Genomic DNA, 72,089 nt, shown 5'->3' with positions numbered 1-72,089 from the left:
AATCTTGTTTGAAGTTTCCTGTCATGTAAAATCTTCCATGAGAAGCAGTTAAACAGAGGTTTTAACTTAATAACTTTGACAGGGAACTAACCTTTACTGCAATTTCAGAATTTACTAAATTGGCAGTGAAAAAGTCTACCAACTTAGCAAGCAGTAGCTATAGAGTTGTACGGTTTGCGTTTCACTGACAGAGTTGTACATGAACTACAATTTATACATGCTGTTCAGAAATCTATGTAAAGAGCCAGAGGTTATCTGCCAAAGCTTCTGATGAGCTTGTTTTCTGTTAAAAACTGCTAGAGTAACAATGACTAAATGCCATAATTGACATGCTACATCCTTAGAATTTACAAAACAATGCTTTACTTCCAAATTTCTCTCTAATCTTCATCTTACTTTCTTTGGAATTGATCATCAGTCTCCATACTTTGTACCAAAATTAATCTGTAGTCCACATACTTCTGACTACATGACTTATATTTTGATCTCTCCCTTACCTACTTCTCTTTTATCCACCTTTTTTAGACCTGGTTTCCTCACAGTCCTTTTTTACAGAAACCTTCATTAGAAATCTAATACAGAGACTGATGGTGAAGGCTGTGAGTACAGCTTTAAAGTCTAAACACCTCATCATTTCAATAATGTGGTTAGCCTTTGAAGATTTGTTAGGCCTGAGACACAAAGTCTGATCACTTTCACGGTTTTCTCACTTGGCAGCCATTGACTGTTAACACACCACTGAAACAGTTACTTAAGAAACTTGTGTTTTATTGGTTTAAACACTTTTCAGCCTACTAGGAGGGAGAGTATGATTACAGATTAAAGGAGCTCAACTATTCTTTTACTGAATATTTTTGTCTCCATTTGATGAGTTCTTCCTGCAATAATAACTTGGAGCAACGTTACCTGATTTTCTAAGTATTTAAATGATAGACCAGAAAAAGTATTTGAATCACAAAAGGTTTACTTGGATTCTATCACAGAGTAACAAAGAGGCATTTTAAATGGAACATCTCAGTCATGTAATGGCCACCTGTTAGTCACACATTAGGACGGCTGATGCTGACATAAAATATTTATGAAAGTGGTCTCTAAAAGCTTCTCAGACAACTCTCTTCTCAACATTAAAAGAACTGTGATTTAAATGAGGAAAATAGGTTTAATATTAAAGCAAATCTAAGAAGAAAAGGAAATTAAAGGATAACCACAAAAATATACAGTAGCTGAAATTTTTCAACCACTTTCACCTCCACCATCACAAGAATCAAAATAGAAAATCTCCATTGCTGTCATTCACTGTAATTGCACTGGAGCTGGTGGATTTATGCCCACTGGCTTTAGGCTCTGGATCCCTACTGTATAGCTCTCCTTACTCCACTCGTCTCCATCCTCAAACCTCACTCCTCCCAACACTTCCTTTTATAGATTCTTGCTCAAATTCCTCAGACATCAGCACCTGAAGATTTTTTTGTCCTCAAAGGAAATGAAGACAGGATGAGCACAATGAGGACATATGTCCTTCATACTCCGGAAAAAAACTCTTTGAAGCATCTGTGTTTTCCATCCTCTTAATTTTCCTGAAATGACTGAACCTTATTCTTCTGCAGACACTGACAACCTTAAAGGGTATCTATTGCCAGTGCTTAACACAATGAACATTCAAGATCAAAAACTAGATGAAAGACTCTATATGAAACACTATAGCGGTAGGAAACCAAACAACACTAATGAAAGAATAATTAATGGCCAAGATGGTTTTTCTACAATTAATATTTCACATACTGCTTTTTTCAGATTCAGAGCTTCAGTATTCTTTTTGCTAAAGGCAAGTAATACACTATACAAATATCAGTAGTCTCAAATAGGTGTTTTTCATTTCTGGACCTTCTCTCTGAAACAAGTGTGTTTCACAAACAAATACACATGTTTTACCATGCTGATAAGACAGTTGTGACTGATATTGAAATGTTTAGCCTGGAGAAGAGAAGGCTGAGGGGAGACCTTATCACTCTCTACAACTACCTGAAAGGAGGTTGTAAGGAGGCAGGGGTTGGTCTCTCCTCCCAAGTAACAAGTGATAGAACAAAGGGAACTGGCCTTAAGCTGCACCAGGGGAGATCCAGGCTGGATATTAGGAAGAATTTCTTTACCAAAAGGGTTGTCAGGCATTGGAACAGGCTGCCCAGGGAGGTGGTGGAGTCACCATCCCTGGAGGTGTTTAAGAGACAGGTCGATGTTGTACTTAGGGATGTGGTTTAGTGGTGTTGGTAGAGGCTGGACTCAATCTTGAAGGTCTCTTCCAACCGAAACTGTTCTATGATTCTATTGCAGGATATAGCATTGAAGAATACAATCTTATCTTAAATTCTCTTGCTTAATCCAACATGCATAACTTTTGTCTTGCAAACACAAATCAGACATCATCTGCCAAAACAAGACAATCTGAAAATATATCTGTTGGCAATAGCATTAGACTGGGTGAGATAGCACACAAGCTATAAAAGGCTTCTTAAATTTATACATTCCATAATTAACTAGATTAAAGAAACAGAACAATTATTAACATCCAAAACCTTTTCTGCAAGTGGGAGTGGAGAAATAGCAAGGCTCAAGTCAACCTATTGGGGTCAGTAACCCAAAACAAGTCCTTTTTGCCTTACTGTAATTTCATGGCATGGATATTGTGATCTATATAATTAATGCTGCAGGATTGAAAATAAGCAATGAAATGGAGATGACTAACAGAACCTATAACAATTCGCAGATAGTATAAATACTTCGTGAAAAGTACAGATCTTAAAATTACTTCACTATAGACAGTGGAAATGGTATAGCTCTCAGAATTTGTGTTAAAAAATGTTTTGTTATTTCTTTAAAACTCTTAGATTTGAACATTCCTCAGACAGTAATATCTTTACACAAAAGTTTATTGAAAATGTAGCATGGCTTATTCTTCGTGTCATAATATTGAAAACCAAGCAAATTATTTTCTTCTTTAATGCTCTACTCACGGTAGTATGCTGCTGTTATATTACTTCCAAATTGTAAGCTAATTTCCTAGGGATATTCAATGTTGCTTAAGAAAACACTAAACACCAGCCTTTTAGAATATGGATTGCCTTAAGTTCATCTTATATAATCAACATGTTAAATACAATAAAATTAATCCTATCATTGTCATATAATTCTGTTCCGAAAGGCAAGTCAATATTCGGTATTGAACATATTGTACTGCTCAACAGTACTCAGATAAATCTTCAAGGCCAAATGTTGTGTGAGGGTAACTGCCTATCAAGTTCCCATGGATACTCATAACGCATGAAGGCCCAAAGGTCAATGGGTCATGAGAAAAAAGTCTACCAACCTGAAGAGTACAGCTGCTGCAGCTGTGAGCAAGTTCCCAAGAACAGCCGTGGTGCATGAGTGGCTGGAGGTTATGAGGGCATGAGAATTTGGGAGGTTCCTGCACAGTGAAGTCCACCCCTAGAGTCCACCAACTCCACTCTAACTAGGGTTCATGTAACCACATATTACAACTAGATTAGCTGTTCAGCCATGTTAGGATGTCAACAAAGACTCAACATACCACTGCTTAGAAATGTCACCTCTTGAAAAATAAGAGACATAATATATGGCTATCATGCAAACACACTTCTCTAAAATGGCCAAGATCATTTTCACAATGTATATAAAACATTACTCAAAACAAATACATGTAATATAAGTTTCAGGATGCATAAGTCCTGAAGGCATGACAGAATAACCCAAGCATTTCTTAACATTTCTTATCAACAAAACTTCTGGTTTCAGGAATGTAGTCCAATCAAGTTTACAAATTAAGAGTGAACTGTTCTTACCACAGTTATTGGGCACTGCGAATAAGTATCTTGTTTGATATAGTAATGAAATGGGAGGGAGAAGAAGACTGCAGGACTGAACTAGGATTGGCAGAAGAAAGAAGAGATCAGGAAGGAATTCTGACAATTAAAAAGTAAAAATTAGATTGAAAAATCAACTGAAAAATCATCATGAACCAAACACTGAACATCCAAATCTTAATCTCCATCCTTATTAAGAAATCCATCAAAATCACTATATTTCTAAGAGTCAGATGCAGAAGAGTGGCTTCTCTGTCTGCAATGCCACTTATGTGCCAGGGCATGCCACAAAATTTCCTGGATCACAAGACCTCATTCTCAGATCATATGTATGTCACAGCATGTAGGTCACATCGGAGCATGTTGTAATGAAGGTTTTATTCAGACAGAGTCAGAACATAGCTGGACTGCATCTAGGGATGGCGACAGCTGGAGCTGGGAAACTGGGAATACTCCTAGATTCTGCAATACATATTTAGCTTCTCATAATACAATAACTCAATACAGTTATAGTTAATAGCTTGGATTCACTGTTTTTTGGCTGCAAGACTGTATTATGGCCAATCACCATGTCAAAGCTAACCATAAATGATATGCAGTAAGTTTATGCCACTTAGACTGCATTGCACTGTTTGCTTTAGTTCCTTCCAGAGAATCCTAGATGTGTCAGTTGAGCTTCAGTGCTCTTGACAGTTGCATTTCTGGTTTTGATGATAACCTCTTCAACCATTACATTTATCAGAATCAATGAGAATTTCCTAAAAGACTCACACTCTTGGCTTTTCAGGCACACTATCCAGTTATCTTATAATTAAAAAAGGAATTCACTTCCCGTTGAGGAACTGATATCCCCATTCTTTGTTGTCAGAAACTGCAGCAGAAAATGTATCTTAGAAAATTACAAATTTCAAGTAAAGCACAACTGCAACTAGACTTAAAATGTTTACCAGCTTTTGCTTCCAGGGCTAAAAATCTTAATCTGCCCAGTAATTCATAATTTTTTATTAACATTGAACATTGAAATTATGTATTTTTTCTTAACTTTTCTCAGCTATCAAAGCTCTATGGTTAGCAAAACAATCTTGGCCAAGGTCGTTCTTTATAAACCAGTGACAATTACTGTAGGAGGCCTTGACACTAACAGAAGTCCTCCAAGTTTATTTCAAAATTCCCCCATTACAACTGTATAAGCAGACTCCCTAGGAAAAGTGTTCAGATTTGCCTTTACTAGTTGCTAGGGCATTTAGCTTAGATCTTTCAAAATTACCAATGTCAACAATTGGGAAAAAAACTTCATGAAGAAGTAGCAGTCTGGTTCCTCTTGGTGAATCACAGTATTTTTATTTTTCCTGTGAAAACTCTCACACCACCAAACTGAAAGTACATGTAGGGAAAGAGAGAATACACTCATGATGGAGGAGCTTAAATATGCATGGATGTTTGTGAAGGGGAAAAAAGCAGAGCTAGCTGTCAAGGCCTGGAGTGCTGTGCTCCACTGTAGGAGTTTTCCTCCCATTGCCCAAGGCCACCTCTCTTAAGAGAGCTGTTTGAGATGCCTCAGCCAGCTGGGGAGCTCTTAGAGAGAAGCTGGAAGGAGCCTCAGTGAAGGCTTCTTCACCTTCCCTTCTGAGATGCTCTTAAACCAAGGCCCTCCACGTTGATGCGTGCCTGCCACATTGCAGCTGCGTTGCAACCATTTCCATGCCTGGCAATGTACCACATTGATCTTTACCCCAACACACACACTTGACTGCTTGGCCTGGCCTTCCACCTCAGAACCTTGGGCTCACTCTGGTTCCTGTCTCCAGGCCTGATCCCAGCCCCAACTTGCAGGTTGACTCCCTGGCTGGACATTAGCCCTCCCTGTCATCATGACCTTGCTGGGCGGACACACAGCTCTGGGCTGGTCCTGGTCACCATCCCCCTCCCAGCTCTGCTCCCTCACTGGGTGCTGTGGGATGGCAGTCTCATTATGGAGGGCCCAGACCTGCTGGCTCTGTGGCCACCCTCAGCTCCCGGTTCTCTCCCTTGGCTGCACCCTAACCATAAAACCTGTTAGGAAAAGAAAGTGGTGGAGTATGTCTTTTGACAATAGGAATTGACTATTTTGTGTGTTTTAAGTAACCTAAGAGTGGATAAGAGAGAACAGTCCACCCAGCCTCCGTGGGGTTCCTCTGATGATGGCCAAATGACTTCCTTACTTCTCAACAACCAAAGCTATTGCACATGATATTGTCTTACGAATCAAAGGCAGTGCTTTAGAAAAAGACTTCAGGTGGACATAGGAGAATTCTTAACGTTGGTCATGTTAAACTACAGGTGATCTCTTGGCCCGATGCAGCTTTTATTTACCAATATTGTTTACTCTATATGGAGCAGAAATTATGGTAAGGATATGTCCACTTGAGTTTAAGATGGCAAAAATTCTAGTCATGTGACAGCCAATTAAAGAATCAGTGTCACTTGAATACAGTAATTTTAAGTCCCTAATATATTTCAAATTCTTTAGTTTCACTTGGTTCAATAGCAAAGCCTGCAAAGGCCTAAAAGTCAACAAGAATCTAAGATCTCTGGAATTTCATGGTATCCTTTATTTAGTAAAAATAGTCACAGAAAAGAGATAAATACTCCTACAGTTTACACACCTTTTAATGCTAATCAGCCATATCTTAACCAGAACTTTCTTCCTCTGCTGTCATGTATGTATGATATATGTTCAACATTAATGGAGAATATTAATTAGGTCAATAGACTGAGAAGTCTGTTAGAAAGTTGGACAATGCAATGAAAAAACCTCTAAATTTCTGTGCATGAAAGATTTTTATAACACGAATCATTGTAAGATTCAAAAATAAGGATTTTTTTTCTTCATTTCAACCTCAAGTAATACAGCTAATTTTGTTATTTTCATAATTTTACGCTCAAGAAATTCCATTTATAAGTTGGGACTGCCAAAATGTCTGCCTCTAGTCATCAGTAAGCTTTAATTCCTTTCTAAAGAGAAATTCTTCCTGAAAATCAGATTTGAAAGATGACACCGTTCATGTAAATGCATAACTGTTGACCATGCTGTTTTTCTGAATACCCTATTCATAATCCATAACCACAAACTGACTGCTTCTTCTTGGCTGTCCCTCACCGTCTGAGGAAATAGTTGCAGTTTTAATATATAATATCAAGTCATAGACAGGTAAACTTACTCATAATATGCCTGTCATCCACCAGCTCTTACCTTATGAAAATTGTCACCAATTGGTAAGTACAGAAAACCTTTGCATACAAGATAAATATTACAAATTTTTTGCAGTCTAGTAAGTTTCAAGGATGTGTTTTGAAATATCATCATAATTTGGTTCTGCTTATGGAATAAGCTCTAAAGGCCAAAAAGGAACTATATATTCCAGGAAAGAAGGAAATCTCATTTTTCTCATATGGCGTAGCTAGTCATATTTTCAAGAGGAAGGACTACATGTCTCATATTAAAGTATGAAATCTCCTTGCAATATACACTTTAATTTTCTGGTCATAAGTTATTTTTTATTTTGCTGTGTGTGAGGTGGAATGGAGGAATCACTACTACCATTAAAAGTGATTTTCAAAACAACCTTTCAGATTTCGTGGAAATACTTTCTAGGTAATTGGACCTGCACCTCACCAGTACTCTTCTGAAGCATTTCTACTGCTCTGTACCATGGTAGTAGGCTCTTTCAGGAGGGAATACTTCATCTGGGAAGAAAGGATTTTGGTTTATGTACCCCAAGGAATGAGTTAAATGAATATTGAAAAGAAAAGTAAAGTATTGAATGAAGAGGTTTTTCCTGAAAGTATCAAGCTATAGAACAAGAGGAAATAACCTTAGATATTAGGAAAAATTCCTTCACCGAAAGGGTTGTCAAGCATTGGAATAGGCTGCTCAGGGAATTGGTTGAGTCATCAGCTCTGGAGGTATTTAGAAGACATATCAATGTTGTGCTTAGGAAAACAGTTTACTGTTGGACTTGGCAGTGCTAGGTTTACAGTTGGACTCAATGATCTTAAAGGTCTTTTCCAACCTAAACAATCCTATGATTCTATGAATGTCTATACCTCCCTCTCTCATCAGCAAGCAAGTACAAAATAGTGCCTTTCTCCAAAAGACTCGTAACAACTGTGTACCTGAGAGTCTCTTGCATGATTCAGTTCCTTGATTCCCCACCTGGCTTAGAGATTAGGATGAATAATTTATTTCTCTGTTTCTCGTGAGCTGACATGTCCTGTCCCTGTCAAACCTTTGGTAGTACTCACCCTTCCTCATGCCAGATCCTCTGATTTTATCACATCCTGAGGACCTCTTCTACTGCCAGCTTACAAAAGCAACATGAAAACTTTCTGCAGAAAGCTCGTGGGTGTCTTACCTGTTCTTTTTTTTTTTTTTTTTTTTTTTTAATGTTCTTTCCTTTCAGCAAAGTTACTAGGCTATTTTGTAATATAAAATGGAGACAGAGAATGTTCTTTTGGCTTCCACCACCACCTAGTTCAATCCAGTATAACAAAGAAGTAAAAGATTCAGTGTGCTGACTGGCTGAAGGCAAACAGGATCCCTTTGCCAGCATCAAGTCTGTCCTGAGTTATCAGGAAATATGAAGAAAAGAAATAGGAGTTGCTAAGTCCATACCTTGGGAAGGAAAGCTACCTTCTATAGCATGTAGAAGACTGGCAGATCTAAGGATCTGACCAGATTGTGGGATTACCACCAAGGTACAGCAGTTATTTCAAAGTGCTTCCAGTAACAAACACTACAGAAAATCAGTTTTCTCCACTGTGGCTAATTCTTGGGTCCTTGGTAATAGCGATGGTATGGAAATTATGAAATAAAGGTCTGAAACAATGACAAAGAAATTCACACCTCAATCTCACACGAGATAAAACAAAAGACAATTTGTGAACGCAAGAGATCTTTCTGTGTGCTGGTACTAAAGAATTCTGTTCCAAATCATTGGAAGTTTTAAGACTTTTTTTGTTCTTGATTGATTAATTCCAGGTTTAAAATTTAACCAGTTTTTCCAAGTTGCCTTCTGACATTGCTATTCTATGTATAGATTATACTAGGGCAATACCCAGGAGTAATAAACCACTTCTCACCAGAAAGTTAAATCCACAGCTGCCTTTGTGTGTTTACCACCTGAGACTAGGGCAAAAAATGCACATATCTGGCTCTACATCAAGTGATCAAATATTTTATAGCTAACCAAGGACATTATGTCTTCGTAATGTGAGCTTTCAGATTTCTTTTTTATTCAGTAATAAAGGAATTACTTTGTAACTGTCCTGAGCTAATCATCTTTCCTGATCTGTACATCTTTTAAATAGATTTCACCCTAGCTAAAGGAATTTGAATATTGAAGAATCTGTTATGTAACTCACAACTACAAGTAAACGCTGTCGACAACAAGACACATATTTTCTATCTTCACTTTATTATACTGTTTCTTGATATGGCTTTGCCAGCTTTCTGTTATAGAATGAGAAAAGATGAGGTAAAACCCTTCAAAATGACACAAAATGGAAATAAACAGACATGTATTTGTAGTCTTCTATTCCATCACTGTTGTTCATAAAATTCTATGGTTTGGATCTTGTAAACTCCCCATGAATAAAGAAATAATTATCTTACTCACACAACACGTGTAAAGAGCTTCAAATTGTGGTCATTGTGAAAAATTAGTTTTAAACCAAAACTTTAAGTATGAATTCTTGAGATTCAACCTGAATGCCAGAGCCCTGACCTTTAACACTTCCTAGACCAAAAGGGAAACTATAACAAATATGTGTCAAGAGGTGACAACTCTTCTCTCTGTCATCTTAAGAAACTTAGCAGTATCTGTGCCCTTCCAAGCACAAGCACTATTACATCAATAACAAGTGATGTCCAGATGAGGCAAACAAATCTTTAACTAATTAAGAATTAAGCTGTTTTATATTGTTGACTATTTGGTTAGCTTTCATTTGGTGAATGTTATCAAGATCTTTCTCCTTCCTCATTTTTCTCATTTTGGAAATGGTACCTCAAAAATAATCAATGAAATCTACTTTTGATCATCATAACGTTTACAACTATGAGACTTACCAGCTGCTCTGTTAAGAATAAAAAAATACATCTGCTTTCAGTCTAGAGGGCTATTAATGGAATACGGATGACTAAGTAAAGAGGCACTTACACACAGAATACAGCCCTGCCTGAAAAAAATGGTGAGGAAATCTGTAAGAAAACTCCACAACTGGTTTAAAAATGTGCAAGTTAAGTCAGTTAAGAAATTTGTATAAATTAAATGCACATCTGAAACAGATAATGCCACTATCTTAGTGTGAATAATATATTTTCCTTTTTGTGGATGTTATATGAAGCTACAGCGGTTTGCCACGCCTAACATGTATGCAACTCCAATGTTGTTTTTTCTTTTTCCTACAACAATGTCAAACAGAAGAAAACAAATCATTGTTTCCTTCTTTACAATGTGATGGAAAGTGCAACCCGAAGTACTGAAACCCTAATGCAGGAAAAAATACGGTAAGTGAATTCTAACGGTCTTTCATTTAATTTTGAAAAAGCTAGAGATAGGGATCTGCTGCAAGAACACAACAGTTATTGCAATGCATAGAATTTATCAGCAAATGCAGAATATCAGGAACATGGTATCAAATCTTTGCTTAAAGACTACAAAGAATCAGCCACCGAATCAATAGCATTTATAAGCAGTTTACTGATAAATCCTGGAAATAAAACGATCTCTCCTTAGCTAAGCCTCTAATCTATGATTATTGTACCATCAAAATAGGTCTTCCATTTTCCCTGTGTATAACTGAACACAAAGGAATTTGCAAAGATGACTGACTTAATTTTGAAAGAATAACAGTCTGCTATCATAAATCACACTGCAACTAAACCTTACAAGTCATCATAATTTGACTGCTAGTGGGAGAAGAGAAGAGACATAAAAAATGTCATTTTAGGAGTGAACAGGAGTAAAATAAGCTGAAATTTCATAGAACTACTGTCAGTCATGCAGCTACCACTACAGCCATTCTACTGTACTTGCAGAGCTTGGATAGTCTTTTCTTTTTGAGTCGTTAGTAGGTCCATCTAATCATCTTTTTCCTCCCAGTGACGGCTCTCAAGTCCGACCACCTTCCTTTTTTGCTGACAGTTACAGCTTTTTGTCTGCTTCTAAGGAGATTTTCCATAATTGAGAAACAGAGAATGGTTGATGAAGTTTTGACAAATCAATAAAATCTGTAATCAGATTTGATTATTATGTTCTGCTTGTATACAGAATCATATGCACATATTTTGGCTATCTTAGGAGTGTAGTTCCATAATTCCCAGTGTTTATGTCTGTAAGAGTCCATCTATTATCTGTGAAGTAGAAGTTACGTGTCAGCTGATTTGCACTCATTATAGGTTATAAATCTGTAAAATTCTACTACAGAGAATACTTAATAAAAGATATATGTAACAATTTCTGTGAAGACTGACAAGTTATCCAACAGCACTCCCATATATGTGCATAACACATTAGCTAACATTTTACACTAGAACTACTGGCCAGCTGAGAAACCATTTCTTGTTTCCTCTGTATAAGTATAATTATAGCCATTAAAAATTATAGTGAGAGAATCATAATGTTTGCAGACTAATTAGAATCACCAAATTACTGAAGATGTTTGAAATGTTATTAACAGATCATTTGCAAACTCTTTTTCTATATTACAGAAATTATCGTTTGCATTTTATGTCCCATTTTAATGCCATCATCCCAATGCTCCTTATCAGTATCCGTAAGTGCAAGAACACTGAAAAGTGTCCTTCAGAATGTAATTTAAATCTTCTTCCTAATGTGACTTCAAAAAAACTGGGAAAAAGTTCACTAATATCTTCAAAACCACTTGCCATTTTTTGAAAAAGAAGATTAAAAAAAAAATAAAAAGAATCCAAACCTGACAGTCAAATCTCATGAAATGTCATGGACCAAACTGGTTGGAAAACAGTCTCAACAGCTCTCACTGCTCCTTTTCTTTGTATTGCAATGCCCCCTGCAGGTACAAAAGATCCTCTGTTTCTCCATAGCGTTTCATTTAGCTCTTTGAGTGGAGCATCTCATCTGAGGACAGGAATTCCAAACCCCTTGCTAATGGCAAAACATTGTTTGCATTACAGAACAAACTCATAAAGTAGACAACGGAAGATAGAGGAAAAAAAGCAACTTGATATATACTGTACCTTAGATGGAGAAAACTGTACGTGTAAGGCAGAGGAAAAAAAAACCTTGCAGAGGTTAGTGAAAACTTGTGTCCTGGCCTGTACTCTGTAAGTCTCAAGAGGTTTAAACTGGAGAGGAATATGATAGTCCTCTAATGCAATTTGAATCCAAAGCCTCTGGCCTCAATCTTAAATGAACTGCATGCTGTTGTTACTTTTCTTAAATGAACACAAGAGAAAAAGGATGACAGATTTTGTGAACTACCCACCCCCACCAACATGTGTTAAATATGAATCCAGATCACTGACTATATGTGATTACCACTACATTGCAGAACATACTATGATGAATAATGCATGCTTATACCTCTTTGATAGGTTTCATACAGGGAGCTATGGAGCAGACAACCAAAAAGACTGAGGAGGCAACGTGAACCTCTGAAACCCAGGTAGGGACCTGATGCCCCTCAACAGCAGTTATATTGGTATGATTAGACTGATTACTGATCTAATCCAACTGCATTGTTAAAAATAGGTAATTTGAGGGATTTGTGGAAATTGTTCACAGACTAGTATCTTGATTCAGGAAGCATGTCAAAAAAGAGAGGAAGCAAGGAGATTTCATAGTTGTTGACAGGTAGTATTTGATTGTATTAGTTAAGTGTCGTGTTTCCTCCTGTGTTAAACTCTGGAATGATGTTAAGCAGAAGCTCCATTACAACATATTCACAGCAGATAGCGCATAGCTGAGGCAAGGAGTGGATGCAAGTGGATAAAGTGGTTTCTCCATTTTCGTGGAACAGTGTCAATGTAGGCACACACAAAGCTTCACAACCACTTGCAGTACATAAGGGTAACATATAGGAGTCTATAGGCCTGCCCCTCATCCACGAATTTGAAATATGTAACTGAAAAGTAATAAATGAACACCTTTACTCTGTAAATTGTTTTCCCAAAGAAGATGCTCCTATATAACTAGTACAACAGTAAATCAAGAGAACAATAATTGTGGTGGGTTGGCCCTGGCTGGACACCAAGCTGCTCCATCACTTCACTCCTCAGATGGATGGGGGAGAGAAAATATAATGAAAGGCTTGCAGGTCAAGACAAGGACAGGGAGATCACTTCGCAATTATCATCACGGGCAAAACAGAGTCGACTTGGGGAAATTAGTTTAATTTATTATCAATCAAATCAGAGTAGGATAATGAGAAATAAAACCAAATCTTAACACACCTTCCCCCCACCCCTCCCTTCTTTACAGGCTTAACTTTATTCCAAATTTCTCTACCTCCTCCCCTGCAAGCGGCGCAGGGGGACAGGGAATGGGGGTTGCAGTCAGTTCATCACATGTTGTTTCTGTTGCTCCTTCCTCCTCAGGGGGAGGACTCCTCACACTCTTCCCTTGCTCCAGTGTGGGGTCCCTCCCATGGGTTCAGTTCTCTATAAACTTCCCCAACCCCCACAGGTTACAGTTCTTCACAAACTGCTCCAGTGTGGGTCCCTTGCATGGGGTGCAGTCCTTCAGGAACAGACTGCTCCAGCTTATATACCCCTCAGGGTCACAAGTCCTGCCAGCAAACCAACCTCAGTGTGGGCTCCTCTGTCACCACACGTCCACAGGTCCTGGTAGGAGCCTGCTCCAGCGTGGGCTTCCCACAGGGTCACAGACTCCTTTGGGCATTCACCTGCTCTGGTATGGGGTCCTCCATGGACTGCAGGTGGATATCTGCTCCATTGTGGACCTCCATGGGTGCAGGGACACAGCCTGCCTCACCATGGTCTTCACCATAGATTGCAGGGGAATCTCTGCTCCGGTGCCTGGAGCACCTCCTCCCCCTCCTTCTTCACTGATCTTTGTGTCTGCAGGGCTGTTTCTTTCACATGTTCTCACTCCTCTCTCCAGCTGCAGTTGCTGTTGCACAGTAACTTTTTCCTCTTCTAAATTACACTATCACAGAGGCACTACCACCATCACTGGTGGGCTTGGCCTTGGCCAGTGGTGGGTCTGTCTTGGAGCCGGCTGGCATTGGCTCCATCAGACATGGGGGAAACTACTTCTAGCAGCTTCTCACAGAAGTCACCACTGTAGCCCGCCCCCCTCCCCCCCCCACCACTACCAAAACCTTGCCATGCAAACCCAGTAATTCAGTTCTAGTGGAAGCTATGTAAATATATTATAGATGACAACAATTAATAAATAATGTTCAAAAATACTTCTGTATTTACAAGTAGTTCCTGCTGATTTTTAATCGACCAGGTCTTCCGCAGGATTATAAATGTGGAAGAGTATAAGAGCGCATTCTAGCTCCAAGGCTTCGATTGTAAACTTTTTCCTTCAGTTATATAAACACTTTTCCAGCTGATTAATTAGTAGTGACTGATCAAGTTGGTCAAATGCTATTTTTTTTACACATTAGACATATATTGTAGAATATATTTGGAATTTAAAATACAGGGCATTCATAAAACTAAAAAACAGAAGTCTCTTTAAGGAAATGTCTGTAAACAGATTTAGCTCAAGCTCCAATTTAGCGATCTCAGCTTATGAAGCGAGGGGTTACAGTGTAGAAACAGTGGTAAATACATATATATATCTCTACAGAGACAAAGATGCACATAAGCATACACGCATATATATATACGCACATCCTTCAGCTCAGAACTATTTAATACCTGCACTAGGCTGCATCTCTAACTTGAAAATCAAAACCAAAATATCCATGCGGAATTTTATTCTCTGTAACACTTCTGACAGTGACAGGTTCACTCAGGATGTATATTTCAGAAACAGAAGAGTGTAAGATTTAGGAAAGGGAGGAGGGGGGCATTTGTCACATGTTAAGTACTTTCCCTGATTTGTGGCTTCTTCTGGGTTACCTGCTTCATCTGCTTTTCTACTCTCCTTTCTTTTATTTCTATATTTCTTCCTTTTTCAGATGTCTTGCTGATTGCTACTTCAGACACTTTTTCTTCTTGTCATTAATGGAGAATTGTTTATTAAAACTGACAGACAATAGGTCTTAAGATGGTAGATGAGGACATTACTACATCAACATCCTTCTTTAGGCTCTATAAAGAGGTGGCCATTTCCTACACATACCTAGTATCCAAAGTTTTGTTGTGTCTTAGGATCAAATTACATACCTTGGTAATTAGTTTTTTGGTATGACTTAGTCCTTGAAAACTAGATGCCAGCAAATGACCTGTTTAGTCACAGTTCAGTTTTTAGTATTGATCAATCCATCTAATTAGTTAATTTAATGTCTATCATGTATAAGGTGTTTTTTTCAATTCAAATCCTAATCAGCATAATTAAACAAAATAACATTCTGGAAGCCGTGCATTATTTGCTAAGCAAATATAAAAGGCTAAATCAAAAGAAATTTGTTGTTGTCCTGGACAGAACTGGAAATTCTGGAGAGAATTGGCTGCAGACTTGGTTTAAAAAGCATGTCTCATCTTACAGTTTTTCTAAGTACTCTTACACAATAATATAAAACCACATTAAAAAAAACCACAAGTACAAACATTTCAGAATGAAATGTAAATGCTGCCCAACTATCCTTTCTGTTCAGTGCTGAAGAGACACAGGAGATTAGCAAGCAAAGCTTATTTTCATGCTTGTCATGATTCATGTCACTAAATTTGATTCTTCTTATTGAATTTTAGATACCTACTCAGACAAATACAATGCTAAGTATCTAAAAGGAAGGTGCCTAGTCAAAACTTGTTCAAAGCTTCCTCTACAGTCTGTGGGATAAGGCAACCCATCCTGCGGTAGATGTCTAAAGGGCAACGACATTCGCTGTCACCTGGAGATGTCTATCCCCTTCTCCCCGCAAAGCAATCCAGGAGAGAATACAGTAAACAACAAGCAAACAGTGATGGTTTTCAGTGAAAATTTTGAGAAATAAAAGTGGATGAGTGGAATCTTCTCTCATACTGAGAAGAATGTATGAATAGATTAAGATATAACAGAGCCTTAAGTGTTAAAGAAAATCACCGAATAATCAGAATTAATGGCTATCCAATGGATGCATGGAAGGCGTTACACTGGATTTGTAAAAGTTCCATGAAACTAAGAGTGCAATGACAGTACATAAAACATAGTTAAAATTGTTGCCTAAGAAATGACAGCATACATATACTCTTGCTTAGGGAATTACTCAGAGAAAAATTGAAAGGAACATAGTATATTGAAAATTCTTAATCCATGGAAATGAAGTACAACTATATTTATTTAAATATTGTAAAATGAATCATACAGAATAACTACATGTGATCAGGAATACACGGTCATTTTAACCTGTGCCTCTGGAACAGGACATAGCTTTTTCTGAAAAAAAAATCTTTTTTTTTTTGGTTGGCGGGACTTAATCGTGAGCAATGGGGGAGTTAGGAAGAAGAGAAAGAGGGACTCCCTTTTCAACAACAGCACAGATCTATGCAGCTTTTACAGAAACAGCTAATTATGGGCTTCAGCTTGCAGGGAACTAGATCCAGAGAGCAAAAAGTCTCTCCCACTTCTGTATATCATTGAAAGTACTCAGAAACCGAGGACAAATAGCAAACCACTTACAGGGGAAAAAAAAAGGTTGAAAGCAAAAGCATGACAAATCTACCCTAGAGTAATATCCTTCTATTATCAGTGAATAAAAATGGACCAGAGGCTGTGTTTGAGCTCAGCCACCACACGTAATTAACCACAGCACTAATACTTTGCTGTAATCCTGGAAGACTTTGAAACTAAGTTCTTTAAAGTTTATGTGGGTGAAACAGCTTCCCTGTGCAGCACTGACAATATCCAGGTAAACAGTTGCCTAAGATTATAATCACTTTTGTAACATAAACACTTGTTTAAGATTCTTAATGCTATCAATTAAACTCCAGACTAATTTGGTTGTGTTTGGCTTTCATAGCAGTCAAAAGATTGTGGTGGTGTTACTGAAAGAAGAGCTGAAGCAAACAAAATTAGTGACTTTCATATGCTTGACTCATGGAGATCTGCTTCTCTACTGCTGGAGAAGATATAGTCCACCTTTTTTTTTCTTTTCCAGAGAAATCCAACAGCTAGGCCTATTTTCATATCTTAGGTTAATCTCTGCTTTCAGTCTGTTAAACAGGTATGACATCAATGACGACATTTGATGTTCAAAGATGAGAGCATAAGGTGAATGTGCAACAAGAGCACTAATATGTTATCAGGACCAAGTCCTATAAGGTTCTAATGCTTTTCTGAAAAACAGTAGAAAAAGTTTAATCCACATAAGTCTTATGTGCTGATTTGTTGCTTATAAACAGCTCAAAGGCCATGTCATTCCATTAGCTGAAAGAAGAAAGATACTTACCTACATTTCTTATATAAACTAGCAAAAAAAGCAGCACATTTGTCTGAATTCAGTCTGAAGGCATCTATCCATCCTTTCTGACTGAAAGTGCTAAAAATTAATCAAACACTTAAGAAGATGTTTCACTCTAGCTTTATAAATACTGAACATCAAGATTGGGCAGCTCAAAAATAACAAACTGGCATAAGTAAGACTCTTGCTCTAGAATCACAGAATCACAGAATCACAGAATGTTAGGGGTTGGAAGGGACCTCGAAAGATCATGTAGTCCAACCCCCTTGCCAGAGCAGGACCACCTAGAGTAGATAACAATAGGAACGCATCCAGGTGGGTTTTGAATGATCAGACAGCACTGGCATTTTGGAGTTTGTTACTTTCTTAAAAATTAGAACTCTATTCCCATAATATCCTTTCCTTGGTTAATTTATAAAATTATATCAATTTTTGATTCAAAAATAAGAAAACAGAGAAAACTGGAACTTCAATAAAGGTTATGCATAGGTATGAGCTTTCAGAACATCCGGTGGTATAGCCTAAGTTCCTATTTCCAAAATAAAACAGTTTTCCTTCCTACTACAGCATAAGGTCCAAGCTAGTACAATCTTACAAGTGTGTCACACCCAGATCAATTTCTGACATCAAAAAATGAAACAACTGCTGTTATTTCTGCTGTTAGTTGGCCTTCTTATTAAGGGGGTATTTTTTTAGATAGATACATATTGAATGTTACAACTGAATCCCAGTTCTGTTTTCCTTCAAAAATTGATTTTGCCTTACAAGCTTAGTGTCACGCAAGTTTTTCAATTCTAAACCACAGAATCTGGCAGGCAGAGATCAATTGTACAGAAAAGGGAAATATAATGGAAGATATATAAAGTTCTTTAATATGAGGGTGGTGGATCACTGGAACAGGCTGCCCAGTGACGTAGTGGAAGCCCCATCCCTGGAGACATTCAAGGTGAGGCTTGATGGGGCTTTGAGCAACCTGACCTGGTTAGAGATGTCCCTGCTTATTGTAGGGGGGTTGGACCAGATGGCCTTTAGAGGTCCCTTCCAACCCAATACATTCTGTGATTCTATATGGAAACCTGCAATCAAATTTATCCCAAGATTAACACACAGATCGAACTATTCCAGGAGTAGGCTAAAATTATAGAGGATTTTCCTGTTTGAGGATATTTGCACCTCACAGATTGAGCCAAGCATATGCAAATTTCTTCATCTTCTACAACTCATGATCTCATGATTACAAGATAAGAACGATTTCCTCCTGGATTCACCTATTTGTAAGCATAAATATCCAGAAGCTGTCAAAATATAATCTGTCAATTTTAATTTACAATTTAATAAATCAGACTCAACAGGATGAGCAAAATCCTTTTGTAGTAAAAAAGCCTGAAGCAAAAAGTACTAAAATTACTTTTGGTGAAAAAGGTAGTATACAAGAAGAAGATTTTTGCCCCAGATAGTTGCAAGAATGTCACAGATTTTTCCTGAATAAACTTAACCTTTTGTAGCACAAAGTCTATATGGTCACATGGTGGATTTACAGGATTTCACTACCTGACAGCTTGATCTTTAAAACTTCCAGTTGCACATGCATTATCTGAACGTGGACTGTCACAATAAAAGCTAATCAAACAGTAAACAGGTCAGATATACAGATCAAGACAACTATGAAGTTGTAAACAAACAGCAAATGAAAAATTTAATTCCTTTTAGAGGTTAACCTAAATCCTATCAAAACATCGGTCAGTGTTTACACCGATTTAGACAGAGGTAATCACAGCCTCTGCCCATGAAGGTCCCATCCAGGTTACAACGGTACAGGCATTGCCTTCATTTCTCCAGTGACAACAGGTTTACCTTGTGATTTAGTTTTGTTGCAAGGGCAAAAAACTATTTTCGTCCTCAGGATCTTTAAGGTCACTTATCACTTCTGAAAGCATTAAGACAAATTAAGTGTAATGGAGGGTTTTCTTAAGTTTACACATTCATACAAACATGTAAAGAATGATTACTGTATATAGTATAATTCTAAAGCTACAGTTTTATTATTTGTCAAATAAACTAAACTTTATATTGCTTACGAAACAAAATGCTTCAATGAGCCTTCAATGTGCATTTGAAGGCTGTGTACCTATTTAAAAATCTTATGATGTACTTTTCCCTGCCAGCTGCACCGACTGATCAAGGGGAAATAAAAATGCGACTTGGTTCTGTGGATTCCCATGAGATCAGAGAGAAGCAGAGAGAACCCATCTTCCAAATTCAGGAGCTATGTATTCACCTATTCTGTACATGATGGAGGCATGTAAATCAAAGTTGCTTCTACATCTGTTTTAAAAATATGTAAAAATGAATTATTTTATTCCCAACCTGTATAAGATATTCATTGGGGATTCTAGAAGTGAGCTACCATTATTTCTCCTGTGTACTCTGTAAGCATCTTGTAAGTGTATTTTCTCATGAGGACTGTGATCATGAAGGTTGTCATGTATTTTAAAACCAGCAGGAGTTATTTATTCACAATGCAATGGTGGCAGAAGAGAATTTTTGGGGGGGTTTGTAACTAACACTTCCAGCAAGCAGAAACGTTTTATCCAACACCGACAACGAAAAAGCTTGAAATGAAATATTTCTGCTTAAAGAGATAGTTTCATGCTTATTTAACTATCTGAACTTATGCGATGCTTTCAATAGTACATGCTCAAGTCATTCATGAAGAAATTGTCACCCATCTCTAATGATGATTCCAGAAAAGTGTTCGCACGTTCCATTTAGTATTTCCAGTTCAACAAATGCTTAGGGAAATCTATTCATTGATTTGTACATTACAAAATAATTAATTTAAAATTAAATTTGTATCAATTAGTAAATTTACTGAATATTTATGGAGGGGTTTTTTTGGTCATGATCAAAACCAATAGGAAATACCCTAAAATACAGTTTCTGAAATTATGTTCAGTTCTGGAATGTTATTATAATATTTGTCCTGTGATTTCCAAAGTTGGACTTTTTTTGCAACAAAAATTTAATAAATTCAGTTGCTTGGAAATTAGACTACCATTAAATATGAAAACATATAAAAAAGGGTGACTGCCACTAACTCAGAGCAAAATATGTCAATATTAATCCATATTCAGACACCATGTATTTAGAACACATTGATGCCAAAAGTCACCATGGGCTACCTATAGCATTTAAAAGCTGACATAAAATAGCAAATTACACTGAAACTACTGCGATATTTTTAAGTGTCCCCATAAGGAAAGAAATATTTTTAGTCTGAATTTCAGATGTAAGAATTCCTTCACGCTGAAATTGTTTTGTTGTTCCCAAAGTGCTCCAGTGTCCCCGAGGCTTCCCAGAGGTAACAAGCCCTGCCCCAGTATGAGAAGGGGGCTGAGAAGTGAGAAGTCCTTGCTCATGGGCTGACCTCTTTGCTCCTGCGTAGGACTCCAGAGAAGCAAAGTCAGAGAATCATCACTCCATGGCAGCTCCTGCTGCTTGCTGCCACACGTAACCTGGAGTCAGAGAGACTTCACCCCGCTCTACAGTGGGAAACACTACCAGGTTGCTTACGCAGTATCCATGAAGCTTGTGCAAAGGCTCCTGAGGATACACAGCAAGATAATATAGTCAGACAGGATTGCCATGCGAAGACACTTGAATTTCTCAACCAATTGGTTTTACCTATAGCAGCAAAACCATCAAAATACAGACTTAGAAAAAATTCCCAGGATGACATTTCTGGTAGAGAAGTGTGGCCTCACCATGAGTGACTTCATGTTTAGACAATGGTCTTCATTCTAAACCCAGCTCTGCCCCATCTGGAACAGATTTCAAGCCAGATGAGCTTTTCACCACTTTGGTATTTCAGCACGGGTATATTTCCACAGTTTCTGTTGGAGCTAAGCTATTTAAATGCTTACTGAATTAAATTCACGTAGCAAAAAACAAAAACAAAAAATGTTAGGGAGACAGGAAATAATATGACCAAAGAGGAATTTTTATATCTAGAATTCACATCTTAGAAATATTTATAAAACACTAGCTTTGACAACATAAGTTAATTGATGGAAGCAGAGAGTTCTTTTATCCTTTTCATGCAAGTCTTACTTAGACTGTCATAACTTCATCTTCCCCATATTCCCCGGCAGCAAGCTTTCTACTTGTTTCAGGATATCTGAAGTCAGGCAGAATACAGTATTACTGGGCAACATTTCATCAAAACCCCTGCTTCATCAGGTTAAAACCTTGATCTCCTGGTATATAACGTTATCAAAATAATCACAATTTGCTCATCTTTATCTCTCAGGAAGATTCAGAGAATCTGTCAGAAAATGTTACTACAGTGTCATGGTTAGTAAAGATATTCCAGAAAGTGGCAGATCCAATTTTCCATTTTTTTGAGACATCACATAATTTACAGAAAGTAAACATTACTAAACTGTTGATATTTCACAAATTTTTCTGTCTGGCTTCAGTTCTTCACCAAATTCCTTTGAGTCTGGTAATGGTTATTATTTTGTAGTCATGGTTGGCAAGTGGAAGGCGTACATCAAACATTCAGCACATGAACTTCAGGCAGGTTTCTTTGAAGGACCGAAATGTTAAATCTACTTTTACCTCCTTTTTAAACTATTTGTTGCATGAATATATTGTATTCAGGCACGTGTCTATTACGAGATCATCAAGTCATTTAAGCAGATACTTACTATAAAAGGATAGTCATTATATCAGACTAGTGGTAGAACCCTAAGAAAGGAAAGGGCCTGCACTCTCGTCATATTTATAGCTTCATTCTACTGATACTCTATCAGAGAGTAAAAATTAAATCTGACCTTTATATACCACAATAGTGTAGAAAGAGCTTCAATTAGCAAGCGTTTGTCTTATGGAAATGTTGTTTAATAGCTTTTAATGACAACGCCGAGTATAATTACAATAACGTCTTTTGCTCATTTTACAGTGGTGGAGGTGATTTTAGCTAGTAAAGTTAACTGGTATTAAATATAAAGCAAAATATAGGGCTGAAGGAGCTGTGGAGCTAAAGTAGAACTCAGAACAGACAGAACTGATATTTTAAAAAATACCTAATACCATATGTGCCAAAACAGATCAGAATTTTAACTGGAATTCTGATAAATTTGTCTTCTGCTGCCTCCTGTCTACAAAATCTCTTACTCAGTCTTACCAAGCCCTTCCCTGTTGTCCTGCTCAGCAAATTTTCGCTTGCTTTGCACTGAACTTGCCACAATTTCTTGTGAACAGGTTATTTTCAGATAAAGAAGAATGCCTTGTCATAGTAAATCACAAATATCTTTCTTCTCATAGTCTAGTACTGTCTCAGGCAGAAAAAGAGACATTTAAGTTAAATATTAGTGATGGTATAGTTAATTGTATCTGTAGATAGTACAGAGATGACGTACTCTTGAGGCGTGTTACCTGGTGAAAGAGAGGACAAGTCACCTCAGGCACTACATGCCATTTGTGAGCATCATATACTGTCTGCATGGAAAGAGGAAGCTGCGTTTTCACAAGAAAGGGAGACAATAGGTCATGTGCAGAGCAAAATTGGCCCAAAAAAGCTAAAGTGATCATTTATGTCCTCACTTAAGGAGTCTGGCTTTTTTCTCAATTACTTTTTTGTATTTTTACAAAGATCAAATTCCCATCTAAGTACAGGAATCAAAGTCTCATCTGTCCTTTTTACCTTTCTATGAGTAGAAACAGAAAATGAAGATGAAAATGCTTTAGTATGTTTTGAGAGCTCTATTTGAACATCCAAACAAACTCAATTATGACCTTTTGAATTCTGAATCAGTAGCTACAAAGAGTTAATGGGGCCTAACCCACTTCATTCACACCATTAGTTTATTTAGACAAAGTTTCTTTACTGTTCCTATGTGGACAAAAGCTTAACAAAGACTGATAAATTGACAGAAAGAGTATTATTAAAAAATAAATCGAGTGGTAATTTGCTCAACTAGTCACTGAAAGACAAATCTTGTTACAAGAAACACTATTTTTGGAAACGTCACATGCTAAATGTGAGGATACATGGTAAATACTTAAAAAGAGATATGATGTAAGCTTATACATTAAGTTTACCACTGTACATACTTTCAGTTGGTTTAACACATGAAATATGAAGAACACAAGATAAAACAACGCGATGAGATAAAGGGTCAAAACAGGACAAATGGCAAGAAGATAAAAAAATAGATGAAAAATACTGACTTCTGGTAACTGCACATACAATACATTATGCATTACTGGGAAGTTATCAATAGCATAAAGATTTAAAAATCTTTTCCAATCCACATAAAAATTATTTTTGCAAAGGTAGTACAGGATGGGGGAAAAAGAAGGTAATTTTACAGAGCATCAGGCAAAGGCATAATAACTTGGAAATCTGCTAAAGTTAAAGTATCAGGGACTGTGAAAGATGCAAAAAATGAACTGCTTGCATATTGAACTGGAACTTGGAAAGGAATGGCAGCCTACACATCAACAGTGATGATTATGTGCTCTCACTGTTTACAAACACATCTCTTCTCATTCCTACACCAAACCTCTTACTCGTATTTAACAGAAGAAACAACAACCCAACATCTACAGAAGGGTTTCCAGAGGAAATGGTAGGGAGAAGAACATAAAATCACAGAATGGTTTGGGTTGGAAGGGACCTTAAACATCATCCAGTTCCAACCTCCCTGCCATGGGCAGGGACACCTTCCACCAGACCAGGTTGCTCCAAACCCCATCCAACCTGGCCTTGAACACTCCCAGGGAGGGGGCAGCCACAGCTTCTCTGGGCAACCTGTCCATTGCCATGGCATCTGCAAACCTGAACACAGGCACCCACACAGGCACCCACACAGGCTGTGACAAGAGGAAAAGATGGAGTGCAGAAGGAGACACTCTAAATAATGTCTTAGGAAACAAAATGAGACAAATTGTGAGCAGATGGAGTGATTTAACACCGATATGCCATTCCCCTTCTACAGTGTCCATTTTTCTGACTGAATTTTCTATTTAATGGATGACTTCAGGTTTTGCGCTCTGGCTTCCAGACAGTAATTCATCTCACCTCAGAATTTCAAGTGATGGCAGACTCAGCACTTGGCAGCCAAGTGAGTCTACACTGTTGCCAGGACAGAGGCTCCTTCTGCCAAACTTCAATCAGTTACCTCTGAGGCAGTTTTCATGGACCTTCCTCAATGTCAATACGGGAAAATAAGCAGTTTTAGAGAATGAGTCATGTAACATATTTTAAAAGACTACTCTGGCTTGAAATGAATTCCTTTCCAAAAGTGTCTATTTCTCTTCACTGACCAGTGAGGCAGCTTAGAATGACTAGCTCAAATATCCATGTCTAGACTGTAGCCCAGGCCTGCATTCCTTTGACAAATCCCACACAAGATATCAAAAAGTAAGAAGGAAAACATGAAACTGTCTGGTTATATGAAAACAAAGAAGCAATAGATCATTGGGCCTTTTATGAACTATACAAACGTTTATGAAAGGTAACTCTTAATATCAAACAACATGCATACTTTGGGATGAATAAAAACCCCTTTATTTGGGGGAGACTGAAGAACCAAGAGAAATTCTAGATTGTTTGACAAAAGCCTTCATTGTCACTTAGGTCTTCAGCTTCAGCTACAATAAAAGCAAGCAAAGACAGAATAGAAGAAGAACAAAAAAGGAAAACTACTGCGCCTGTTGTGACTGATCCTAATTTCACTAAATATTCCTGTGTTCTGTTCAACAGGTCATAAGATTACCAGGAAATTTTTAAAGACAATTTGCAACACATGACAAAGATCTGCTTTGTATTTTCAGATATGTAATAATTTTGGGGGGGTTTCTTCATTGATGTTTTTTCCAAAATTAATCCCTTGTCGATATTGGAGGTACCTTTTTATTTAGAAAAGTTTTGCATTTCTAATTTCTGCTTGACTCCTTGGCCAGACCAACGGTACTATGGACGTGGGAACTGGAAAAGTCAAATGCCACTGATGTTGACAATAGTGATCTGTAAACAAGACAAAGAGCAGTGCCACTTACAGTTCAGACTACAACTACAGAAACTCCCAAGGGCTGGGTCCAGGTACCTTCTGTATGGTTTTCAGTGGACAGTTCACTTAGAGAAGGAATTATTTTCTGTAACTGACACAGCATAGCTTAACAAATGTTTAAAAGCAAAATGAAGAACAAATAGCTGAGCATTGGTGAGATCCCTGCCTTCCATTTCTGTCTTATTTTTTTTCATGTAAATTATTCCAGTCAGGGAAATAAGAAAATTAAAAACATTTTACAATTAAGGGATAAAGTGGGAAGGCAACTGATTTCACAGTCAAATGTTCCTTTGATTTGTTACATGACTTTGGAATGTACCAGCTGTGCCTGAGCTCCCCACACACCTCTCACTCACCCACTCACAACACACACACACGGAATGGACTTACAGGGTGAGGTATTCCTGAGATTAATGATTTCTTCTCATACAGACAACTTACAGAAAATAATGTTATTTTCAGACTAATTGATAGAGGGCACATAAACTATTAGGAGATCTTATTTGAAGGAAATGCTTGTACTGACGTGTTTAACAAGGTATCCAGGAGCAGCTCTTACCCTAGGGGTAGCGGGGTCCATCTCCACAAGAACTTTGTAACTCCTCAGCACATCTTTGAGTCTGATCACATTCCTGTGTCAGGCCGAGGCACGGCACGCCCTAGGATGGAGCCAGCACCACAGACGCCAGGACACGAAATGCACTGAGCCCACGCATCAGCTCCTGGTGAGGATCTCCCTGCTATTCCCCCAAATCCCGACCCCTGCCAACAGGCATGGGGCAAGTGGGGCTGAGCAGGGAAAATAGCACAAAGGAAAATGTTACTTGGCCCTTTGGGAAGTCCTGGCCATTTGTGGGGCTTGGGATGTTTTTCCTACTGTTAACAACTAACTATCCTCCTCTTGTATTATCCAAGTAATGAACAACCGACAGTGCTCCTGTTTCACATGTTCGTTCTCGTAAACTTCAGTTGCGCCTGTGCGTTACACACGGGTACACATATACACAGCCCCTGTAACAAAATTTTCTGTTGAGTCATCACCAGTGAAAAAAGCCTTAGAGGGGCTCCCGGAGACACCATTCTAGAGTGAGTTTTAGATTCTCCATCCCTCTTGTAAAATGATTACAATATTCCAGTAACATGCAAGTCCCTAAATATAGGATACATGGTAATTGTTGAAGCCACCTGACAGCAAGGCTTCTAATTCAACCACCTTGGGTACTCGAGAGAAGCCATACAGAGGGTGAGTCGCGTTATCTTAAAATACAGTATGAGCTGATTTAGCTTACTGCAAGCAAATGTCAATGTTTAGTTTACATTAAACAAATAAATGAATGAAAAACTTTGGCCAAAATTAATAGGGCAGGAAAATCTCTAATACAGATCTTTCAATACGAAGAATTTCAATTCTCATTTCAGAGCAATGCTTTGTTTTAAAATTTACAACATTTATTTTTAACAGAATAAAGTATACCTTGACCTGCAATTGCAGGGTTTGGGTAGAAAATGGGAAGTGTCTATTCACCATCATTCCTTTTGAACAAACTCCTTGGCACAGTTGCTATGTGTGTCAAAGAAAAGCACAGATTAGCTTTGCAGGGCTCGTGTCAGTGAGGACAAATTTTCTAGTCTGAAGTGGTCAGTTGTATACCACAAAGGACAAGCAAACTCTTATCTTACTTCCCATATCAGCGGTACAACGATAATCAATATTGAAAACAACTTTTAATATTATAACTACATGATAATATAAATAAAGACATGACTCAAACTCTCAGAGACCTTTGGGAGATGTAAAGCTGCTGAAAGGCTGACCTAGTGGAGTACTTAGGTGGCAAAATCAGATCAAACACATGATTTAAATAATGCTACCCTGTTCAACCCAGACAGATGAGGCCTTTCGAAACTGGGGAAGAACTATCTTCTCTTCGATATTTAGAAGTAACTTGAACATGTCATCTTTGGGCTAGGTAGCAGCTGTGTGTCAACCCAGGGGAAATCTCATCCTCAGTCTTTTCGTTAGCTGCTGTTACTCAGTTTTAATTAAAAGAATGTGCCACATAAAGCACAGACAGGTGCAAGGGAATAAAAATGAAGAGTACCTTGCCTACTCAGCTTGATCAAAGTAAATTTAAGTGGCATCCAAGCAATAAACTGGCGGCTGAAAGGAACAGACAGAAATCAAAATGAAGACAAACTTTAATCAATACAACCATGAAAAATCAGTGTTATGTGTTCCTTGTAAACAATATTGTACCATTTTCTTTAAGGAGCCTTAAATTACACAATGTCACTAAGTCTTCACAGTAATTATATTTTGTTTAGTTAACTATGTCAATCACAGCTTCACTTGGTGCTCAAATCAACTACAGGCTGGTCAGTCTGCAAGTTACATCACACAAAGCTAGTACGCCGCTGGACATAACTAAACTCAAACAAATTCCTTGAGGCTTGGACTGAACCTCTGGTAAGGTTCAGCAGATCTAACCAACTACTACGTACTCCCTATATACTATATCATATAGTAACTTTTTGTTCAGAAAGGCTGAGACTGTTAGCCTTCTGCCTAAATCAAGTAAATAGGAGAACTGTCTCATAATTTATAGACTTTTTGTTGTTGTTCTGATTCCATCGAAGAGGCCATATTTACAGGGCTGCATCTGGGAAGTCCATTGTTCAATTGACATCTGGCAACCTATGTTCCAGCTTTCTAAATTGTGGCTTATGATAGGTTCTTATTTCATAGAATACAACAAACAAATAACTTCTTGAGCATTTCTAAGGACAATTTAAATCAGGCAGTTTAGGGGGTTCCCCCTTGTACTCAGAATTCTATGATAAAGGCTTATTCACCAATTCGTTTTAGATTTAACAGGTAACAGAGGTTTTAGATTTCTAAAATTTATTCAAATTAATGATGCAATGTCTATCCAGCTAATAATGATGGTTTTCTTCTGCTTACATACTGTTGAAAGACTTGGCTTCAAATACTGGGAGAGACTGCAATTATTCAGCTTATAATTAAAAGAATAGTCAAAATCTGGTAAGTAGTAATTAATAATACAATGCCATGGCAACTATTATTGTAACTAAAGTTAGTTGTTTTCTTTTGCAGCAGTTAAATCCACTTTCTCCTGCTTCCTCACTTTTGGGTGTCTTTCTGACATTGATATATCACCATTTTCCTTTCCTCTTCACACTTTTGGATCAAATGTGTTGTAGTTTTCTGGAACTTCTAACTTCAAGTACATGCATCCAGCTCTTCTTTCCAGTAATCAAAAATCTTTCTCTTTTTCGCTTTCTCTGGAATTTGACTCTTTTTTTATTCACAAAGACAAACCCACCAAGTAATGTGAGCTGTACCTATTACATGAAATTCAAGCCTACTCTTAATTGTGGACTGTTCCTTCACTGTTATCTTGGTTTTAGCAATGTTATCATTTACTAACAAAGCTCACTAGCAAAGATGTAGTCCCGGTGTTTTATATTTGTTTCCAACAGACTTGAAAAGAAGCAGGACAGGAACTGGAAAAAGCAATTAACAAAAAAAATAACTGCACTCCTTGCTCTGAGAAATTATCTTCCCATATGATGCCCCAAACTGCATTACACCTTCACATTTATTTACAGTCAAACTGTCCTTTTTTTGTGTTGTTTGTTTGTTTGTTTTCTTTCTTGTAGGTATTATTTACAAAATATGTACTTCTAAAATGTACTTTTTCCTGAAAATTCTCTTTGGAAGTACACCTTAGAAAGATTCCAGTCATGACTCAATGATGCACTGGATCTATTTTCACCTTGTCTTTCACCAAGTTCAATTCGTATCACCAAAATCTCCTTTTGCTGCTGTAGCTTAGCCTGTTAAGGGAACTGATTTTCCAAGTAACTTGTGACGTAACGGTATCAGTGCTCCAAAATACCTATTCTGGCAAACAGCATGTTGTAAACCCATTGAAATGCTTATGTAACTGCTGTAAGCTTTCTCTTGCACATGTTGTTCTCAAGCAAATGGCAGCATATTACAAAAAAAAAAAACAAACCAAACAACTATTAAAGGAACAAAGAATGAAAGATGCATGTCTTGCTATAAAAATGTTGAATATGTATGGATAAATTCATCTAAACATGAACATGCAGCAGATAAAATAAACTTTGGATTAGGGTCTGATTGAGTCTAGCTATGGGAAAGGGAAAAAGAAAGGACTGAGTTGAGGTAGGAAGCCCAAAAAGTCTTATTTACACTTTCTTCTAAAGGGGCGAAAGAGACCCAAATGCCAGCTGCTACATTTGAGAGACACTGCCTCTGCTTGCTGTCCCTGGCAACGACTTGCTTTGCCTATACCTGGAACTACCCCTGATTAAAGGTTTAATTCTCACCAACTCAGAAAGCTTAATCCACATCATCCATTGTCCAATTCATTAATAGATCAGACACAGTACGGACGGCAATGAGAAGCCAATTAATGTACTTGAGACCACATCTGGAAGGACGAGATTGAAGAGGGTCCTCCTGCCATGTTTGTGACCTTTGTACTCGCCATAGCTGTCAAACAAGTATCAGTTTAGATGCAAGCATGGTCCTAATGATACTATTGCCCACTAGAAATTAGAACTCTGTCTACAATTAAAGCAAGATCTTTTTTCTACCACTAGGGCTCATTTGGCTTTCTCATCTAAAAGCTCATCCTGTAAATATGGGGAAAAAGTGCAGGATGACAAGAGAAGGCAGTAGCTCCACCACAAGCTTGTTGGTTTTGTTGCTCTAAGACAAACCCAGGGCTCTGTTCTGCATCGATTGCTTTTTAGCAGTTGAAAAGATGACTAGACTGTGCACAACCAGATTAGACAACAGAGGCTGTGAAGGTTCCTCCCCAAAAGTGGCTGCACATCCTTCTACCCCAAAACCATACCAGCCCCTCCCATATACCAGTAAACAGTAAGGATAATGGATGACAGAGGTAAATGAGGCTGATTTGTGCGAAATCTAACGTATTGTTTTTCCCTAGCTGGCTTTGTTTTAACCCCAGTCAGACACACCTGGGGGAGTTCACACACCTAGCTTGTATCTCACAGGTGTCTTTGCTCTCCCGTTTTCTTCACCCTCTGTTGGCTACAGGACCCCTCTCCACCTTTAATCTGTGTCCTGTGCTGACTCTGGTACTCGTCTGCCAGAAGGGCGCGTGTTACTAAGACACAAACACACAAAAAAAAAAAAAAAAAAAAAAGGAGAAAAAAAAAAAATCCAGCTTTACTGCCGCCCTGAGGTCACCCCTTCCGCAACAGGACGCCCCTCCATAGTGTCCGGCCCGGCCAGGGGCGGTGTTGAGGGGTGCGGACACCCGCCCACAGGCCGCCTCCCGCCGGTGACACCGCCGGCGGACAGGGGGGCGGCGCGGGGCGGGCTCTCCGCGGGCTTTCTCCCCGGGAGGCCGCCAGGGCAGGCGGCCAGCCCCGGCAGGCAGGGACGCCGCCACATCCCGCACCTGCCGGCCGGGCGGCGAGGCCGGAGCGAGCCCCTCTCCCCCGGTGTCGGGCTCCCCGCCACGGCTGCGCCCCTCGCAGCGGCTCAGCCCGCACCTTCCCCAGCGACCGCCCCATCCTTCCCGCCCCCCTGCCGCCCGCCGGGGGGGACAACCCGCCCCGCGCTGCGCACGCGCGCAGGGGCAGCGTCACGGGGGAGGGGCCGCTCCCCCCCCCCCCAAAAGACGTGGCGGGCGCCCCCGCCCCGTGCCGCCGGGGGACGTATCGCAGCGGGGGAGGCCCGGCTGCCGCGCGAGCTCCGGCGCGAGGGACAAGCCACGCGCGAACGGGGTGCGCGGCGGTTGGGCACGCGCGGGCGGGGGCTCGGCGCCGCGCGGGCGGGGCCAGGGCGGGGCGGGGCGGGGCCGCCTAGGTCCCGCCGCGACCCCCCCGAGCGGGGCCCGAGCCGTGAGAGGCCTCGGCCGCTCGCCGCCGGGGTTCTCTCCGCGGCCGCTAACGAGGGAGGCGGGGCCGTCCCGCCGCGGCCCAGGCCCCGCCTGAGAGCCGAGAGAGGCGGGGTAGGCCCGCGGGGTAGGCCGCGTTATACCCCGGGAAGGTCGGAGGCGGGAGACTGCGCGGAGGGAAAGGGGGAGAGGCCGGGGGGTGAGTCTAGAATTGGGAGGGACGTGGCCCGGGTAAACCCCGCCCTGCTGTCGTGAGTGTGCAGGTTGAGACGACGCAGCGACCTTTGTTAGCGCCGAGTTGGCTTCAGTTGTCGTTTGCCGCTCTCTATTTCTCACGTTTAAAAATTCTGTCCCACCGTTTCAGCTCTGTTCCGGTGGTTTATGTCGGTGGTTCACTGAGGAGGACGGGAGGAGGAAAGGCCAGGCTGTGCTGTAGGGCCTCGGCTGGTGGTGCACAAGGTGAAGCCGGAAACCTGAAGCTCCCAAATTTGATGGGGAGTGGGGTCGGCAGCGTAACCCCGGGGCTTCGCCTGCGCCAGAGTCATGCTGGGTCTGTTGGCAGTGGGGCGGTAACCTGCTCCGCGCCTGGAGAAGTGCAGCCCAGTTGCTGCTCTTTATGGTCAAAGTCTTGCTAGGCGTAAGCCAGGAGTGCGTTTGGGTTGTGAATCGCTCCCACGATATCCTTGTAGCGTAGGAGGTTACAAGGCTTGCGCTGTAACAGCCAGCACGCTTCCGTTTTTCTTACTAGGATCTTGACATCAGCACGTTGGTTTTTTCTGAACAATGGGTTTGAAGTTGCTGGAACGCTCCTTGCACGTTTTTCAGCTGAGGTAGAAGGCACGACGTGTTCACGTCGTTAATTATAAGGGACAGCGTGTTCGCTTGTTCTTGATGTTATTAACAGTTTTAGTCCTTTATGGTTTTTGACTTTATGGTTAGTGGTGAAGAAGGTGGTGCCAGCTGGAGGCTGGGGAGAGGAAGAGTAGCTGCTGAACAGACGTTCTTCCTGCGGCTGTTCTGCTGTCGAGTGAATCAACTGTTGATGCTTCTGTGTGTGAAGTGAGAGGGCTGCGAAGAGCACCTTGTTACGGTATCGGGGTCTTGGTGTGCAGCTACCTTTCAACTGCTCTTTTTTTCTTTTTCATTTTTTTCTCCTTTGATGTTTTTAAACAGATCACGTTTAGAAGAGAGACAGTTTCTACTGTGTACTTCCGTGGTGTCCAAGCCCACCTGTCAGCACTTCCTTTGTAACTCCGTGGTAAAACAGCTTCTGAGGGTATCCGTGTGGCTACCACGTCGTCTGCATCCAGAGGTCACTTGTAACAAAATGTGGGCTGCTCAAAGGCTTTGTAGAGCTGCAGTGCCATTGCTCCAGCTGAAAGAAGGCAGGCCGCCTAGCTGCGTGTTTCCAAGAACTCGGCACTTCTCGGCGGGAGTTCTAAACCACTGCACCGTCAGAGCACCACGCAGCAGAGTTAAATTCCAGGTTATTGTTTTTGTGATGCTCTGGGTGCAAGTGACGTGTGTCCACGCAGTGACAGTACGATTTCTTTTAGGATCTGCAGAGCTCAGCTTTTGATCTTGCGGCCATAGTTACGAACTGAAGATGCCTTTAGTATATCAAGATAGTGGGGTGGGCAGCAGCAAGTTGCAGGAAAAGCAATGTTTCAGGGTGAACTTTTTGTGTCTCATGGTTCTAACTTGGAGAAACATTAATTCTTTTCAAATTGTATGTCAGACAATATGGGATGACAACTGACAGGCCTATTAGTTACAGTGACAGCCGTTTAGTGAAGAATAGGACCAGAGTTCTCTGGAAAACGTTTTATTAATGCAGTATTGCACACAAAAGGGAAAAAGTCAATTTTTATTGGACTGGTAAGGGAGGATAAAAGCATCAAAGAACGATTATAGAAAAAAATCTGTGGATATAAACAAAAATAGTGGGAAAGAAGACAAAATTAAGGCTAATGTTGGACACTGACAGTTCCAAATGGCAATTTTTTTTTCTAGATATCTAATTAAAATATAAACTGCTGCATATATAAATAGTGGAACACTGTTTCTACTAGTTTAGTGCGGGCTAAGCAACTGAGAAATTTATCTAGCTGGTTTTAAAACCACTTTAATTGACCTTATTAATCTGTTTAAGGATAAATAATGTTAATCTTCTGTTGTTTCTCTTTTTAATAGTAAAATTTGCCTGTATGATTGCAGGTTTCCAAGGTGAATGATGGACAATCAGCGGTAGATACAAGAACGGCTGCTAGAGCAGAGGGAACTGAAGTAGCTGCTGGAGAAACTCCCAGTGGAGTATGTGATGGAAGCCATTGTTCGTTAGAAGGTATTGAACCTTTTGCCACCCTTTTCTTAAGAGGTCAGCCTTCCCTGTCCTGTCTGCGCATCTTGTATTAACGACCGAAATGGTCTAAACTCTTAATTTGAAAGTTTTGTATCATGTGATGTGTTTATTTTTTTAATTTTAAGGGGCTTGTTACTATTATTATTATGTGGGTTTCTTTTTCCTTCAACTTCACCAGACTCTTACAATGTTTATTCTGTGTGACTGGGTAGATGCCAAACTTGGTTTTCCCATTCTCTTGCTAGCTGCTGTGGTGGCTTTTAAGTAGAGTACAGCCTGTTGGATGGGTTATTGTTTTGTGTGAGCCTGGTTTTGTCTGTGAGAACCAATTTCTTGAGTATTCACGGAAGGCTACGAATCGTCTGTGATGCCAGTGAACTTTGTTATGTGTTATAAATGCGAGAAAACAAACATTCCTACGTGAGTGGTGATTTATGATTCAGGTAAATTAGTAGTTACAGTTATGACCTCTATTTTAGCAATGCTGCCTAGCTAAACAGTTCTTTCCGTAACTTTGCTTGTTTTGTCATTCCTAGCTAATAACGAATCCTCAAATGTGCTGTTACGCAGCGTACATTTTAGCTCCTGTGCTTCAGGGTGCTTGGTCATTCCCATTCTATGTATATTTGATTTTTATTTCTAAAGGTTTTTTAGTCAGTTGCTTTGGGCGTTTTCAGCTTTTGTTTACAAATGGGGTGACAGGGAGGTAGTTATGACTGGATGAGACACTGAGACGGTACACTGTTCATATAATTATATTACTCAGGAAACAGCAGTATGAGAAACTGTTGTGCTATTTCTTGTGCATGACAATTAGGAAGACAGTACATATCCTGAAAAAGCGATATTGCACTGTGTCCTAATTCTGCTGTGCAGGCTTGTCTCCTTACGTCCATTCTCTCATAGGCTTCCATTACAAATGGATGAGATAATGCTGAGGAAACAGAAATGCCCCCCCCTCCAGTATATTTTTAATCAGCAGTGAATTTTTTTTTTTTTCCCTGCAGATATAAGAATCTTTTAAATAGAAATCTTAGGTTTATATTTATTCCTGAGTGCTTCTGCATTGCCTGTGAAGTAATGAGATTGAACAGCTCCAGTGTCCTTCTAATTTCTTCTTGGACTTACCTTTTCTCATGCTTCTGTTTTTTCTTGTAGATAGCAGAAGCGTACCTATCCCCTTAGCCAGTTAAAATCCTTTTGTTTCAAAATTTCCCAGTCAAGTAAGATGATGATGTTTTTGAAAAGCGGTGGCAAAAGCATTTTCTATGTCCTGTTTATGGCAAATCTCTACAGTGTGTGCACTGTCCAGCTGAAATACACTTGTGCATCTTTTAAGGTTCATTGAATTTTTTTCTTAAGACATGCCAATATGATAACTTTGAGTTAGTAGATAATATCTTTAATTATCAGAGATTATGTTAAACCCTCTAAGAATGTTTGTTCTGGAGTCTTTTGGAACAGGTGTTGCATGCCATCTCAAAGACAGCAAGATTTCCGCTGTTTGCACAGGCAGCTGCAGAAATAGTCTATGTCCAGACGTGGCTGTGCTTCTATTTCTGGTAGTCTGTAAGAAATTTTCAGGGAATAGTCAAACTGTAGGCTTAAATTTCTCTGTATGTCCTCTTGGCAGTTGTTATAACCCTACTGTTTTTGATCAAAAGAGCAGTGATCTACCAGATCATCAAAGCAAAAGACATTTTTGAATCATACCGTCTCTGAAATACACCATTCTAACTTGCAAACCAAGTATTGCCATGACACATTTGCAAGAGTCAAAAGAAATGGGAAAGTTTATGTTCTTACGAAAGTGAGTATCTTGGTTATCCTATTTCTTGCTTTTCTGGTTGTACAGGACATTAATCTAATGAATACTTTCTTATCTTTTCCTCTTACTCGGAGATTTCTTTGCAAGGTGAAACGATACTGCTTAACTGCACCTGTCAAGCAGATAGTTCCTTATAGAACCATGGTACTTACTGATCTGTATCATCTTTGTAGGAGAAGTGCGTTGTTAAGGATTTGTTGTAAGAGGCCTTCAGTTCGATGTACTCCCCGCAGGTAGATGCACAGTGCTGAATGAAGAAGTTGATGTTCTGTTGTTTCTTCTTTATAATGCTGATTGTTTGCAATACTCTACTGACTTTAATATTCTGAACAAATGAAAGAAAGGATGATTGTTTCACCCAGCAACAGGTACCAGCTATCACTTAGGAGCTAAACTTTACATAATTTTTAAGTTAACAACTGGAAAAAGCCCTAAGCAACCCAGTTTGATCTGATAGCTGACCCTGTTCTGAGCAGAAGAAGGTTGGGCAAGAGACCTCCTGATTTATTCTATGATTCAGTCTTTTTTTTTTTTTTTTTTTAAATTCTTATTATCTACCCACTTTTAAGGTTGTTATGTGCATGTGCAAAACCCATTCATTAGTCGTGCAGCTAGTTGTAGCCACTGCATCTGTCAGTTGAACTTAGTGTCATTTGCCAGTTAACATTTGAACTGACATATTTTTAAATTTCATATTTATGTGACATATACATAATGTAGACCTGGGAACTGATCCAATTAATGAAAGTGTAGGGCCTTGATAACACAGCCATGCTGTTGCTACTTTTGGTTTAAAGTTCTCTTGGGGGATCTGTAAAACAGTGCTGTGTTGCATGCCGTATAAATCCAGTGGCTCAAGTACTTCTGTTTAAAAAAAAAAAAAAAAAAAAAAAAAAATTGTTGACTGCTTTCTGGGTTGCATTCACTTCATCTTTTTTGACTTGAAATTAGTCTGCTTTTAAGAGCGTGAGACTAGCAGCACTGTTTTTACAGTATTCCTTTACATGAAATCTTAGTGTTCTTTTTTCTTTTTCCATGTTCATCTTTCGCTGAACCTTTTTTGTCAGTGAAGAAATGGATGTGAATACTCATTCAATAATCTCTCTCTCTGTCTCTTGGGTAGGGGAATGAAGCAGGAGGAAGAGAGGTATGGAATCTAAGTGTTACGAAGTTAAGTCTCATCGGAGAGTGAATGCCTTGTATCCAGATGTTCGAGAGAACAGTGGTTCTTCACAGTAACTGATAATTAGATAGGACTAAAGCTCATATAAGAAAATAAAATTTACTCATGAAGCCTTGTAAGAGAAGGCATGGACCTCTGACTTTAGTCAGTGTATTTTCAGCAGTTTTTGATCTGAGATTCAGATCTTCTCTTCAGTTCCCATAACCTCCTTTTCTGTCCTTGCTTTAGACAAAAATGGACCAGCCAATTCTTTATACAGTGAAGTGTGACTGTCTTCTGTGTTTGTAGGGATTTCTTTCTTTTTTAAAAAATCTTTTAATCTAAAATTTCTTGCTATAACTATGCTTTACATACTCTTTTTTAGTTTTTGTCTTTATTTTTGTTTGTGAACATCTAAATATTTTCCAGCAGGGAGAGAGACCTTTCAGAATGCTTTGTAGATGAACCTTGTAGAAGGTTTAGGAGATGTGTATATACATGAGCATAGGTATGCTTGGTTTTGTTTACATAACCTAATTATCTTACACTTGTGTTTCTTAGTAGAGATTTCATAGGTCTCTGAGATAAAATTCTTGGGATTTATGAACTCTTACTTTGCTTGTTTATTTTCTTACCAATCAACTATGTAAATGTGGTCCTTATTTCATACAGCGTTTCACGTTAGGAGTGTCTTGTGCCTGAAATCTCTTTTGGACAAAAATAGGAGTTAATTCTCCCATGCTTTCTTTTCTTCCTACTTAATAATGCAGTTGCTTTAACCAGCTTCACCTTTTATCCGTGGCCTGTGGTGCAAATGCATCTTTGCTTCTAATTTGTAGAAGGCATGGAAACAGCTGCAGCAGTTGGTTAAACTCCCGAGAGTTTTAACTAGCCTGAAAGGAAGCACATCATGGCATCATACTTCAAAGACTGTTCTAGTATTCTTCCACTCTACTAAAAAATAAATAAATCTTCAAAGTACTTATGTTTATTTTCCAGTAAAATCTTGGAATAAGCTTTTTTTATCTTATAAGCAGTACAGTGATTTTTGTTGAATTTAAAAGATGGTTTCTTTTTAGAAGTGGTAACGCTATTTATCACTTGGTTCGTTGCAGATGCCTTTCTTTCATATTGTCACAGCAAGAGCCAACCTCAAATCCTTTCTGTCAGTCAGTACACGCGTGTTAGATATAAGTTACAGGTATTCCTGTTTACAAGCGGATGTGCAAGCGTTGCCAGTGTAAAGGGGGTAACGTGCGGTTGATAAACTGTCTTACGATAGCGTAGGGTTTTAGCAGGATGACTGATGCACCAGGCAGTATGCTCTGGCGTGATGAGACATGCGCGCTCTCTCTCTCCCTCTCGCTCTTTTAAAGGAAAGTAGTAAACCTAGTTAGACCCACTCGTGGTTTGCTTCTAATTGTGTTAGGGGTAAAGCAGCTGAGTTTAGCACGTCGTCTTGTCTAGTGGTTTTGAAAGCTGTTTCTTATCCTCATCTTTCCTGCTCTTCCCATTTCTGAGCTGACGAGGCTACTTAAACCGAAATCTGTTGCCGTACATGTTTGCCTCTCTTCGTCAGAACTGATACCACAGTGTCTGTAGATTATTTTCAAAAGAAACATTTCATCAGCTATCTAGTTACAAACCAGAAAAATCAAGTAAATACCTGAGTGTGCTGATTTTTTTTTTTTTAATTCAGTACTAAGATAATCTGTACAATATCTTTTATATCTGTGCAATATAATTGTGGAATATCTTGCTTTCATAATTTGCAGAAACAGAAGAGCTACTAAATATTTTTTTTTTTTAATAAACTACCCCTAACAATCTGAACTTATGTTTCCTGGTTGTGTTTTTTGTTCATTTTAAATTCACACCTTCAGAGTGTGTGTGTGTATCTTCATACATTTAGTGCTTTGTATTTTACTTTGATGTTTTTATTCCTTCTTATTTTAATAGTAGCAATAATATGTTTTGTGGGTTTTTTTTTTTTCCTGAGTAAGAAATTGCTTTAAATAAGGACTAGTCTCTTAATGTTTACTAATACTACTAGTAAGCAAATGCGTTAGAAAAAGCGGGGGGTAATGGCTTTCTAAGAGAAATGTGTTTAGTTCAAGACTCTGTGTGTGTAAGGGGAGTATGATGACACAGAAGCCAGCAGTTTTATAATTTATTTGATTGTTACTCTAAGTGGCTAATAGTGTTTTCTCTCCAGAATTCTTTTATCACTTTCAGGTAGCTACTTTTATTTTGTATTTCTTTGACAAATTAGATGAAAAGGTGCAGTTACGTTGTGTGTGTATATATATTTATTTCTTGACTGAAAAAGGGATTTGTGCTAAGGAGTATGTTACAGTTGTTTTCAATTTTGGAGATGCTAAACTAACTGCTACTTGTTTGATGTATTTGGTAATCAAAAGGGTTTACTATTCTCAAATAAACTGCTTTTTATTATGTTGATATAGCATATTATGTGTTCAATATACATCAATATACATAAGAATTGATGTATATTGTAAGACAAAATTAACTGATCCTTTTTCTGACTGTGAAACTTTATTTCCACAGCGAAAATGAAACATATCAATCTGTCGTTTGCAGCTTGTGGTTTTCTGGGTATTTACCACTTGGGGGCAGCAACTGCTTTTTACAGGCATGGTAAGAAGTTACTGAAAGTTGTGAAAGCTTTTGCGGGAGCTTCTGCGGGATCACTGGCTGCCACTGTCTTATTAGCAGTACCAGAAAATATAGAGGTAAATTAATAAACCCTAGGTATAGGACACGATCATTTTCAAAGGATATTTTTGATAATAATTTACTACCATTAAGGTTTTTTTTATATTTTGGTTCTTGTTTTTCTTGTGAAGAAACAGGGCTCGTGTATGTTTTCATTAACGGAATCTGTGACTCATGAAAAATGTTTATAAAGCAAGTATTTCTTTATGACAAAAATCTGTCATATGAACTTTGTATTTTAAGCTATGTAAGTATACATTTCATGTGTGTGAATCTTCAGTTGTACGCAACGAGATATGCTTTAATATACCGAAATGTGCATGTATGCACTTAATCACTCTGCATTAGCCAAGAAAACAACATTAACTTTGTAAGGTAGGCTATGTTAAGCAAATGCATAGCACCACCCTTTCATCCTTTTGCAAAAGGAGATGAAAACAGTAGATGGAGCAGATCTTTGTAAAGTCGAGGAACATCACACACCCTCCATTTTTTTCCTGGCTGTGCTCCACTGGACAGAGCAGGAAGTGGCTTGTGCACCTCCTTTAGACTCAAGTGGCCTCACATTGTGCCAGGGAGGATTAAGCCTCACAGCGTTCTGTTCTGACATGCTGCGTACGTGTGTGTTTGTTTTTTTTTTCTCCAGAGATACCACTCTTTTCTCACCATGGATGTGGTGTCATGTAGAGACAGCAAAGGTGTATTCAGTGACTATTACAGGTTCTGTGGGAGAGCATTAGCTTTTCTTTGGGTGGTTTTTTTTTTTTGGTTGGTTTTCCCCCTTAGGTTAGGGCTGCTTTGCCCTCCTTGGGTGCCTGGAGTGGCTTTGCCTTCATATACATAGAGGACTAGGCCTTGCTGAAATGTTACTATTTCTTTATTTTGAATTACAATAAAGAGCATTATTGGGGGGCAGAGGGTGGGGAAGGCTGTTAGATTTTCTTCGAAGTACACTTAGGTTTCAGTGAGTGTCAGGTAACTTCTCTGGGCCTCGCATATTACAACTTTTACTGCATACGATTCAAATAATAGTCCCAGCCAAAACCACACTTTGCCACTGATCTTTCTGTTTGTTTCGTGTTTGCTTCTGCTGGGATATGAACTTGGCTTGCAGAGTTAGCTGTACTTCTGTTGCTTTCGGCAGTAAGTTCTTCCCTGGCTTCTTTCCGCTCCCCCCCTCCAGGTGCATTCTTTATGTGATTTGGTATTAGGCAAGTTCCACTCTGTGGAGAGAACCTTGTGCGTATTCTATTCAGGTGCTACTCCTTTTCTGTAGCCTCTGGCTAGTAGTTCAATTTCAAGTTTGCCTGATGTAAATGCATACCTCTGACTTGAATTGTGAAATCATAGAATCACAGAATGGTTTGGGTTGGAAGGGACCTTAAAGATCCTCTAGTTCCAACCCCCCTGCTGTGGGCAGGGGCACCTTCTACTAGACCTCTGTGGTGAGCACAGCAGCTAGTCTTTTCTCAGCCCAAGGCAATTTTTCTCCTTATTGTGGGCTCTGGGTATGAGCATTTGTTCCCAGCCTGGTCCAACTTAAAGATCTTTCTAAAGAAAAATATTAGAACAGTTTTTATTTTTTGTTTGTGGAAACTAAGCCTATATTGCATTGAGTCTGATGGACTTTTCTTCGAAAATGTCATTTTAATACAAACTGAGGAACATTTCATGAAATTTTTAGTCCTTTATTTACTTTTTAGTCACTCTGTTATATTGTTTAAATGGAAAATTGAGAGCTTTTTTGGGGGGGAATAATTCTTCCTAATTCTCATGGAATTTAAGTAAAGGTGGTGTTGTGTACTGAATTACTGCATAGAATTAACTTTTCATCTCACGATAATTATATTATTACCTCTGTTACATTTCTAACCTGAAATATTTTACATTCACAAATATAACTCTTACATTAGTTTTTTTTAAATTATTTTTTCTCTTTTTTCCTTCCCCCCCCCCATCATGTCAATCATTTATTTTGTTATTGGTAACATATTTATTCTTCATGCAGGAAGCTAATAAGGCAGGAACCTCCAAATATGTATAGGTAGATCTTTTACTCTGTAAACATGTGGTTGTGTAGGTAAATGTAATACATTTATTCAGTAACAATTCCAGAAAGTTGGATAAGATTGAATTTAGTTGTTTCCCCAAGTCCCTAAAATCATTAGAGAAGTCTGCATGAAAGGATAAGAGAGGGAATACAAATACTGAATAGTGAGTCTTAATCATTTAGAATCATAATTTATTGTTTCAGAATCTTTCTGCTAAAAAACACATGCTACCAATTCCTTCACTGTCCTTTTGGAGTTCTTATGGCTCACACTTCCAGTTATTCTTCTGCAGTTACTAACGCTAGGCATTTCAGCTTGCCTAAAAGAGGTTCTCTGTGCAGTGGTATCTGTTGCCTGGTCTTCTGCAGTGCCTTTTCTTCCTGTGTCATCCATCATAGTATTCCTTTCATTAAATAATTACATAGTATTGTATTCATTGAATATGTGTGTTTGTTAGTAGCATGGCTTTTGCGTTAGTGAGAAGAAATTGTCATAATAGTAATTTTTTTTAATGCTTATGGGCATCTTAAGGTACTTGTGTTTTGTTTTAGTGCTGAAGTAATCTCTCAAATAAAATGTGGCTTTACACTTAAAATATAAGTGATTGTTCTTGTAATGTCATGGTTCAGAGAACTGATTATTTAGCAGTGATAATACAGAGAAAAATAGCCTTTAACATTCCTTGATTGTTAAAGCGGTATTCTTGTGAGGGTTTATTATATTAATTTTATTTTTTTTATTAAGGATCTTGTTTTCTCACAAATTAGTTCTTATAAAGGGACCAAAATTTTGTTACGTGTATCTTGTTGCAAACCAATCACATGGGAAAATATTTCAGTGCATCTTGCAGCTCTCTTGATTAAAGCTTTAGCTGCTAGTATGTTTTAGATAGCACAGTTGAACACGATTCCCAATACTAAAACATCCTTAATGGTGAATATTTTTAATTTCCAGAAATGTAAGGAGTTTGCCTATGGATTTGCGGACGAAGTTAGAAAACTGGACTTCGGTGCTGTAACGCCTGGTTATGATTTTATGAAAACACTTAGGTACCTTCCTTTATGCATCTATAAGATCATTTTTGTGTGAAGTTTTGTAAATGGAGACTGTGTGGCTTTTTTCTGTATTGCGGGGTGGTCAGCACTTCACTTTCACCCCTAACATATTTGCAAGGTTTTTAAATAATGCTACTGAATAATGTTTAGCATTTTCTTTACTCTAGGGAAGGCATAGAGTCTATTCTTCCTTCTAATGCTCATGAGATGGCTGAGAACCGGCTCTATGTGTCAGTCACTAACACCAAAAATGGGGAAAATCGCTTGGTTTCAAGTTTTGCCTCCAGGGAGGACCTCATTAAGGTAATGAAGTTGAATATTGCTGCTTTAAATAAAAATGCTTGAGTTTCTTCAAGGCTTAGGAGTATGTTATTAGCTGTACAACAAATCACTGTTTTCCTTAAGTAATTACTTGCACTGTCAGTGGTGCTACAACCATAACAAACAATGAAAGCAGAATTTGGTCCTACAGTTTCACAAATTTTGCTGGAATTTTTTACGTGTGTGTGTTTCCTTCATCTGTTTTCAAAGTACTACCTTGTAGGCAAAGTGTGTTTAAAAAGTAACAGGGCAGCTACTGGTTACAGTAGATGAGAATAAAGTAGAGAATGTCCAAATTTTGCTGAGTCTTTTTGCATATCTTACTTCATTGACACTATTTATATTATGTTTCATCACAAAAGAAAGTAAATTTAAAAAAAAAATAGTAAATAAAATCCAACACTTTCTACAGGCCCTTGTGGGGAATAAATGTAGTGTTAAGTACCATATACAAACTGTGTTTTAACTGTCACTGGAAAGCATATCTTTTACTGCCTATTTATTCTTTTGAATGCCGCTTTTTACATTTGGATCAGGATTGCATACATAAGGTGACATGAAATCGTAGGAGCAATTCAGATGCATGTAAAGCAAATGTTCTTTTTAGTCATTGATTATATCTTAGTGGAGGATATAATAAGATATAGCAGAATAAAGGATAAAATAGAATAAGAAGGAATTCCTTCTTTCCTTATCCTGGATGCCTAGAGTAAATAAGAGCTTTGTTATAAGTAACACTTAAAGAAAAAAGTCACACTTGTTAACAAAATCTCGAAGTATGCATTGGAAATTTGCCTTTAAGGTATCATTTTTAAAAATCTTGACTCTGTTATGTTGTACACGGTCAATCAGCTCTCAAAATTTTTAGGACTTAATCATGCAAAGATAATTATGCAAAAAGTTTATCTCAAATTATGCTCTGTTAATTTGAGCTATAGTAGCCAGCAGTGACAAGCATGGAGATGATTATTCTGTAGATTTATGGGTTTTTTTCAGTGAAATCTTCTAACTTGAAGACAATTAGAAACGTCAAGACGACCTTGGAAATACATTTTATTAGTATTTCAATAGTACTTTCATTGACTTAACCATTTCTGTTTTATTCTTTTGTTCCATAAGCTAGCAGTACAAGAGGTTGGAATAATACTGATAAAATTCGAAATAATTGCTTATTGAAATACACTCATATTGTGTGTTCTTTCAGTGCATCTCATAATCCATGTTTTTGTGTATGCCATAGCTATGCTTGTATCATTTATACAATGGTCTGAAACTTGATGGCTGTCCCGGCAGCATGGAGGATAGAGCTTGTTAGGTTGTGTAATCGCACTATACCTAGACATGATCTGCTCTATCCAAGGCATGGACAGAGATACTGCTGGGCAGGCAGTGTTTTGTAACTGCAAAGCTTCTGTACCCTCTGCCAGAAATCTTTCAGATTCCCTATGCAATTTGTTTTCATGCTTAACGGGGCTTATTTCCAATTTTTTTCATCATGGCTAAATTGAATATATGTTGCTATTATTTTCTTTTACTATTCCCAGTGGATGTGGCAAGGCAGCTAATAATCTCCCACTTTTGAAAAAGTCTTTAAGTATGTGAAGACAATCATCCACATTCCTAGAATTGCAGTTCTTAAACTGGAGGTGAGGGGGAAGAGAGGCGTGATTTGCATGTTTGTGAGGAAGAAGGTCGCAGAACACTGTTGTACTTAGTTTGGAAGGGTGAGAGCAGTGAACAGGAGTCCACGCTGGTCTGCTAGCGGTAGGGCAGTACCGAAAATGTTAGTTTTTCAAGCTTGCCCTTCTTTGCCTCACTCTTGAGATCTAAGTGACTATAAGGAAGGCCAGCTGCTTTCTTCAGTCTTGTTGAAAAGAATTCACACTTCAGGGTCACCTCATTTTGACTCTTCCTTCACTAAACCTTTTGTCCCCATTTCTGTTTGTTTTGAAGGGCCAGAGTTACTGAGATGAAGGATAGAGGAGAAAGGGAGTTGGGCTGGGGAAGAAGCTGATGTTGGGAACTTGGGAACCCTGTAGGATGTCACTTTTGAAAATCTGGAGAGGAATGGTTTCAAGGGGGACCTTGTATGCTTTTGTGAGGGAATGGCCTGTCTGGTAGAGAAATAGCTGCAATTTCCCATTTGGAAAATAAGAAGAGAAAGCCTTTTTATCTGAGCTCAGACAAAGCTTAGTGCTTTAGATCACTGGGAAGAGAAATAGGCAAGAAAAGATTATTGAAGTGAAAGTTAAAGACTTCATATAGAGTCTTAATTAAAACTCGTTAGGGAAGGAGGAATGTTTAATACTGAAAGTAGCTTAATTTGTTTTAAAAATAGATGCAATTCCACCAAAAAAAGCTCAGGCATTTTCTTCCGTAACCTCCATGGATTGTGGGTTTTTTTGCACCTGATCATCTCTCAGGTAGTATATACTCCAGTCTAACCTGCTTCTCTTCCCCAGCTGTGTGTCTCGTGCTGCCATACAAGCACATGGCATGCGCATTCACCACATTTAGCTGTATAAAAATTTCCAACATGCTGCACTTTATCCACACATCTACCCCTTCTCTTTGAAATGCTGTACACTGATTGCATATATATCTGTATGTGGGTGGATACAGAGGTATAGAGATACACCCTCTCATAGATATTGCTGTGAGTGGATAGAAAGGTATGTGTGTCTGCACATCTATACATGACAGAAGAGGTGTTCTGGTCTTAATAATAAATATAAAAATTGAGAACTGCAGTAGACAGCAATCTAGGCTTACAGTAGGACAAATAGTAATTTGTTAACACTTGAATGTATTAAATGCAAAGTATCGATACTGTTAAAAGATACACGTATCTGAATTTTCAGGCTGTTTATAGTATTTTGGAAATTTTGAATTCTGATTCTTTGACAATACTCTATTGCATTTTTCTTTTTTCAGCATATACATATTTAGTTTCTGCAAAATCATAGATTTACTTCACATTGTGGAAGACTAAGTTCATACTCTTGAATTACATTAATCAATGAGTTAATTTGTTAACACTTTGTTTTGAGAGTTGTCACTGTCAAGTCATAAAAAACCAAACCCTATTGAATAGTTTTAATCACATTTTGACATACTACAGAAACAATACATTTTGAGATAATGTTTTTGTGTAAAACATCTATTGACTGATTACTGCTATGTTATTTAATATAGATAATTATGTACCAAAATATGTATTGGTTCAGAATTACTTTGTTGCCTTGTCTTCAATTTTGTTCTCTATTCTTTCTGCTTTCTTTCCTCTAGGTCCTGCTAGCCAGTAGTTTTATACCAGTATATGCAGGAATTAAGCCAGTGGAATACAAAGGAGAGGTAATTTTTCATTAAGCTTAACTACCAACTTTTTTTGTGTGGGTAAGAGCATTCTTCATTTATGATGTAATTATTTGATCTTAAGGGTTGGTAACTGCAGTACTATATTTTGTAGAATAGTTACTGTTTCTGTTGATACTGTAGATTAACACCGTGAAAGTTGACGTGAGTTTGTTCATGTGTTGTTTCAAAAATTGTGGGTGCTGAGACTGAAATGATCTCTGTAGCAAGAAGCTGTTTCTTAAAGATCGTGTGTAACACTTAGCATGAGAAGAAGCTTCTCTTCATAAAGATGCCTCTCCTGACAAGCTGCGTTACAACTCTAAAATGGTTTTGGTTTTTTTTCAATTTAAAGGACCACAGTTCTGCTTTTTATGTTTGATGAAAGGAATGGTAAGGGAGGTCTTGGCACATTGGATGCTGCTGGAGTACATGGGTGTGTTTACGTACGTGTTGTTCTCATGTTCTGTACAGTTACATGCTTGCCAGGTACCTTCAAAACTCTTTCCTCTGGACAAGCGTTAAAGAATAAACTTTTTTTTTCCCCTATGGCACATGGCTATGAAGTTTTCAGAGCTATACAGTACTATAAGAAAACCTTTTCACACTTGCCTGTACTTGGATTAGCTTTAAGAACTTTTTTATCTTTCTGACAGAAATATATTAACTAACATTTTAAGAATAATTGTGGCTGTTTAGTCTGTTTGTAACTACTAGAAGCATGAAAATAGCCATTTCTTTCTTTCTGAGAAATATTATATGACATTTTTTTCCTTTATTTCCTCATACGTATCCAAATGATGCTTTTAGAACGTCTGTAATCCTCACAGCCACCCTGCCAAAAAATACTCACAAAACCATACGCATTTGTCTCTAGCAAGAAGGCGCTGGAGTTTGTTATGTCAGAAAGCTTGTCAGCTTTAGAATTACATATTCAGTGATACATACCAGCTAAAACGTATGAAAGGCTTAAATCAGTCTTGCCTGACTGCTTGAGTTAATTGGAGACTGCTTGCAGCTTCTCAGGGTCTGGAAATTTTGTTGATTGCAGTTTTATGTGTTGCTTGTGCAGTTCAGAGGGCATACATGGATGTTTTAGGTTCATTCTGCCATTAGTTAAAGGGAAGGAAGTGTCATTGTTAAATTTCTTGTGTTTTGCTTTCAATTAAGAAATTGAAAAGTTTGTTTAGAGTTTTGTCCAAAACTTATTTAAAATTTACTGTTCTGGATGAACACTGCTATTATGATTTCAATAGGTATTGTAGTATTTACTGAAACACCTGCAGACTCTTCCTAGTGGACAGTTCTCATTCCTGCCTAATTTGATTTTCTGCATTCAAAAGTGAAATCGATGAGTGTTTCGTGGAAACTGGTTCTTCTGTTGCTTGAAAGCTTCTTACTACTCTTAAGTGAGATTCAGAAAAGGCAGTTTCTGGGAATGAGGTTGCTTTCATATATTGCTGTTTGTTGGAATGATTAGTTCTGCATCTCTGCACTGACTTTTCTCATACTCTGTAAAGCAGTGCATCTTTGGTTTGGGGATTTTTTTTTTTTTTTGAGAAAACTGTTGCGTGTAAATGCGTATGACTTCCATTCTTCAGTCCAAAACACTTAAAGCAGGGTGAAAGCAAAAGCCTTAGGATCTCTCTTGCAATAATGTTTCCTTGGTTTGGAACAGTGGATAGCAAAGATCTGTGGGTGAGTAATAGGAGCCCTAAAGCATGCAGTGTCGAGCCAGATACGTGGCATATAACCTCATGATCCAGACCTGGTGAGCACTGAAGTCAGTAAGATGGACTACATATTGATTTGGCTCTGTAAGGCCACCTATTGTATTAACATCATATTCCAAGTTTCCTGAAACCTTTACTGTAACACACCAATGTTCTGTCTGCCTGCATTTATGCTAGTTTCAGGGAGTAAATTTCATAGGCCATGTGGCCCATGGCAGTGTGGAATTGAGCTTACTCCCTGCTAGCTGCTGAAGTGTACTGGCCTTATCTCTGCTTCAGAACAGTTGATCTGGATCTTCTCTGCGCTAAAGCTGGACATGAGCAAGCAATGTACACTCGCAGCCCAGAAGGCCAATTGTATCCTGGGCCGCATCAATAGCAGTGTGGCCAGTAGGTTGAGGGAGGTGATTCTGCCCCTCTGCTCTGCTCTGTTGAGACCGCACCTGGAGTGCTGTGTCCAGCTCTGGGGCCCCCAGCTTAAGGACATGGACCTGCTCGAGCGGGTCTAAACAGGAGCCATGGCAATCATCAGGGGGCAGGAGCACCTCCCCTATGAGGACAGGCTGAGAGAGTTGGGGTTGTTCAGCCTTGAGGAGAGAAGGCTCCGGGGAGATCTTATTGCTGCCTTCTAGTGCTTAAAGGGAGCCTGTAAGAAAGATGGGGGTAATCTTTTTAGCAGGGGCTGTAACAACAGGACAAGGAGTAATGGTTTTAAACTAAAAGAGGGCAGATTTACATTTTCTTAAGGGAGAAATTTTTTACGATGTGTATGGTGAAACACTGGGACAGGCCTCCCAGAGAGGCAGCAGATGCCCCATCCCTGGAAACATTCAAGGTCAGGCTGGACAGGGCGCTGAGCAACTTGATCTAGTGGAAGATGTCCCTACTCACTGCAGGGGGGTTAGACTAGACGGCCTTTAAAGGTCCCTTCCAACCCAAACTATTCTATATGATTCTACATATATCACCTGCATACGTATTACCAGGTCCTCTGGGAGTCTTTTCAAAATGTATTTCAATATGTTATCTGAGATACATGGTGCATGATTTGTAAGGGAGGATGGTGCACTTTTGCTGGAATAGTATCAGAAAATTGCCAAACCTGTTTCTAACCTGTCCATACTGCCTATAAAGAGTGAACTGTTAGCAGCATTGCACTTCGGTTTTCTTTTTAGGAAGAATACTTTTTCGTGAAGTGTTTGGCTTGCACTGGGATCAGCTGGCATACCTGTAGTATGCATGCTTGGAGTCTAGACTTTTGGGGTGGATAGGCTAAATTGCATGGTACCATAGACATCAATCTGTTCATAGTAAGTTTGGGGTTTTTTTTCTGGTTTGATGAGCCTAAAAATAACCCGAAGGAAAAGGGTGTGTAAGATAACATCTAAGGTACAGTCTGTTAATGGCCTTAACCAGATTAGGCTAGCTTATTACCTGGGTTGGGGATTTAAGGTGCTCTTGGACTAGGCTTCCAGTAACATGAGGGCAAACTTGCTCCATGTGAAATTATCTTTCTTTGAGTTGGTTTGGTGTCCTCTGAATCTCTGGCAAGGTTAATCTTTAAGCCAGATAAAGATCCACACATGATTGAGTTGACTGTATCTGATGATGAGGCCATAGTTTGTGTCACTATAGTTCTTACAGAACAGCTTTGTGAAAACCATCTACTGGTAAATAGGTAGATTCTGTTAGGTCCAGCCTGCATCCTCAGTTTCATTGTCTGGTTTGGTTTTCGTTGCACATTATTTCAGAGCTTTGTCTCTCTTTGCTCTGTACTTACAAAAGAGAAACTAATTCTGAAGTTGCCAGGAATTTGCCTCATCAGCTAGGAAGCATTTTTCAAGAATAGGTTAATGGAATTAAAAGAAGCTGCGGCATTACATCTCTTTATTTGCAACACCTAAATGTTTTATTTTAACTATGTGACATTGAGGGACTGTGAAGCTAAAATATTTTTCACTGAGAAGCATTTTCTCCCAAATACTTGAAAGAAAATGAAATTACAGAGGGCACACTGGCCAGGAATAGCAGAATCTACAAAAGATAGCGCTTAATAAAAAGTATTGCCCCTGCCTTGGTAAATGTTTTGATTTTGAAATAAGTATTGAAGCTACACAAAAGCAGAGGGGGGAAAGCCTGAATAATCAGTATTGTGAAAGTGGAAGAACTTTTGAGTGGTAAAAGTACTAAGCTAGACTTGTGAAACACAATGTCATCTGTTATGGTGTCTTTGTGGCTTAGACAGGGATTCCACTGTTCTTTTCACTGTAGGAATTGCAACAAAAGGCCACTTAGTACTCCAAGGAACATTGCATATAAATAAATAATAAATGACAATTTATAGACACGCAAAAAACCCCATAGTATTAGAAATGTTAAGGTATGTTGCAGCTTTACTCACAGGTATCACAGCAATGGTGTAATAGAGTTCGAGAAATCTGAAAGATAGTGTTAAAAGGTTTTAGAATTTTTTTTTTTGCCTCCATTTCTCAATCCTAAGCGTTGAAAATATGAATTTTGTGAAAATTGAAGGAATTCAGTGTTGGATTGTGGACACTGTGTTCAGCTAATGTCAAGAGTCAAGCTCTGAAGCATATTATGAAATAATAGGGTGAGAAGAGCCATAGAAACTATTCAATGTGAATATTTGTAGCTTGTATTTTAAGCTCAGGAGCATAAATTGAAGAAGAGGGCAGAGTGGAGAGACAGAGCGCACACATGCCACGCACCCCCCAAATGATGCTTGCTATATATCCCTGTGTAAAAGAGTAACTCCATGTGTCACCAGATACAGGATTTGACAGTGGAAGGAGGGGCGTGTAGCAACAGTCTCTTGGTTTTATGAACTCCAATGTGGCACTGGGAGAAATCTATACCTATAGAATTAACAGGAGGTTTGCTTTAAGTGAGAGTAAAGGACACAGCTGAAGAGGGATCTGTACAACCAAATGACAGACGTCAGAGAATCTCAGGGTCTTCTTAAGAACGAACACTGTAACCTGAGATAATGCTTCCTGTATAGCAGTCACTGCACTGAATGCTAGTGTCTTCCCACCAGTTTGAAGGCAAGTTTAATTTCGATGTCATAAACAGCTTCCCGATAGTATACTTTTTGTGGGAGTTTGGGGTTTTTTTGTACTTTTGTGACTGAATTCCTGAAAACACCACAGGAATTTTGTGGAAAAATTTTGCATTATTTTGCCATTTCATAGTGGTCGCGTATAGTGCCACCTACAGCAGAAAAGCAGTCTTATGTCTGATTGCTGCTGAAGTGAACTAGCACAATTTGCCATTTGTTTTTTAGTGTTCTGTGTAATGAAACTTAAAGATGATATCCTGGAGTATTCAGGTTACCTTTGGGGAGGTCAAAACCCTAAGAAACACTGAGGTGAATCTTATTATTTCTTACAGCATTTCAGCTTGCCTAGCTTTAGGCGTCTGCAGTAGTCTAAATCTTACATAGTGTATGCTTCCTTTATAATTAGTGGAGAAGAAAGCACTTTTTCAGCACAATTCAAATCAGATGTAATTATCTGCTTTAGGATAAGGCGAGTCATGTGCTAGAAGAGTTTTCTCTCCCTTGACGACAAAAGAAGTATAGATTGACTAATTAACTGTTGAGGTGTAAAGTTCAGTGAGGTACATCTGATCACCAGACCTCATGTATGATGTCAGTGAATGCATCTAGCCAATAGACTGATGCTGAGTTCTGCATTGTGCCTATAAGCACAGAAAGAAGTGTGAATGTATGAAATATATTGGCAAGAGATGTCACAGCTGTCCCAGCTTATACTGGAATGGGATTTGGCTGTGGGCCCTATAGAGATCAGGCTTGTGCCCCTGAACTGCCTTTAGAACCAAGAAATATCTGGGGCTCTGCAAGAAATTAATTGGTTGCTTTTGGTTTTTTCTTCCCCATTCTTTCCTGTACTCAACTCCTATAGCAGACTTGGTCTGCTTCCTCTTATGTGCTAGAGTTGTTCGGCTCCTTCCCGCGTTTACCCTCTGCTTTCCACTCTTGCTGTCTTGTGTTGTGTGTGTAAGAAGAGAAGAGACTCTGAAAGAAGAGAGGAGTCATGTTTGGTTTAGCTTGTGCAGTCAGTTTACCTGCACATACAAATTGTCTGGCTCCTAGTTTGAATCAGAGTCGTGTTTTAGAGGAGTGTAGGATACATTATGTGATATGGTGTAATAGTAACAATCTTATCTTTTCATGTATGTGTTGAGAAAAATTCTGTATGGGGCATTTTGTTGTTAGATTAACTAATAAGCCTTATCGGTAGCCTGATAAATATATTACATATTTATGCATTATGTCCAATGCTCATTGATTAAACACTCTGTGTGTACATTATCAGTTCCTTGAATTTTATGCCTCATGCTCAAGCTTAGTCATGGTATTCTGAGAAGGAAACTTTTCTTCAGAGTGGGGTGGAGGAGGCAGGGACAGGAAGGATGAAGTATTCAGTTGTGATCATACTGTACTAAGTTGAAAATTACTTTGAAAATATTTGTATTTTTCAATAGAAGTGGGTTGATGGTGGCCTTACCAATGGCCTTCCTATCCTGCCTGTTGGAAGAACTGTGACGATTTCTCCTTTCAGTGGTCGATTAGATATCTGTCCACAAGATAAAGGACGTGTGGATCTTTACGTTAAATTTGCAAGACAAGATATAATGGTGAGTTGCTTGTTTATTAAATAACTTCAGAAGAAGAAAAATGTAGATGCGCAGTTAAGGTTATGCTTATTTTTAAGTGTTTTGTGCTTATATACCTGCTTAAGTAATGTTTTGGCATTTTTCATTTTGCAAATGGAGGGTAAACTTTTTCTTAAACACAAAGGAAGAAAAATGTAGAACAAAGAAAAAAGGTTGAAAACCACTGATCTAGTACAAAATTGAGCAAATTATCACAGGCTATTAAATGTAAATAATCAAGGCTTGCTTTAAGTATCAGCTGTCTTTGGATAGGCAGAGTGTTTATAGAGGAGAAAAAAAAAATAGTAAATTAAGACTTCTGTAGAATACCTCAGGAGAGGGAAACTCCAGAACATCCCTTCATATTTATTGAAATCAGCTGCTCTAACTGAATTTAAAACACGGGCTTAAGTCATACATTTGAAATGGTAGACGATGACTTGTCACCTCATTGCTCAAGGGAGCTCATGAACATTTGTGACCACAGTGCTTTTCCAGAAGTTACTTTGTTAGATGATGCAGAAACGTTTCTGTATATTGAAATACAGGTTAAGACTGATTTTTATGGCTGCCTCTTCATCATTGACATTTCTGTCTTTGCAAGCTGTGTCTCACAAACTTTAACCACAGTATTGCTTCCTTTGACATGATGAAAGAAAATACTGAATAACAGTAGACAAAACCTTCGTTAAAAAGAAAAAATAAAGATTAGATTCTTTTAGACAGTTCTTAATATATTTTCTTAATTTGAATGAAATTAGCGTTACGTAATGTCATCCTACATTGGACCAGTTTCTGAATCTTTATAATGTTTCACAGAGAAATTTCAAGCATGGTAGTACTTGGTAAATGATCACGAAGTATGAGATTATCAAGTTCATATGTATTGAAAATATATGGAATCACTTACTGTATGTTTCTTGGTTGTGATTTGTGTCTAATATCTAGTGGATCTAGAGGAGGAAAAACGAACTGGTGATTAGAGATAGAAAATTAATTGCAGGGTTACATTGTTTCTAGGGTCTGGCAAGTGCAGACTTGTGCAGAATCTCAGGCAACATTTTAAAACTCTTCCGTTTGAAGCACCTTTACCTTTTCGAATTGTAAAAATGTGCACTAAGAACAAATTTTTTTCCAGCAATCTTGTAATCTGCACAAAATGAAGTTTTTGTATCTTCATTTATCTGTATTGGAATGTGAACAGTTTTCTGTCTCTTTGAACCTCCTCAGTCTATTAGTGTCAGAATTTGAGTAATTGCTTTTTTTGATATTGTTTGGCAAAATTGCGTGTAATAAAGTGTGTGGGTAAAGTATTAATCATATAAATGAAGTGTTCAGAACATTATTAAATCTAATTTTAGTTTTCATTTTGTTGTAAACAGTTTAATAATGTCTGTATTCAAGAACAAAGTTCTGAAATCTTTTTACACCATCGAAGTGACCACTTGAGATGCTGAGTGGTTCTGAATTTGTTGGTAATATGATCTACATTTATACTCACATGTTAAACATTGCCTGGGAATGTTCCCAAGAATGTGGTTACTTGCACTAGTAAGCTGTCAAAATATTTCCTTGCACAAGTTTAACATGTGCCAGCTGCCACTCTGCGAGGCAGTTCTGGGAATGTTTCCAAAGTTAAAATGTTTTGGAAACTTTGGGCAGTTCTACAGGCAGGCAGTATGTCTTGGAGGCTGTGAGTTTAATAGTGTATACGCAGACCACTTGTGCCAGTTTGTCTTGGCACTCAGCAGTGTACCTGGACATGGTTAATTTACTACTGTAGGCATAGCCATGCTGGTCTTTTGTTTTCACATATGCTGCGTGAAACAGCTGACAGAACAGATAGCAACACAGTCAAGTCTAGATAAGTTTCTTTAATAAACTAATTTATGGCTTCTCTGTTGCAGCTGTCTCTGGCCAACCTAGTAAGACTTAATCAAGCTTTGTTCCCACCAAACCAGGAGAAAATGGAATCATTCTACCAAAATGGATTTGATGATGCTGTACGTTTTTTACTGAAAGAAAACTGGTTTGAATAGATGGTGGTACATCAAAAATTAATAAAAACTTGATGGCTGTCAAAACACAGCTACAGGCATCCTACGGAATCTCAGGGATTGCTGTCCCAGTTCCTGTTTATGAAAATAAAAATGCAACGGAATTGCATCTGCTCTTGCTGAGGAAGTACCAGTTGCACTCCAAAGACCCGTATAAACCCCTTGGAATGGAAATCGTACGTGCCTGGTAGTTGTCCTGTTCTGAGGAGGTTCCAGGTTAGATCCATTTTGCTTCATCTGAGGACTTGAGTGTGGGATTTGTAAAAAGCTCATTTTGTCATAATTGCAGAAATTTGGAAGAGTCTTTTTCAGTGTTATTTCAGAAACAAATCAACGTTGTACCATGGAAAAAATACGATCTGCATTGTTCACTTAATGTAATAGCTGTGCATGCTAATTGCACGCTTGCAGTATTGCTAATCTAATACAGATCTTGCACTGTTCTAAAGGACTTAAACACAGCACTAGCCACAAGAAAGAAAACATTTGCACTCTTTTATTCTGTGTATTTTTTGACATTAAATGTTCTTGCCTTTTCCAGTGAATGTGATCCTTAAAATTTGAAGTACTAGTTGAAATTTGTAACACAAGTATGATGTTTGAATATTAAAATAGGTTGTAAAGAAGAGTGTAATAAATTGTTACATTATGTTTTGTTCCTCTGCTAAAATTGATTAAATATATTTTCGTGAAACTTTTGTCAAGAGCTCATTTATAAATTTCTTGGAATGTTATAACAACCTGATTATCTGCAAAAAAACAGTCTATTGGAGAGAACTTGAAGCGAGTCGACAGGTAATTAACTCGTCATGTATCTTGTTGTTTTACAATTTGCCTTGCACTAACTCTCCTAAGTGCAAGTTCAGTTTTTTCAGTCTTAATGCCTAGATGCTAAAATCCACAACTATTTATTTGAAAGCAAACGGTGTTTAAGTGCATTTTTCAAGTTGATTTCTTAATACTTAAAATAAATTGGAGATTGAATTAAACATGTATGAAATTATACCATTCCCCCAAAATAACAGAAAATCTGTGGTGGTGAGAAATAAGATTAAAAAACCACCTCTTCTATAGCTGTTTGAAAGCCTCTTCAGCACATAACCACCTAACCAGATTTATACTCATATGTAGACTGCATCAGATTAGGATTCATGTGGTAGGGATTGAATTCTTTTAGTACTGTTTTTGATAATGAAATAAATAAATGCTGACGTAAAGCACCTTACTTTCATTTTAGAACAGCAGCTCTTTCTGGGTGAATGAGGCTCTGTATACAGTGAAAACAGGATAGCTTGCATGATTTCCAGATCTGTAGGACAGCATTTTTGCATGTAAAATTGAAATAAGTTACCTTTGTGCTACCAAGGCACCTGTGCATTGCATACTCATTTATGCAGAGGATAATTTTCAGCATGAATAGAAATAGTAGATAATGCTATTAAGAAATTCTTTTCTTTCATACTGATCTGCTATGGCCTTAAGTCTCTGATTCAATGATATTACCTGTTTTGACATTCTGATGGAAACTTGAAACCACTTCTTTTCACTCCATGTTCTGAGGGCTTGGAGGTACTCGCAAGCTTTCAGAAACAGCGTGCATCTTCTAATCGGTTGCCTCTCTGAGCAGTAATGGTGCTGTACATAGCAAGACTGTACAAAGCTCGTTTATCTGAATGCAGCTTTTTTAAGAGTTGCTTTTAAAGGAGAAGGTTGTTAAATATGTTGTTCATTTACTGATGATGCATGTCGCTTTTGAGCATCACACTGTCACAGTTTGCTATGCTCTTTAGTCCATAAAAATCTGGCTTCTTTCAGCATGTATTAATGTCATCCACAGGAATGTATGCATTATCATGTTTACCGAGCCCTAAGAGCCACAGGTAATGTATGTAGAGTGCTTCAGAAATTGACCTTCATAGGTTTGGTAGGATGATGTACGATTTTTCAGGAAGAATAAAGTTGAAGGAGAACAGAAATCTGTTCAGTCATAATACTAGTGTTCAGAGTGCATACATAGCAAGACTGAGATTTTTCAGTTACCTCTATTTTATAAATGTTTTTTGATTGTGTATGACCTAACCAAAGTAGAAGGATGAAACACTTTCTCTGAGTTGTTCAGCTGATCCTAATGAAGCATAGTAAAGCACATTCAGAGATGCATTCTTTTCAGCCAGCTATGTTTATATACGCATTGTTTGTGTGAAAAATGGTATCCTGTTTGAAAAAAGGGATATTTTGTGATCTGTTAGCATATATGGGAAATATTTGCAAAAGGTAAAACAGGAGGATAGTCAGGCTCTTTGTTTCATGTGAGAAGCCAAAGCAGCTTCTAAATATTTGGATGTTGTGAATACCACCCATTTTATTTCCTCCTTCCCCCAATCCCTCCACACTGTGTCACCTTGAAAATACCAGATGTAGAATTTAAAGAAAACCCATTTCTTCTAAGCAAAGTAGTGTTTTTACAGTAGAGGCGCAGCCTTATTAAAGGTGAGTCTACTTGCTTTCTGGTTTACCCTCAGTAATTGTGTGAATTGGTTGTGATTTCTTCCTATTTATCTTTGTAAACTTCAAAGCCTCCTAATTCGGTTTTGTGTTTAGGTCTGTTTACTGACTCACTGTTTCCATGTTTGAGCCTGAACAAAACTTCCATTTTAAAATCTCTAGTTTTACATTCATTTTCCATGTCTGATAAAATAGCGAAGTTTTTGTGGCTGAAAATGATCTAGAACAGAGGAGACCGTACGTATGTAGGGAATGTTGTTTCTGGTTGTGTGGCATGTATGTCACATTCACATTCACTGCACAGATGAGGTAACTGAGGAATGTTTGCGAAGGTTGTTTCCAGGGGGAGGAAGACTAGTAAGTACCTCTACAATAGTCAAGTCTGTTTCATGGGAAAAGATCTGATTACTTTTTAGATAGGTAGGAGACTATCTTCATCTGTGTTTGTACTAATTCTATCCATATGCCATCCCAGCTTTCCTAACTGGAATATATATGGCTGCTTGCATTCTAAACTGATCTTTCCTTCTGATTTGAATCTTTTATGTATAGTCTTACTGGGCAAATACACTTTTTCTTTTTTTTTATTGATTAACTATTTTCTTTTTAAAGGAGAAACAGTGAGAAAGCGAACAAGATCAGAGCCTCTTAGAGTTTGTTTTCTATTAACAGTAGTCATATTCTTCAAGGAGTGAATATTAGGCTTTCTGAATGGAGGAAGTTCGTGTGTGGGGGGGTTTTTTGTTTGGTTGGTTGGGGTTTTTTTGTGGTTTTGTTTTGGTTTTGTTTGTGTTTTTTTTTTTTTTTCTTTACCGCTTTCCAAGATCTTCAGTTCAGTGTGGGTCTTTCCTGGCTAATTATGCTAATAGCTGGAATTTTCAGTTAGAATGTCATAAATCAGTTCTGCTGAGAAAGGATCTTGTTTACATTTCTCACAAAAGCCTAACGTAGTAGGGAGTCCTCTTTCGAAAAGTCCTAAATAAATGGAGTTGAAAATAAGTTAGTGATCTTTTTTTGTCAAAACAAACCACAATGAAATACATACATTTGTAATTTTAAAAATACTTCTTAAATAGATTCTGTTGTTGTGTTAGGGATGTAGTTTTAGGTGTAGTCCTTGTGGGGCTGAAAGCAGAACCTGCACTTGTCAGAATTTCATCTTCTAATGGACTTGCTACATAAATAGACTGCATAACATTTTAAAAAAAGTTATTAATATCTTAAAAGGCTTAGGAAATTATACTTGTTAAAACTCATACCTATTTTGTACCATGATACTGTTAAGTGGTTGCAATGAAGATAATTGCAAACAGTACTTACAAATTATATTTTTTTTAAAAAAAAAAGGTGCCATTTCTGCTGAAACATTGCTAGCTCTGCTAGCTGTGTGGAATGGGAAACTATTATTTTGTTGGTTTGGTTTTTTAAAAACTTGGACTTCACAAATTCTTTTGCAAACCTTTAGTGCAGGCACAGTCAAATCTAGAACATGAGACAGGATAAGGTAATATTTTATCCTGAGGATGAACATGTTTTTATGATAAAGCACAATATTAATATATCTGTTCTGATGTTATTACTTCAGATTATGCTATGGATATGCTAAGGGTTTTTTTCTTATTTAAATATTCCATATACAGAAGTATATTTAAACAGGCAAGATATACAAATCCTGAGATTATTAAGAATAATTTCTGTTCTGCATCTGTATCTTTTCCTCCTGATCTATAGATAACAAAGAGTGTTTTAGCACAGATCCTTCTATGCTAAAATGTTTTTACTGATTTTAGGAAACTAGTCTGAGATCCTGTTGTATTCTAGAGATGTGATCTGCACGATATTTTTTTGTCTCACATGGTTTAAGTATTGTTTGGTCAAGGAGTAATTTTTTTCTGAAATAATTTTATATTTCCCCATACAATGGACCTGTGTTTGAGAATGTAAGCTGTATGTAGATACCATTCCTCCTCTAGTCAGATCAGTTATCACCATCTTTTTTATAGGCCACAAAGTAAAAGCAAATTTGAAATATATTTTTCTTAGGTAATTACAAGGAGAGAACTTGTGCAATTATAACTGTACAAGGGAAAGACAGAAGCATTAAGAAAATTGTTTTCCGTATTTGTGAATTGGACAGATGTGTAAGACTTTATGCCTTCCATTTTAATTATAATCTTCATAAAGATATACGACATGACACCTACTGAGAAATTGAGTTTCAATGTGAGAACAGAAAAATGCAGAAAGTTTCCATCTTTCCTCTTTGAGCTACAAATAAATTCTGGACAAGCTACCAACAATGAAAGAAAAACATGGAAGTAGCCCACAGAGCCATAGAAGTCTGCCTTTAACTGTTAGTATTCTCCATAATTAATGAAGTTGGAGATGACTGGTTCCTGTTTTTTCTCTCTCCAACCCCTGTTCATGTGTAGTTACATGTATATGTTCTGTCAGACAGCAGAAATCTCAGTCCTAAGTCAGTTTCCTTAACTTCACATAGCAATGACAGCTCAGCTTTTGCCCTAAGAAACAGTGAACATGAGAGCTCGTTCCACAGGGAGAGAGTGGCGCTTGCCAGGAAGTCATGGCAGTTCGATGAAGTTCCTGCTGACCAGAAAAGCAGAAACATAACCCCCATATTTAAAAAGGGAAAAAAGGAAGACCCAGGCAACTACAGGCCAATCAGTCTCACCTCTGTGCCCAGCAAGGTCATAGAGCAAGTTCTCCTGGAAAATATACTAAGGCATATGGAAAATAAGGAGGTCACTGGTGACAGATAACATGGCTTCACGAAGGGCAGATTGTGCCTGACAAATCTAATGGCCTTCTATGACAGGGTTACAGCATTGGTGGATAAGGGAAGAGCAACTGACATCATCTACCTGGACTTGTGCAAAGCATTTGACACTGTCCTGCATCACATCCTTGTCTCTAAATTGGAGAGACATAGATTTGATGGATGGACCGCTTGGTGGATCAGGAATTGACTGGATGGTCACACTCAAAGAGTTGCAGTCAACGGCTCAATGTCTTAGTGGAGACCAGTGACAACTGGCTTTCCTTAAGGGTCAGTATAGGGACCGGTGTAATTTAATGTCTTTGTTGGCAACATGGACAGTGGGATTGAGTGCACCCTCTGCCAGTTTGCTGACAACACCAAGCTGTGTGGTGTGGTCAACACTCTCTAGGGAAGGGAGGCCATCCAGAGGGACCTGGACAGGCTGGAGAGGTGGGCCCATGGAAACCTCATGAAGTTCAACAAGGCCAAGTGCAAGGTCATGAACACGGGTCAGGGCAATCCCAAGCACAGATACAGGCTGGGAAATGAGTGGATTGAGAGCAGCCCTGCTGAGAAGGACTTGGGGGTGCTGGTTGACAAAAAGCTCAACATGACCTGGCAACATGAGCTTGCAGCCCAGAAGGCCAATTGTATCCTTGGCCGCATCAATAGCAGCATGGCCAGCAGGTTGAGGGAGGAGATTCTGCCCCTCTGTGCTGCTTTGGTAAGACTCCACCTGGAGTACTGTGTCCAGCTCTGGGGCCCCTAGCATAGGAAGGACATGGACCTGTTGGAGTCCAGAGGAGGACCATGAAGATTATTGGAGAGCTGGAGCACTTCTACTATGAGGACAGACTGAGAGAGCTGGGGTTGTTCAGCCTGGAGAAGAATAAGGCTCTGGAGAGACCTTATAGTGGCCTTCCAGTACTTAAAGAGAGCCTACAGGAAAGGTGGGGAGGAACTTTTTACAAGGGCACGTTGTGATAGGATGAGGGTTAATGGCTTTAAACTGAAAGAGGGGAAATTTAGATTAGATGTAAAGAAGTAGTTCTTTGCTGTGAGGGTGGTGAGACACTGGCACAGGTTGCCCAGAGAAGCTGTGGCTGCCCCCTCCCTGGCAGTGTTCAAGGCCAGGTTGGATGGGGCTTTGGGCAACCTGGTCTAGTGGAAGGTGTCCCTGCCCATGGGGAGGGTTTGGAACTAGGTGGTCTTTAAAGTCCTTTCCAACCCAAACCCTTCTATGATTCTATGGACTTGAGCCAGATCTAGATTTCTGTGAATCTGGGACCGAGACTCTGGAAACCACATTCATATTTACTGGGAGACTTGTGGGATGAAGGGAACACAGAAGAGGAGTGTTCTTGGTAAGTTCTGTTGCAAGGAGGTTACTGCTGCATTGTTCATGAATTGGTGATCCTGGTAATTTCATTTCGAAGTATAATTGTGAGCAGTTGTAGTCTGGGAGCCTTCTGACAGTTAGCTTCTTGGATGCATTGAGACTTGAGCTACTGTTTTAACTTCCTACCCTGCTCTGCTTGGACCAGGTATCAATCCAACTGTGGATTTTTCTGTTGTTGGGGGTTTTTTTTCCCCTCTTTTTTTTTTTTCTTACACTGTTCATTCTAGTCTAGTGTAGGTTTATCATTTGAGATATTGTAATGAAATTATCTTCTTGAGGCCTTGAAAATGTGTATGGAGCATGCTGCAGGTGTTTGAAAATGAAATGCTGCAGCTAGAGGCTTTGGGTATAGGCATGCCCTCTAAAAAGGCAGTTTACGCCAAGTCTTCAGTTAAAACCTCAGTTTCTTTGCATGCTGAGGCAAAGAGGGCAGCTTCACGTCTTTTCAGAGCCCTTGAGGAGGATCAATTCAGTTCTTGAAACAGAAGAATCTTTGAACTCATTCCTGCCTGGAAATTGGATAGCGGATGGGATGTTGCATTCAATTAATGCTTGCGTTCCTGAATTTCTTATTTTTCCATTTTTAAGAAGTGCAATGGATTTCTATCTGAAGGTGTCAATGCCCCGTGTAGGATATTCAGGAGTAATTCATTACTTACACTACAAAATTAGCATTTTCTAACAGCTCTTTTTTTCCTAAAAAGGCTGAAATCTGCTCTTAGCTTCAAACCTTTGGTCACCTTTCTGTGTGAAGACTGGAAATGAAGATCACTATAACTATGCAACAATTATTTTATTGGCTAATACAAATAGCAATTGTCTGGGACTATTAGACTAAGCAGTAATGCTCATCATCCAGGTGTACTTACTCTGCAAATGTCTGATGCCTAAACCGGTGCTTTATTCCTTCAAGAGTAGTTCTTCATGTGAACTTCAATACCCATCCTTTCTCCTATCTTATTCTTCATATGAACATGAAATCCAATCATTTTTCCCATCTCATTTCCCTCCTCTAGAACCAGGAACTACATGGCATGCATACTATTACTATATATGTTCTTCTGGAGTCCAAAAATTCTGTGAAATGTTTTTAGACCAGTTTTCCACACTCTAAATGTGTTTATACAATACATCTTGAAAGCTATAATTACTGTTAAAATCCTCTCTGAGAATATATTTAATAATCCTTAATACCAGGTGAAGTAACTGGAAGTTACTGTTTCAGTTACTATTTTCCTTTTAACTTTTCTATGTGTTTCCTGTCAGAATACGTATTCAAGAGATTTGAAGGTGAACTTGAGTCCTACTAAAATTAGCAGTAGTTCTGTCTGCAGTTCCCGGAGGGCTAAGGCTCCACTCTTCATATATGAGGTCATGAACTTGAGATTCTTGGTTTGAGTCATTTGGAACTGAAGATACACACATGGTCCAGAGGGACCTGGACAGGCTGAAGAGTTGAGCTGAAGAGAATCTCATCAAGTTTAACAAAGGGACATGCGAGGTCCTGCATTTGCTTTGTACAGAAGGACCTGTGGGTACTAGGGACAACAAAGAGACCATGAGCCAGTGATGACCCTTCATGGCAAAGGTGGCCAACAGTGGCCTGGTCTGTATTAGGCAGAGCATTGCCAGCAGTTTGAAGGTGGTGATCATTCCTCTCTACTCAGGAGTGGCTAGACCACATGTGGAGTGCTGAGTCCAGTTCTGGGTTCCCCAGTATGAGAAAGTTATGGGCTTACTGGAGTGAGTCCACTGCAGGCCACAAAGATGATTAAGGACTGGATCATCTGATGTACAAGAGGCTGAGAAAGCTGGAACTGTGTAGCCTGGAGAAGAGAAAGCTCAGGGGGATCTTGTCAATTTGTATAAATACCTGATGGGAAGGAATGAAGAAGACAGAGCCAGGTTCTTTTCAGTGACGCCCAGTGACAGGACAAGAGGCAATGGGCACAACATAGGAGGGTCTGCCTGATCAAGCACTTTACTGTGAGACTAACCAAGCACCGGGACAGGTTGCCCAGAGAGGCTGTGTAGTCTTCCTCCCTGTAGATATTCAAAAGCCATCTGGACATGGTCCTGTGCAACCAACTCTTATCTTATCCTGCTTGAGTAGGGGGGTTAAAATACATGATCTCCAGAGGTCCCCTCTAAGCGATGGCTCTGTGATTCTTTGAGTTACTGTAGGATCAGCATTTCATATAAAAAATGATGTTCTTAACACTACAGTGTGCACTTCTTAAAAAGGAATATAAATAGAAAAATTTCACATGTCTAATATTAAGAATTTTTTGTGTTCTAAACTAATTCTGAATTCAGACCTGATGTTTCATTCTGTGCTAAGCTGCCATAAAAATCCATGACCTTGCTGACTGCAACATAACAAATAATGTCTTTTTACTATCCTTGTGCTGTTGGTGTTAGATGATGGAACATATTACCTAGTACTTGTTTTCAGTCCCCCCAGAACTGTCTGAATATTTAACCTTTCAGACTGGAAGTTTATGTCCAACTTATTTGTAAAAAAACTGTGTAGAAAATAGCTCAGCTGTTTCTGAGGAGCATGTGAAAAAGTGCAGAAATCACATTGACCTTCGTTTCAAGGGCTGTTGGTCTGAAGTGGAGGCAGTGTTGTAAAGTGGAAAGAAAACAGCCCTATTCGAGTATATGAGTTACCTGAATGAGGTGCTTTTTAGATGCACCTTCTAGTTATGTCTTCTAGATTAGATATGAATTCTTGTAATTTTTGCCAAAATGCCAGAGCTGGAAGGTTTCACTGTTAAAGCATGCATTGACCTCTTCGTGATTCTTGTACTTGAAGGTGAGTTTGGTTCAGTGACTTTTGACTTCAGTTCTCTTTGCAAAACTGCATCTTTGGCTCAGATGGAGGTCACACCTCACATTTTAAAGGATGGAATGGCTATTTCTCTCTCTTTTAAAGCTCCATGTTCAAATGTATAAACATTCCCTGTATTTAACCCCTTAACATTTTACCCTATTTTTAATTTTAACTTTAAAATGAAGAGTAAGACCTATTATCGGTGGATGAAAAACTGAATAGGAGCCAGCAATGTGCACTTGCAGCCCAGAAGGCAAATCGCATCCTGGGCTGCATCAAAAGAATTGTGGCCAGCAGGTCGAGGGAGGTGATCCTCCTCCTCTACTCTGCTCTGGTGAGAACTCACCTGGAGTGCTGCATCTAGCTCTGGGGCCCCCAGCAAAAGAAGGATGTGGACCTGCTCAAGCGGATCTAGAGGAGGGCCACAAAGATGATCAGGGGGCTGGAGCACCTCTCCGATGAAGACAGGCTCAGAGAGTTTGAGTTGTTCAGTCTGGAGAAGAGAAGGCTCCGGGGAGACCTTGTAACAGCCTTCCAGTGCTTAAAGGGGGCCTGCAGGAAAGGTGGGGAGGGACTTTTGATCAGGGAGTGCAGTGAAAGGATGAGGGGTGATGGCTTCAAACTGAAAGAGGGTGGCTTTAGATTAGATGTTAGGAAGAAATTCTTTATTGTGAGGGTGCTGAGACACTGGTAGAGGTTTCCCAGAGAAGCTGTGGCTGCCCCCTCCCTGGTAGTGTTCAAGGCCAGGTTGGATGGGGCTTGGAGCAACCTGGTCTGGTGGAAGGTGTCCCTGTCTGTGGCAGGGGGTTGGAACTAGATGATCTTTAAGGTCCCTTCCTACCCAAACTGTTTTATGGTTCTATAATTCTATGCAATGAGGATTTTATTTTTAAAAGATTCTTAAAATAGCAAATTTGAGGTGCTTCTGAAGTTTCTCTGGAAAAGAAATGAGTTACATACTTACATCCACAATTAGAGTCTGAGTTACTGACTCTGGATACCTAAATATGTATGATTGCAGATGCAGTCAGTTCCCAGTTTGGCTAGAGGAGAAGGGAAGACCATTATTTAATTCCAGTTGTCCAAATTTAAAAAAAAAAATAAATAAAAATTAAAAAGATTCTTCATGATTGTCCTTTCCCTCTCCAAATGCGCAAGCACGTATCTATCCCTCTGAAAGTCACATCTTACTTTTCCTAAGTGTATTAGCCATCATTTTCACCAAAAGGAGTCAAATGCTCAGATCAATTTCTTAAATGAAAATAGTTTTATTTGGCATCTTTACTGGTAGAATAATGAAATATTTCAGAAAAAGAGGCTAGTGATGAAGTTGAAGCTGAATCCAGCTAGGAGCGTGTATCTACTTCTTAATGTTCAGCCTTGAGTGTCAACTATAAGACTCGCTGTCCCCTTTGAGTGAACAGATTATTCACTTTTTATAACTATTGCACAGTTAATGTATAAGGCTGTAACCTCTGTCATTCTGTGAACCATTTCCTGTCTCATAATATCTTCAGTGTAAGCAAATTTGAAACACAATATTCAGCTTGCAATATTTGACTGGGAAAAGCAAACAAACAAAAATTTCAACAATTTAAATACTTTGTCAACGTATTAATTTCTGTTAAGTTCACACATACATAAGTATTCAAAGGTAGCAGTTCCTCAAGTGCTTCATTACTATGCAAATTACAATAAGCGCTTTCTATGCATCTTAGTTCTATTGTTGTTATTTACATAGAATACTTGTGGAATCTAAGCACTTCAAAACAAGTTTAAATGCCATTTTAAAATCCAAATAGTTTATATTACAATCTTAGCTATGGCACATAAGCAGTAAGGATAAGCTCTACAGAAGTAAACTTATATCCTACAGGTCAAGATGTTTTAAGTAATTAATGTTTCTTTAGAAAACATATAAATTACAACTTTTAAAAACACATTAAGTATTTTCATTCCATTGGGAGATGCAGGTACCCAATATGCATTACATGAGTGGCGTAGCTGGCTAAATAGCTAAGAGTGGAAGAAGTTGCAGCGATTTCTAAATGTGGGGGAGATGTAAGCAGTTAGAAATAAGATAAGACAGTACACCGGGAAGCATGTGAGGAAGTTCCCCACTGACAAATTCTTTAGATCTGTTGTTACAGTGGACAGATACTGTATTACAGAATTGCATTTGTAAAGTAAAGAAGCTGTCTTAACCTGGGTAAAAACAAAATTTCAACTGTGTCCTTGTGTTTGAAGTAGAAAAACCCCAATATGTATGGTCAGATTTGTTGTCGTCAGAAAAATGTTTGAATACCTTTAGCTTTTACAGTATTTTGATGATAGTTACATGTACCAAAGTTCATTTCATTTGTAGCTGCATAGAGTGGTAGCTTCTTTAGTTTGAAATAAGTACACAGACAGATGAAAAAAGCCTGAATAAAAACCATTCCAAGTTAATGAAGTGATTTGTGTGTATGTTTCTTTTCTGCCTTGACAGAAGTAGCACACATCACACATGCTCATATCTTAGTTACAACTGCACGCACCTTGTTTTTCAAATAATTTTCCTTTCAATGTCACTGAAAGTTCTTATTAGTGACATATCTTCATATTCTTGATTAAACCCATTATTAACTGGTCTGGATGGCTGCTCATAAATCCATTCACTTGGCAGGGTAGCACTGCTATTTGTATTTCTTGACTCATTCTTGCACTTTTTACAGCACTGGTGAATCTGTTGTAACATTCCACAAAATATATTGTTAAGCAGTAAAAATGATTCCATCGAATATCTTATGTTCTTACAGAACATATTCCTAACTTTACTGGGATAGCAATCCAGTGTTTATTTGGAATTGTTTCTAAAGTTATGCATAGCACTGTCAAAAAAAAATGTGGAAATACTAATTTTAACTGCATCATCATAAATTGACAGATTATTCACTATTATTATTATCTAAGATATAATACCTATTTAGTTATTGGTTTATAGCTTACCTGGTTCTAACTTAATAAACAAGTGGAATACGACAGAAAAATTATGGTATATTTTGGTTTAAAATAAGAGTAAGCACTAATATTAAACAGTATTAAATTAATTTATTTCAGTGAATTAGCTTTTTATATACTCAATTCTAAATTTTACAGGTCATTCTGTGTTGTATGCAGGAAATAGGCAGAAAGTATGTCCAACCCTATAACAGTGATTTTGTTTAATTCTTCTCCAATTGGCAATACTATCTTTGAAGACGCCTGTATGCTGTTACTTTAGAAAAAATAGTGCATGGGAGCTGGGGGAGCATAAACAATTATGCAGCATAAACAAGATTTTTGGAGAGTGGATGAGATGGGTGTCTTCTTTTAGGAAGAATCCTCAAGTGACATGTGTAATGGCTTCTCCATAAAACAGACAGTTGTCACAGGTGTTATTGGGAGAGTGCAGTGCTGTGTCTAGTCTGGATTTGGATGCAGAGGAAAAGTTTGGGAGAAGAAAGAAGCTGAGAGGATTTTAGACTCAGAAAAGGCAGGTCAGACCTCTTCTTGAGGTTAACAACTCCGTACAGAAGCTCTCTGAAGGACTTAACCAGTCATGACACAATGTATTTAAGCAGTGGCCTGTAAGGGCCAAAGGGCCTTTGAGTCTTCTGGTTCCTCTTTCATTAGTGTACACAGATTTTGACTCAATGTACATTTTCATTTAGTAAAGAAATGACCTTTAAGAAGATATAAACTTACTAACTTTTTAAATTTCAGTGTTGGTCTTTTTAGTCAGTGTGGTGGGTTGACATTGGCCAGCAGCCGAGCACCCACAGAGCTGCTTAATTGCTCACTCCTCCCTCACCAGTGGGACAGGGGAGAGAATAGGAAGAACAAAAGCAAAAAAATTCATGGGTCAAGATAAAGACAACTTAATTGGCAAAGGAAAGAGGAAAAAGAAACCAAGAAACCAACAAAAAAACAAGTGATGCAGAGGAAATCACTCGCCGCCTCCATCCAGAGGACCAATGCTCAGCCAGTCTCTGAGCAATGGTCACCTCAGAAGCGAAAAAACCCTTTAGTCTTTTTTCTCCTACCCCAGCTTTTATTGCTGAGCATGACATTACATGGTATGAGATATCCCTTTGGTCAGTTGGGGTTAGCTGTCCCGGCTGTCTCCCCTCCCAGCCTCTTTCCTCCTGCCTCCTCGCTCAGGGGACAGCGAGAGAAAAAGAGAATGCCTTGATGCCATTCAGACACTGTCCAACCAAAAGACTGATGTGTTACCAACACTGGTTTAACCACAAATCCAAAATAAGGCACCTTGCAGGCTGCTATGAAGAAAGCTAAACTCCATCCCAGACAGACCCAGTAGAGTTTGCTACAGCTTGCTAATTGTGCTCACGGTGACTCATTTTAGGAGAGTCTAGGTTGGCTCACTTTGTATATTCAGATGTGAAACAGCTTTTGGCAGGCTTCTGCTGCTCTTGTATTTTATAAAGGTTTGACTGGTTACCATGTCTCTCTCTGACACGAGTTTACTGTCTCCCCAAATTCACAAACCTTGTCTCCTACTGTCTGAACTGTATGAGCATTTTTGGTTTTGATGTGGCTTTGAGGTAACCGTACTTAACAACTGGTTGTTAAAGAAAACAAAACCTAAACCTTACTTGACCTAGAAGGGCAATCTGATACCCTAAATGTCTTTTTAAGTCTTGTAACTTATGTCGCTGGTTCTGAGTCTTACATAATGATGAAGCTCTTGCCTGTGCAGCAGTATCAGCAGAGAGTGAGCTGTTGCCACCATGCCAGGTTCAGTGATACTTAAGTAACCCCTTTAAACTACAGAAGCTGAGAAAGAGAGGACAAGGTGAAGGAAATCCTGCCTTTCAGTCAGGACTTTGCTACCTGAAAGAGATGTCTTTCTGGACTTAAAATAGCCACCATTTTAAAACCACAGTTGAGTCCTCAAGAGCTAAGTTTTCTTCCTCCAAGCCTGTTACGTTTGGTACCTTTCCCATCTTGGTCCAATCTAACTGCATTTGTTAAACTTTTAAGGGACTTGACAATATTGGTTTTGAGAAGAGGTGTTGGTGAAGCACAAAAAATTTCATGTCTCCTACAAATAGTAATTTTTGAACACTTGCAAGTAAGGACCTTGCAAATGTAAGTAGAGCACATTGTACTGTTGAGGGTTAAGCACTAGTGTAGCACCATCCATGCCTTCAAAGACTGTGATGCTTATTTGCATCAAGTTGTGGTATAGCTCAGATTTCTTCAGCTCATGTTTATTTCCTTCCAAACGGTTTCATTTACATAAAGGATATTGCCAAGTAGGATCAAAGTAGAGCTATTCGTTAATAGCTGGCTTTTTAGGTTTTGGTTCCATGAAAAAAAAAAAAAAAAATTATTATGAAGTTTTTCCTGAAGTGGGGAACAGAGCCACAACTAGCAAAGAGGGAAGGATTTTTAAAATATCATGGGAAGCATAAGAAATCACTCTGGGCTTAGACAATTTTGTATGCAAAAAATGTTTTCTCCTTCTCTTGCAAAATATTTTCAAGTTGACAGAGTGCTGCACTGCTGGCCAGGTAACTGTCAAGCAGTGGCCCATACCAACTAGTGGGTGGGATTGGGCATAAAACTCTGGCATGACTGGTTAGTTGGCAGCAACATGAGTAAGACAAAAGATGAGAAGACATTGATGAGTATCCAGGGGAGCTCATGAAATTAGGAGCTGGAGCCCAGAAGCATGGAGGGAGCAGGATGTGTCGTAAACTGCTAATCATTTAGGCAATTTTTTTCTCCTTCTCTTTTGTTTCCAGGTAAAAGTAACAACATCGGCCAGCAACACAGAAAATAGCTTCCCAGTTGTCAGCAAGCTCAGAAGAAAAAACATGTATAATTACTTTGTATGTCACAGCTTCCTTTTTTTTTTAATGACCATGCCCCGAAAACATTCACAGACATGGGGTTACACCTCTAATGCTTTAGTTAACAGAAAACAGTGTGAATTTTTACTTTGCCACAGGTGCATATTCAGGCTAATCTGCTTCTCATTTCTCTCCATCAAAAGATGTCACTCATCTTTACATTCACAGCATTTATTTCTGAAGTTATTACTTACACTGAAGGCTATGACAACTGTGGTGACAAAGATGGTGTATCCAAGAAGAAGGCACCAAACCCACCAGGTCTTATCTGATCTTATACAGTCTTTGCATTTGAAATCTGAAACAAAGAGAAAGAAAATCAAGCATTTGGAAAGAAAAAAAAGTTGCTTTTCTGATAAGATTTCATTTGAAGGATTAGTGAGGACTGAACAGGCAGCACAGTTGTCTTTATTTTTATTACCTTTTCTTTCTTTTTTTTTTTTTTCAGGCTAAAATGTTAAGCTTCTCATGAGACAACTGTTGTCTTCTTTTTACTTCAGACATGAGATTTTTGAACGTATTCTAAGCTACTTATGAAATGGATAGTAAACCAAATTCTCAGTTTACTGAAAGTGGCGTATCCAAAAACATCTTTGTTATGTAGCACACACTTTCATAATGATGAAAAAGCCAATCTAAATGACAGTTATCTTATTAAGTCTCAGACAACTTTTCCTTCTCTTTTTTTTTGAAACTACATCAAACCAAACATATGCTTATGGTGCAATAATCAAAAGAATTTCATTGGCCACTGTGTTTTTTTAGGGACTTAGAAGAATTGCATTGGACAATTGTTAAACATAATGTGAAATCTAGAATTAGAGAGATACTTTGTGGCATTTAGCATTTGCTAGTCAGATTTCTCTGGCAAGTCCACATGCAGAAAACTTGGCTCATCTGAAATAGTGTATCTTGGCCACTGAGGTTACATCCCCACCAGGGTTATGGAAATTGGATTCATAACCTGAGGAGAGGAGAAGAGTTTCAAGGTGTTGAAAAATATTTTAAAATCAAATGGAAAAAAGTTTCACTCCCACATATCCCTACTTTTATGTACACACTTTCTAAAAACCCTCACACTACTGTGTGAATTTACTATTCAATTTTCAGTAACTGGAAGAGGAAGCACAAACTACACATTTTAAAAGAGACCATTGGCTTATAAAGAGTGAAGAGAATTATCAAAAAGATAATGAAAGATTTTCAGGGATTTGAGTGGGGTTTTTATTTTTTTGTTTGTTTTGGTATGGAATAAAGTAAAGATCCAGCAGATTTTTGTGGAGAATATTAAGAAAAAGTATTTATATATATATATATATATAAAAATTAATGCTATAATGCTATATATGTAAATGCATAAAATATTTAGAATATATAAAATATAGAATCAATGTTCTACTGCACTGGTTTAGATCCAAAGAAAAGTCTCTGTCCCTGAGAATTCTATCTGTCCAGCTGTATAAATAGTTCAAAGACATGCCTTTCCCCCACCTACTCACACAACTATAGACTACTTTTTCCCACCCTTTTTCCAGCAGAGGTGAATGTTGGGAGAAAAGGCAGTAAGGCTGAAGGAAAAAGTGATTCACCTTGCACACATCAAGTCCATTTCTGTCACTCCCAAACGCTCCTTACCATGCACGGTCAGCTTGGTGCCGTTCCCACGTTTGCCCTGGATTTTCTGAGTTAGCGCCACATCGCAGAAATAGGAGTTACTGGCGTTCTGGTCAACGTTGCTCAGTTTTAAGATGGAGAATCCCCTGAGGGTGTTCTTTGTAATGTGTACCTGTGGCCTGCCCACACTGGGGCTCGACTGGAGGCTCTGCTGGTTGCA

At 38.6% G+C, this 72,089-nt stretch overlaps 1 protein-coding gene across 1 annotated transcript; it reads left to right on the top strand.

Annotated features, from left to right (window-relative positions):
* The first annotated feature begins 32,806 nt into the window (after nucleotides 1–32,806).
* PNPLA4 (patatin like domain 4, phospholipase and triacylglycerol lipase) lies at nucleotides 32,807–54,818 on the top strand. The gene is made up of 8 exons (XM_009946745.2): nucleotides 32,807–32,965; nucleotides 33,697–33,823; nucleotides 39,400–39,584; nucleotides 42,573–42,667; nucleotides 42,841–42,976; nucleotides 46,283–46,348; nucleotides 52,609–52,761; nucleotides 54,687–54,818. The coding sequence occupies exons 1-8, from the start codon at nucleotides 32,807–32,809 to the stop codon at nucleotides 54,816–54,818; spliced, it is 1,053 nt and encodes a 350-aa protein (XP_009945047.1).
* Nucleotides 54,819–72,089: the final 17,271 nt, after the last annotated feature.

The sequence above is a fragment of the Leptosomus discolor genome, chromosome 1, assembly GCF_034619465.1.
Source record: "Leptosomus discolor isolate bLepDis1 chromosome 1, bLepDis1.hap2, whole genome shotgun sequence".
Classification (NCBI taxonomy): domain Eukaryota; kingdom Metazoa; phylum Chordata; class Aves; order Leptosomiformes; family Leptosomidae; genus Leptosomus; species Leptosomus discolor.
This window is presented reverse-complemented; position numbering and strand designations above follow the sequence as displayed.

What these genes read in the sequence shown, in the direction of transcription:
- PNPLA4 (XM_009946745.2), top strand. Translation starts at nt 32,807, where the DNA reads ATGTGGGCTGCTCAAAGGCTTTGTAGAGCTGCAGTGCCATTGCTCCAG. An exon ending in AAGCCATTGTTCGTTAGAAG is followed by an intron (nt 33,824 to 39,399) that starts GTATTGAACCTT and finishes TTATTTCCACAG; the next exon opens with CGAAAATGAAACATATCAAT. An exon ending in CAGTGGAATACAAAGGAGAG is followed by an intron (nt 46,349 to 52,608) that starts GTAATTTTTCAT and finishes ATTTTTCAATAG; the next exon opens with AAGTGGGTTGATGGTGGCCT.